The sequence below is a fragment of the Zootoca vivipara genome, chromosome 6 (assembly GCF_963506605.1).
Source record: "Zootoca vivipara chromosome 6, rZooViv1.1, whole genome shotgun sequence".
Classification (NCBI taxonomy): Eukaryota; Metazoa; Chordata; class Lepidosauria; order Squamata; family Lacertidae; genus Zootoca; species Zootoca vivipara.
The window spans coordinates 41,595,327-41,666,253 of record NC_083281.1 but is presented as its reverse complement, the minus strand read 5'-3'; the positions used below and the strand labels follow the sequence as shown (position 1 = coordinate 41,666,253).

The window sequence follows — 70,927 nt, the reverse complement described above, 5'->3', positions numbered from 1 at the left end:
AGATGTTTGTGACAGCACCCCAGCAATGCTGGGTGGGGCTGATGGAGTTGTAGTCTGAAACATCTGGAGGGCACCAGGTTGGGGAAGGTTAAACTTGAAGTCCTTGGCTGCCCTTTCCAGCTCCTCACACTGGGACTCCTTTCATCTTCCCCAGCACTTGCTCAGCTTTCCCTTTGGCCCCTGCCTGGTTTGGTGCACTGCTAAGAAAGTGGAAGACGACTCCTTTCCTCGGCAGCTTCCCCTCCTGAACTCCTAGCACCAAAAGTGCAGTTCCAGGCAGCTTTGCAGAGAGCCTGACGCTGCAGATCCTTCTTCCTTTGGCATTTACACAATTTGGGACCCTCTGAAGTTATCTGGTAATGAAAGTGAAACAGGGGAATTCCCCAAAGGGAGCCCCCATCCGGAGGCAGCCACAAAAGCTGGAACTGGGGCAGTTTTCAGTAAAACAGCTGAGCAACTGAAGGGAAAACCCGGTAAAATGAAACTGGAAACCAAGCAGAAGAGGAAGGGGGAAACCCCCTTTTCGGAAATCCAGCGATCAAGTTGCATTTCCTCTTCTGGGTTGCAAGGAATCCTCTTGCGCAGCACAGCCTCCAAGGGTAGGACCACTGTGGCCAGGCTTTGTTCATGCCAGCCAGGTCTCAATCCCATTGTCCATTTTCAGGGAAAACAGTTATGCTTACTCCATCCATGCTAGGCCTCAGCCCCGGCATTGGCAAAGGATGTTGGATCTGAGTTCTGGGCATGGCTTGGCCACCGCTGAAACAGCCTTGAAGTCTGTGATAAAGGACCCTGATATCCTAGTTTGCACATGTGTAAAGGTAAAGGTAAGGGGGTAAAGGGACCCCTGACCATTAGGTCCAGTCGTGACCGACTCTGGGGTTGCGGCGCTCATCTCGCGTTATTGGCTGAGGGAGCCGGCGTACAGCTTCCAGGTCATGTGGCCAGCATGACAAAGTCGCTTCTGGCGAACCAGAGCAGCACACGGAAACGCTGTTTACCTTCCAGCTGTAGGTATTTATCTACAGTGGTACCTCTACTTACGAATTTAATGCGTTCCGAACACACATTTGTAAGTCAAAAAAATTTGTAAGTTGAATCCCATAGGAATGCATTGGGAGAAGAAATTCGTAAGTAGAAGCAACCCTATCTAAAAATTCGTAAGTAGAAAAAATCCTATCTAAATCGCATCCAAGATGGCGGACGGAGCTCCATTCGTAAGTAGAAACATTCGTAAGTAGAGTTATTCATAAGTAGAGGTACTACTGTACTTGCATTTTTGACGTGCTTTCGAACTGCTAGGTTGGCAGGAGCTGGGACCGAGCAACGGGAGCTCACCCCGTCGCAGGGATTCGAACCGCCGACCTTCTGATCGGCAAGCCCTAGACTCTGTGGTTTAACCCACAGCGCCACCTGCGTCCTGCACATGTGTAGGAATCTTCTTTTGTGAGGGAACATTTCATTAGATCATCCTGTAACCTGCAGAATTACCTGCCACACTGACTTCCTTAGTCCGGGTATCAAACCCTAACAGTCTGAAGTGGGCAGTCCAGGGCTTTGCCACATTTGAGGATTGCGCAGTTTTCAGGTTTTGTACAAATCTGAGGGATCAAATACACACACACAAGCTCTTGACATGCCTTGACTAGCATGCTTGGAAAAGAAGTGAAAGCAATGATAAATTCTCAGCATACTCTTGTCTGATTGTGTCCCAATATACCTGGTGTAGATCTTTTTAATCTGGTTTGCTTGTGTCATTTTCTGGTTTTGTGTGATTTGGAGGGAATTGATCCACCCACCCCAAAATTGAAACAAATTGTCTGTGATGGTGGTGTGGTTTGGAGCCCAATTTCCCTCAATTTAGTGGATTATTTCCATATCCCGAAATTCACAGAGGGAAAGAATCAAGACTGTTGTTGTTTGAAGACAATGTCATCCATACCTGCTTAGAAAATCCGGGTTGGCCTCACACTGTCGTTAATCAAGCATTTTGTGCATGGACTGTTTTGAAAATTAAGTTTTTCCATGGCTGTCTCCCCTTTATTTATCAGGAATATCTCTGCCTCTAACTCCACCTCTAACCCCGTCTCCATGGAAACCACTCCTACCTGATAAACTGAGCATGTGTGATGGAACCATTGCACAGACGAAATTATGTTAATAATTTGTACTTTTCCGTTTAAAATGAGCATTTATTTACATAAATCATATACATTTTAACAAGATAACACCCCAGCGGAAGTGGCAGCGATTTACTATTTTTTGTGAATTTTTCCTAACAAAAAAGGACAAGCGCAACGATGGAAATGTGCTGTGTCCACACTACAATAAGGCAGACATGGTTGAGAAAAGCCAGTGATTAGGGGCTAGCAGAAGACAAAATGGAAGGAGTTGGAGTGAAAATGCCTGCACTGGGAAAACCAATGCAAGGGGTATGTGTTTTACAATGTGGGCTACATCCGTGGAGCAGCCACAGGGACGAAACAAGGTTGGAACAGGCCATGGTTGGGAAAAGGTTGGGAAACACTGGTTTAAACAGAAGTTGGGTGGCCACCTGTCATGCATGATCTAGTTGAGATTCCTGCATTGCAGGAGGTTGAACTAGATGACCCTTGTGGTCTCTTCCAACTCTATGATTCTATGAGTCTATGAAAGAACAGGGCCATGGTGGCAGGGGGGAGAGTGTTCAAAGGCTCACTTCAACTTGGGGATTTTACCTCCTGTCAAGCCACAGACCTTTAAGGAGAGGCCTCTTCTTTGTGTGTGTGGCTGGCTGTTCTGATCCACCCGTCTCCAGGAGAAGCTGTCCATTTCTGTCCTTGATGTTGTGAGATTCCTGTCCTGATGGGCCACACGCCTGGTGTTCTCACCTCTCGAGCTCGCTGTATAGGGGATGTGCCTTTGAGCTGAACACCACAGGGACTGGGAACGCCACGTCCATGAGCCCAGAAAGAGGCCAAAACCTCAGAGAAGGAGAATGTGCTTGGCTGAAGAGCGAGCCTCGAGTTCCTTGGAGCAGCTGCCCTGTCTCAGTTTCCCCCTCCATCCCCTGGGAGCCAAGGAGGTCCAAGGTCCTGAGTAAGAAGGCCATCTTTGCATTGCGAGCTTGGCTTTTTTTCTAGGTTTGAACCAAAGAAGCTGGCCAGGGGACAGAAGAGACTTGGATGCCAGCGGCTCAGCTGAATTCAGAGGATGATCTGTGCAGGAGCCAGTCGAAAGGGGTGGAGAGAACAGCAAGAGGCAGGTTGGTGCAAGGCAGCCTTCTCCAAGCTTGCGCCCTCCAGATGTTTTGGACTACAATGTCCATCAACCTCAGCCAAGTGCCTGATGCTCTTTGGCCCTCAGGTGTCAGGATTGGGAAAGTCCTTTCCTGTCACCTGGGATTATAAAGTGCTGTCACACGGCTAGGCAGGCCAAGATAAAGAAGATTCTGGTGGTCATATCCCTGCCCGATCACTGGGATCTTCCAGGGATCCTGTTAATCGTCCGCCTTGGCTCAGATACACAGCTTGTAACCAGAAGGAGCAGCACAGTCCATACTGGGGGCCTGATGCTGTGGAACTCCCTCCCAGCTGACATCAGACAGACCCCGTCCTGGCATTTGACAAAGTCCTTTCTATGCTGGTAGGAATTTTAAGTGAGTTGTGCTAAGTTTAAGTGAGTTGCGCTAAGTTTTTACCTATGATTTGTTTGCTTGTTCCAAAAAACATATTATCTGAATGGGGAATTATTTCAGTAATTGTTCTGCAAACCTCTTTGTGATTTATAGGGGAAAGCATTTGATAAATATTGGCAGAACCTTGTTTGTTTGTTTGTAAATATATACCACTGCATCTTAAAGATATATCACAGCAATAAGAAAACATACACCAAACTGTAACGAGTTGAAAGAAAAACAAATTAAGAACAAATATCAGCAGACCATTTGGAAGGCATTCTTAGTACCAGTAACAGCAGCAGTAATATATCAAGGTATTTGCCCATTTCTGCAGCCCACCCTTGGTGTGGCACCAAAACAAGCAAGCGAGCAACTGTCTTCCGGAAAAAGTGCCACGTTATACAGGTGCCTGCTGTGTTGTGCAAAGGATGGTCTAGTTCCCTCCGCGTGGCCCAGAATGGCATGTGTTGTGCAAGAGAGAAAGAGAGAGATGGAGAGTTGTGAATGGCCCACTATGCCCCCCCATGCACAGAAGCCACACCCCCAGCCTCTTATAACCATGGTTTCCGCAGCTAGAGCAGTTCCTGCCCGGAATATCAACAAGGCTGCTGGGTGTGTGTGTATGCGCTGGGTCTGGGGAGGAGAATATCTCCTCCGGCGGCTCATGCTGTGAGCTGCCTGCTCTTCCAATACTTCTCCACATCCTCCCTGCCCGCCCCCCCCCCCGCTGCCGCCCATTTCAGACATTTTTCTCTCTGCTGTGCTGCACAGGAAGATGTGCCCAGCCTGACAAATGAGACGACCGCTCCCCCACCCTCCCTACACACATACCCAAAGCCGGAGAATGAATACGAGGCAGGCAGGATTCCTGCAGTCAATGGGTCTGCAAACTGCCAATCACCGCTTGCGGCCAGCCAGAGACAGACACCTCATGGCAGCCTCTGGGCCTGTGTGCAGGTTGTGTGTGTGTGGTGTGTGTGTGTGTGTGTGTGGCAACTGTCATGTGTGGTGATCAGAAGGCAAAGGGGCCAGGCAGACACTGAATGTATCGCACCTAGGACCTCTTCTGTACAAAAATGGGCGCAGGAGCCAAAAACAGTCTGCTCCCATCTTCTGAGAGGCCTCCAGACAGCCCGCCCCGGCCTTGCAATGTCAATATCTGTCCCACAGGTGCATTTCGTTTCTTCAAGCTTTGTGAAATTGCCTGAATATGACTATTGTTAGGATCAGCATGCCTGCCTGGCTCTTCATTTCTGCCTTTTTTGTGAGGAGAGAGAGAGAGAGAGATGCTACTTAATTTGGAGCGTTGAAAAGAGGCGTGGAAGAAGCATCCTGGCCCATGGGGTGCCCCCTTTGCCCCACTGCACCCTGTGGCCAAACAGGCTGGGCAGGTTCCTGTTGTGCCCTGCGAGGTGTGCAGAAAAACAGCCAAGTCATTTGCTTTCATCTTCCCTTTTCATCTTGTTTCAACTATTGCCATTCGTGCCAGGTGACCCGGCTGTATTCTGCTCCCTTACTCAGGGATACATGCACATGGAAACAACAGGCCCTGCGCATACAGACAGGGTGCTGAGTCATGACGACACAACAGTTCACAGCAAGACCATGAGAGACCCCAACACCCCTGAGCCTGCTCAAGCTGCCTGCCTGCCCCAGCGCAGGTACGCTGTTAAATCAAGGTGATTGAAATTGCCAAGGGGGAATAGAAACAGCGTTTAAATCATTAATTTAAACCAAGTTTCCCTTTTTGTAATTCATACATTTCCAGACCCAGGGACCCAGGTGGCGCTGTGGTTAAACCACTGAGCCTAGGGCTTGCTGATCAGAAGGTCGGCGGTTCGAATCCCTGTGACGGGGTGAGCTCCCGTTGCTTGGTCCCAGCTCCTGCCAACCTAGCAGTTCGAAAGCACATCAAAATGCAAGTAGATAAATAGGAACCGCTATAGCGGGAAGGTAAACGGCGTTTCCATGTGCTGCTCTGGTTTGCCAGAAGCGGCTTTGTCATGCTGGCCACATGACCTGGAAGCTATACGCCGGCTCCCTCGGCCAATAATGCGAGATGAGCGTGCAACCCCAGAGTCGGTCATGACTGGACCTAATGGTCAGGGGTCCCTTTACCTTTACCTTTCCAGAAGAAGCGGACATAATAAATGGTTGATAAAACAATGAAACCTTTGTAGAGTGTGCTCTTAGATACCAGGACACATTGAGTTTTTGCAAATTTTCCATGAATCCTTTTGTGAACAAACCACCACTCTCAGAATTCTGGAAATTGTAGCTTACCCTTCAAATAGCTACCATACCCAGCACACTTAACCAACTTCAGTTCCCAGAATTCTTGGGGAAAATGTATGGTGTGTGTGCTGAGTAAGTGAAATTATACGTCACCTGAAAATAACAGCATGTTTTTCCCTTATCTGTGTCTGGCACTGTTTCTCTCCTTTTTTCTGATGTTAAATTTTAGATTGTAAGCACCTTGGGGCAGAGACCTACCAGGCCTGTTCATGTAAAGCATGATGCACACAGCTGGGGTAATACGACTACTACCTGCGAAACAGAGCCTATAATTCAGGAGCGCACTCCAGAACCATTGGTTACACAACGACAACCCGTGTGTCTTCTGCACAACAGCTTTATAGCTGCTTGGCCAGCATTTCTCAAATTAACTTGTTTCTGTTTAGTTCTGTGTACGCTTAGCAACCTCCTGCCAACCTAGCAGTTCGAAAGCATGTCAAAATGCAAGTAGATAAATAGGAACCGCTACAGCGGGAAGGTAAACGGCGTTTCCATGTGCTGCTCTGGTTTGCCCAAAGCGGCTTTGTCATGCTGGCCACATGACCTGGAAGCTATACGCCGGCTCCTTCGGCCAATAATGCGAGATGAGCGCGCAACCCCAGAGTCGGTCACGACTGGACCTAATGGTCAGGGGTCCCTTTACCTTTACCTTTACCTTACGCTTAGCAACAAGTACACCAAGCAAAATGCTTCCTTGTAGAGTGGCTGGCCACTTATGCGTTGCTTTAAAAAAAGAGGGCGAGCATCACAAAAAGAGAGACACATTTGCATAACCCACCCACCCACCCACCAGATTTGGACTGGATAGTCCAGGCATCCCCAAACTGCGGCCCTCCAGATGTTTTGGCCTACAACTCCCATGATCCCTAGCTAAGAGGACCAAGTGGTCAGGGATGATGGGAATTGTAGTCCAAAACATCTGGAGGGCAAAAGATTGGGGATGCCTGGGATAGTCCTTCAGACAGAGAATGCCTTCGCCAGGCCAATACCAGGGAGCCCAAGAATAAGTGCAGGAGACGAGATGGTTGGGTGCGAGAACAATGTGTGAGTAAGTGGGAGCATGAAGCATCTGCTTCCACGACAAGAAAAAACCACACAACCTTTGCACAGATAAAGCCGTCTGCAGGAGTATTATTCACACTGGTGGAGAGTTTTGGAACGGGTGCAGGAAACGGCTAATGTGATACAACATTTCAGGGAGTCAGGCAAAACCAGAAACTTCCTGAATCTTCCTGAACCCAAACAGAACATGAAGCCATTATTTGAAAGTTTCTATTGAACTGGAACACTAGAACAAACCCCCCCCCCCACAAACCTGTAAAGAATAAGAACTTTGAAACTGTCAGTTTGTTTATTTAAAATAAAGGTGCAGATCAAATAAACTGGTGTGATGGTATACTCACTCACCCAGGCAGAATGAATCACGGGCCGTTGTCTGAAAGGATCTTTACTCTGCCGGGGTTGGTCCTGGCATCTGTTCAACGTCCTCTTAAAGAGCTGAGAAGGAGGCAGCAGTCAAAAAGATGGCTTGTTGTGTTTTGGGTGAAATCCACTGTTATTATACTGAAGGCACTAAGAACACATTTGCTAGTCAGTGGTCTAGTTTTTTTTACTTAATGCATGCCTTTTAATGCTTATAGATTATGGCTGACACGTAGTTCTATCCAGTTACACCCATTAGGTTTCTCCACCCCATTTTGCCAAACTGCACTATGGTGTGAATCATATTTCAAGATTTCTCACATGAACCAGGACTCTGCAAATGCTCTTCCCAGCTCACCACTATCAAGCACCTTCTAAAATCTGTGAAGAGCCACCAGTTTCCTCTGGAGCTCGGAGAGGAGTGGAGCCTTTCCATCAAGGCCACCTCAGGACATTTTTGCTGCCTGAGGCAAAGGCCAAAAGGGCACCTCTCAACCGAAATACAGTAGCTAGTGTGGTGTGTTGGTTAGACTGAGGACTTGGGAGACTATGGTTCTAGTCCCCACTCAGCCATGTAAGCTCACTGGGTGACCTTCAGCCAATCACCACCTCTCAGAGTGGAAGAGCTGTGTATGCCACCTTGAGCTCCTTGGAGGAAAAGGTAGGATTTAAATGCAATAAATAATAGCAACAACAATAACAGCATCATTTTAGTTACAGGTAGGTAGCTGTGTTGGTCTGAGTCGAAGCAAAATAAAAAAATTCCTTCAGTAGCACCTTAAAGACCAACTAAGCTCATACCAAAATATAAACTTAGTTGGTCTTTAAGGTGCTACTGAAGGAATTTTTTTATTTAGCATCATTTTAAAAAACCAACAATTTTCAACAACACTACAACTATCTGTGACCTTTCACCCCAAAGGTAAAAATTGCTCTGATGACAATGGCAGTTGTATTTACAGGCTGCCAAGTTAGGTCTGATTTCCTTTGGAACAGTGTAAAAAGAGAAAGAAAACTGGTAGCTTAACTGTGCCAACTGCACATTTGTTATACCAACCTTCCTAGTGCTTCCCAGATGTTTTGGACTAAAAACTCCCATCATCCCTAGCCACTGGCTGTGCTGGCGGGGGCTGATGGGAGCTGCAGTCCAACAACATTTCAGTGGGCCACAGATTCCCCATCCCCCTTGCATCAGCCCCAGCCAGCACAGTTCTCTAGTGCAGTATCTGGGAAGCTTGGGAAACAATGTGCAAATTCAGACATCAGAAGTGCATGCAGAGTGCAACAGTGACAGCGCTGAGCGGGGTTGGCCACTGGTAGAACATTGATCCTTGCCAGATCCAAACCAGGCTCACTTACTCCAGCAAGGCAATTCCTCTGTTTGCCAAGAAAAGAAAAAGGTGTATTGAGTTTGGACTGCCAGCACTCAGGAAGTTGGAAATATTGGTAGAAGTCCATTTAAAGTGCCCGCACATCCTTACCCATGGGAGTGATGAGTAGGTTCCCCATGTCAGGAGCATCCCAGGCCCTGAGATTTCAGGGCTCAAACCTGATCCCTAGGGGCAGCAGTCCCTGGTGAAATCACTGGGGGACAGGCCCTAGTGATTCTTCCTCTGGTCTTCCTCTCACCACTGAACCTTAGAGATGGGGGTTAATTGGGAAAGGGGAGAGCAGAGAAGAGCAGCGATCCCTTCCCCCGGAAAGTCTATGCAATAATTTGCGGCTGGCTCCTGCCGTACTGAAGCTTGCAAGCTGCAGACACAGTCTTCTTAATGTTGTTAAAGGCACTCTCACCCACATTCAAAGCCTCCCCTTGCCACCTGGAGTGGGGCAGGCAAACCTGGAGCCCTGGAGGTCTGGCAACCCGAGTTTTGAGGGAACATTTCCCACAGGGGTCCCTCTGTAAGAATCGTTCCAAAAAGCCCTTCCAATACGTGGGCATCACACAGAGAGGGGTGAATGGACTTCCTGAGAAATCGCACAGCCTCTGCCTGCGACCCAAACGTTTGCTCGGAGGAAACTTCTTAAGGAGAGGCAAAGGGCAGAGTTCCCCACAGGAGCTGCCGGTGGCCATGGTGACTCTGAAAGGGATTTGCTTTGCAGAGGAAACTGAAGTATCGCTCAGATGGGGCAGGGCCCCCCCCCCCGCCATCGCACCCTGCAAGCGCCAAGACAGAGGGCCCAGCCAGGAGTCACTTTCGGTCAACTCCCAGGGTGAAGCGGGTCGTATGTGGAAAAAGGTTTTCCCAGCCAAGGAGGAAATGGAGCAGAGGATGGGAAGCACCCTTGCTTTGCGGGGTTGTGGGGTTTTCTGAGCATTCAGAAGAGAAGAAAGAGGAAATGTGAAAGGTTGACTTGATGGCTGGGATGGTGGGGGTTGGCAAGCTAATGGCTGGCATCCAAGCTTCGACAAAGGCAGCGGGAAGTCCAGCATGCTGACTGTTCCCACCCCGTCCTACCACTCAGCTCAGGGAAAGAGGCAAACGCAACCCAGGGAGCCAGCTTAGTGGTGTCAGCTGCCAGCTTCTTCAAAGGGCAGGGGAAGTCACCAGTGGGAAAACTGACGCTCTGAGTTGAGGACAGGACTTCTCAAAGGGCAGCAGCACATTCAAGATTGACAAGTTGGCTATTACGGCCTAATCCCGGGATCCCGAATGTGGCACCACAACACACTTGGTGCCCACCAAGCCTCCCTGCCCTTCCCAATCGTATAGTTTTATTTTAAATGAGAGGTTTTTTTGGGGGGAGGTAGGGGGTGCACAGTAGGGTTTGAACCTTTAAACTGTGCCTGAGAATGAACCAGGGCCATATTCTCACAGCAGGGGTTGGGCAGATGCAGCCCTCCAAATGTGGTTGGACTACAATTCTCATTCTCCTTGACCACTGGCCATGATGATGGGAGCTGGAGTCCAACAGCATTTGGAGGGCCACAGGGGTTCCCCAGCCCTGGTTTAATGGTTTAATGTAATGTACATGGAAGATTCTGTCACTGCTGCCTTTAAAGTAGACCAAGCACAGTTGACACCGGGGAGGGGGGTCTCTTAGTTCAACTCACACAGATTCTCTAGTGGGCAAACCATTATTTTCTCAGCCTCCCATCTTCAGTTGTCCCAGTAGTGGCTGATGCCCACTGGGAGTGGAAGGGAGGGAGACCAAATTCTACTTCTGCCCCCTTCCTCCTCCCTGCTGACTTCTACAAGGGCAATGCTGAGAGTGAGGAGGAGGAAGTGGACAGCCAGTGGCTCTCTGACAAGCAGGGAGGACCATGGGTCAGGGCGGGGCAGAGCATACCAAAAGTCCCAGGTTCAATCCGTGGCACAATTTCCAGTGGGGGTTGGGAATGTTCTCTGCCTGAAATCTTGGAGAGCTGCTGCCTGCCAGTGTAGTCTATACTGAGCTACATGGACCAAGGGTCTGATTCCTGTGTCCCTATGGCCACCTAGGCATCAAATATATGGACAAGGCTTTCAGGAAAGGGTTCCCAGCCAATCCAAAGACCAGGCTGATTTGGCATCCAATCAGGGGCTGAGGAATACTTGAAAGACAAGCGACAAAGAGGCAGGTTCTGCCCTTACACAATTCCATTTCAGATGGTCGAGCTCTGGGAGAACCTGGCTTGGCCTTGCCCCTGTTTTACTCCACATGGGCCCTGCCCTTTTGCCCCAAACGTGACCCATGCTGAAGGCCCCCTCTGTCTTTCTTTGCAAGCTGCCAATGAGACTGTGGGCTCCCCACCCCTCCATGATGACACCTGAGGTGAAAGGAAGCCACGGCGCCTGCCCTATAATCTCCTGAGAGAGGATCAGTGGCTCAGATTATGGTGGCTGGGAAATGGGGTTGATTGAGAAGGAGAGAAGAGAGGTGCGTTAGTCACCTTTGAGTCAACCCCACTTGGTTGGATTCCCAGGCCATGAGTCAGATTTGGCCTCCTCCGGGGTGGGGGATAAGTCTCAGGGATCACCTGCAGTTTGCCCTGCATTTCATAACGAAAGCAGAAAAGGAGAGTGAGTGTCTGGGAACCAAGGAGGAAGGAAGGGAAATGGAATCCCAGGGCAGCCTTGTGCAACATGGTGACCTCCAGGCATTCTAAACTACAACTCCCATCAGCCCTAGTCAGCCCCGTGAAAGTATGTGGAATGGCAGGGGTTGCCTCGGAACCAGATAATAATAATAATAATAATAATAATAATAATAATAATAATAATAATAATAATATATTATTTTTTATACCCCGCCACTCTGGGTGGCTTCCAACAGAAAAATAAAATAATTTATTAAACATTAAAAAGCCTCTCTAAACAGGGCTGCCTTCAGATGTCTTCTAAAAATCTGGTAGCTGTTTTACTCTTTGACATCCGATGGGGGGGGGGCATTCCACAGGGCAGGAGCCACTACTGTGAAGGCCCTCTGCCTGGTTCCCTGCAACTTGGCTTCTCGTAGTGAGGGAACCGCCAGAAGGCGCTCAGTGCTGTACCTCAGTGTCCGGGCAGAATGATGGGGGTGGAGATGCTCCTTCAGGTATACTGGACCGAGGCCATTTAGGGCTTTAAAGGTCAGCACCAACACTTTGAACTGTGCTCGGAAACGAACTGGGAGCCAATGGAGATAGATCTTTCAAGACCAGTGTTATGTGGTCTCGGCGGCCGCTCCCAGTCACCAGTCTAGCTGCCGCATTCTGGATTAGTTGTAGTTTGTGGGTCACCTTCAAAGGTAGCCCCACGTAGAGCGCATTGCAGTAGTCCAAGCGGGAGATAACCAGAGCATGCACCACTCTGGCGAGACAGTCCGCGGGCAGGTAGGGTCTCAGCCTGCGTACCAGATGGAGCTGATAGACAGCTGCCCGGGACACAGAATTGACCTGCGCCTCCATGGACAGCTGTGAGTCCAACATGATTCCCAGGCTGCGCACCTGGTGCTTCAGGGACACAGTTACCCCATTCAGGACCAGGGAGTCCTCCACACCTGCCTGCATCCTGTCCCCCACAAACAGTAGTTCTGTCATGTCAGGATTCAACCTCAATTTGTTAGCCACCATTCATCCTCCAACCGCCTCCAGGCACTCACACAGGACCTTCACCGCCTTCACTGGTTCTGATTTGAAAGAGAGGTAGAGCTGGGTATCATCCGCATACTGATGAACACCCAGCCCAAACCCCCTGATGATCTCTCCCAGTAGCCGCATGTAGATGTTAAAAAGCATGGGGGAGAGGACAGAACCCTGAGGCACCCCACAAGTGAGAGCCCAAGGATCTAAGCACTCATTCCCCCCCACCACCACTTTCTGAACACGGCCCAGGAGGAAGGAGTGGAACCACTGTATGACAGTGCCCCCAGCTCCCAACCCCTCTAGACGGTCCAGAAGGATGTTATGGTCGATGGTGTCAAAAGCCGCTGAGAGATCCAGCAGAACTAGGAAACAGCTCTCACCTTTGTCCCTGGCCCACCAGAGATCATCAACCAGTGCGACCAAGGCAGTTTCAGTCCCATGATGAGGCCTGAATCCCGACTGGAAGGGATCCAAATGGTCAGCTTCTTCCAGGCGTGCCTGGAGTTGTTGGTAAACTAGATGGTAAACTAAGTGGGTGCAGTTGCTGGAAAGACAGACTGTCCACTCAATTTGCCTTCCCCCCATCTGTTATATCACAATGGCCAACTATTGACTGCTGCCCCCCATCTCCCGCCTGTTTGTCAGTGATGGGGTTGCAGGGTCAGGGGAATGCACAATGCCGTTAACATTGCACCACTGCATTAAGTCAGCCTTTGTCAACCTGGTGCCTTCCAGGTGTACTTGCGCAAAGTGTCGCTCCGCCTGCTTTTGTCTCTGACCCTGCCCACCAGTGGCACCTGGCTCTTGGAAGGTTGCTCAGGAGGGAATGTGGCCCTTAGGCCAAAAGGAGTTCCCCACCCCTGTGGTGGAAGGCTGCTGCCTAGATTGTGGTTGGGAATGTATGGACTGGGCGGAGAAAGGCTTTGAAAGCTATTTCGTTTCTCCTGGGCTGGCTGTGTTGTGTTTTTCCCAATATTTCATGGGGGAAATCAATCTGGTTAAACTTTCCTCACCCTGCTGCCCTTCCCCTTTAGCAGGTTGGGCAATGCGAAGAAGGGAAATGAGTCAGCAGCCTGCATCCCACAGACCGAGCCGCTGCTGAGTCAGCTTGCATGCCGTCTTGGTGAAAGTTGAAGAAGAAAAGGAGAGACCTCCTGATCTGGGCGGGCAGGGTGAGAAAAAGCCAAGGTGAGCAAAACTCAGTTGCTTAAGAGCATACTTAAGAGATAGACTGCTACTGAATAGGAGGGCTCCATTTAGCAAGCATAGCTAACAGCTGTCAACACTGGCACCAACTCCAGAGAGCCCTGGGTGTGTGGGCACCCACATTTTTTGATGTGGGTGATGCTTGACCTCCGCCCCTGCTGCCCATCACTCACCTGGTCTTACCTCTGGTACTCCAGTGCTGTGGCAGCAACTGGAATGGGGCCTGTGCATCCACTGAGGGGCCTCTATTGAGGCCCATTGCAGCTGCATATGTGCTTCTGGGGTGTGTCTGTGGCCACACACAGCAGGCCTCAACAGAGGCCCCACGATGGAGGCGCAGGCCTTGGCCCAGGGCCAGGGCACGTGCAACATGATGTCACGTCACACTAATGTCATGATGGGTCATGTGCCATGGCATGCGAACGCTGGTCACCCACAGTGTGGGGCCCAAGCCTGGCTGTTGATGGACCACCACTTCTCCCATTGATCTGTTAAAGCTACCTATGGGACGCGGGTGGCGCTGTGGGTTAAACCACAGAGCCTAGGGCTTGCCAATCAGAAGGTTGGCGGTTCAAATCTCCGCAACGGGGTGAGCTCCTGTTGTTCGGTCCCAGCTCCTGCCAACCTAGAAATTTGAAAGCACATCAAAGTGCAAGTAGATAAATAGATACCGCTCCGGCGGGAAGGTAAACGACATTTCCGTGCGCTGCTCTGGTTCGCCAGAAGCGGCTTAGTCATGCTGGCCACAAGACCCGGAAGCTGTCTGCGGACAAACGCCTGCTCCCTCAGCCTATAGAGCGAGATGAGCGCCGCAACCCCAGAGTCATCCGCGACTGGACCTAATGGTCAGGGGTCCCTTTACCTTTAAGCTTTGTAGCCAGGACCACCCCATACAAGAGGGAACTCCACAGGCCAGCTAGTGCCGCTAGCTGTGATGGCCATACATGACCTCCAGTATCAGAGGAAATAGGCATCTGAATACCAGCTGCTGGGGAAGAGGAGTTTGGGAGAGAGGTGCTGCTGCACTCAGGTCCTGCTTGCAGTTTCCCAGAAGCATCTGGTTTGGCCACAGTGAAAACAGGATACCTGGCTAGATGGGCCCCCTTTGGCCTGTTCCAGCTGCCAGACTCTTCTGATGTCCTCATATTGTCCTCTGGATGTTTTGGACTACAACTCCCATCATGGGATTTGTAATCCAAAGCATCTGGAGGGCACTAGGTTGGGGAAAGTTGTCCTGAGTTAATTCCCTGTGGTGTAAGGAAGTCTTTTCCTTCTTAAACCTACTGCCCATCAAGTTCATTGGGTGACCCCAAAGCCCAGAACCGCGAGGGAAAACAAGGTCCCATTCTCCGCGCCAGTCATAATCTTTATTAATGTCCATCATGTTTCCCTTGAGTCACCTTCTCCCCTTCCATTAAAAGCCCCAGACATTTTCATTGCAGAAAGGTGCTTGGTCACTGTAATTTCATTCTAAATATTCCATTATAATTTCTCTCTCTCCCCAGCCCCATTATTTCATGCAACGCAGCCCCTAGAGAGATCGCCGCCCTGTCCCTGGCTGCACTTCTGTCTGGAGCGGATGCCGTTGGTGATATATAATATTTCCTACAGCTTTGTGTCCGAGAGCCTTGTTGAGCATCACGCCGCTAAGCCCTTTCCCTTGTTGAGTCCTGTTGCATTTAGACAAAAGAAAATTAACTGGGAGCAACAGAGACTGCTTGGATCAAGGGCTTTTCTGGGTCAGAGGACTAGAAGAGCAAAAGCAGGCAGGAGGGAAAGAAGTGTGTGTGTGTGTGTGTGTGTGTGTGTGTGTGTGTGTGTGTGTGTGTGTTTTGTCAGGCAAGCAGGGAGAAGAATGTGGAAATGTCTCCTCCAAAGGAGAGCCTAAAGGTGGGCGGATTCTCCAGTGTAAAGTGGGATGGAAACAGGGATCTGAATTAAAGGCTTAGGGCCTGTTTGTTTAACTGAGAAACACGATTTATTCACAGGGGATAATAAGCAGCACTGGGCTCAGATCACAAGTCCCCTGAGCTGGGTTCAACAACCAGAGAATGCGCACAGACCAGATGAGCCAGTCGAGGGCGTGGAGCAGGACCCAGAAGGATGCACCTGGTCTCCTCTCCAATGGAGCCTGTTTAAGGAAGGCAGACAGCACTGGGCAGCCCATCCCTACCGCTTCACAAACGCTTGAACCCGTTTTTCTAAAACGGAACTTCCACACCAAACCAAGGATCTCGCAAAGTCAGCCTTAGGCAACTTGGTGCCCTCCAGATGTTCTAGGCTGCAGCTTCCATCAGCCCCAGCCAGTGTGGTTGGTCCATAACATCTTGTAGGGTTGCCACCTGTCCTGTATAATTCAGGATTGTCTCGTACAGTATTTCAATGTAAAATGCTATGTCCTGTACTGATACAGTTCTGTCCAGGATACTGCTGGTGGTTTCACAGTTGCTGTGATTCCTGAGGTTGTTGTTTTCAACTCTCCACTTTATTCTGCAAGTTGCCTAATAAATCAAAATAATAATGATGGCAATGGCAACTGCCCTGTGTGATAAGTCGTACATGCCAGAATTCCAGTCTTTCCCACGCAGCTTTCAAAGACCCAGGAGCCAACTGCCCTCTCTCCAGCTAATCTGACTGCCCTCCTGCTCCCCATTCCGCATCCCATGATGTTCAGGAGCTTGCTCTGGCACCCTGCGCAAGCTCAAGGACACTGGCGTTCTCTGCACAGGCCTGGATGTATTATTATTCATCTTGCATGGCTCCCGCAGCCATTCCCTGGTTCAAAGGAAGCATTGAGATCTAGGGTCACACTTCTTCCCCAGTGCTGCGCATCCTCCGCCAGGCCAGGTCTCACCTGAAATCGCAAGTGTTCCAGGACCCCTTTTCCACTCCCCACCCCCTCCTCTACATGAGGGAATCTTTCTCCTCTCTATCTCAGCCTTTCTCGTTGACTCCCCCCTCCCCTATTTGCATGATGGAGGAAGAGGGGTGGGATATTGGCGCCCATGGTAGGGTGTGTGTGTCTGACGACAGTCGTTCCCATGGGGACCACGGTAACCTTTTTTCCTCCGGTTTCCATAGCAACCATTCAGGGGCTTAGAAAGCTCGGTTGTCCGCTATCCCCCTACCCTCCCTAACAAACAGGGCATCAATACGCTGATGCAGAAATGGCAGCTGCGTTTGGGAGCAGGGCCTCGCCTGGCGCGGATGTTTGGGCCTTGCAGCCAGAGTCAGATTCCGAAAGGAAATCAGAGAGGGAGACCGTCGCTGCTTAGCGGGGCAGGAAGGTTCAGGCGGCTTGGTGCATGCCAAAAAAATGAACCATGTTCAAAAACAATCCATCAGTCGATCTCTGTTCCCCCACTCATTTCAGCATTCTGGGAATTTTGCAAGCAATGCAGCGCAGATGGATGCCGTTCTTGCAGTTGCATTCTTGCAATATGGTGCTACAATAATGCTTTTGTACATGTTCACGAGCTGTGCACTATATTGAGAGTGAGCTTCTACTGATATATTATTCTATAATTTGTTAAAAGCAAGAAAGAGTGCTTGTGGCACTTGAAAGATCTGTTTAATCTTTCAGGCGCCACAACCTTTTTTTTAACATACTTACTGAAAATATTTTCAGCCTGCCCTTCATAGCAGGCAATCCCAGGGTGGGCTACAAAAGAACCCCATTAAAACAACAACACATCCATTCGCGTAATCGTGGCAAATGAGAGCAGATAAAGATGGAAGGCAGAATGGCCGTGCCAAGACAGCCTGTTGGTTTCGCTGCAACAGGGTGATGTGGCTCCACCTACAGAAATTATATGTTGCTCTTAATCTTCTTAATGAGTTAGTTGCCAGCCAGCCACACTCTCATACCCCACCCCCACTGTTTCAAGAGGGCAAATTGGGGCACCTCCACATCCCACTGACCCTGTCATTTGCCCATTCGTCTCCTCCCCCTCCTACCTTTGTTCACTGGTCTCTGCCTCCGCCTCCTTGGGAGATGCTGCGCTGGCTGGTACGCAACATGTACGCAACAACCATGGCTCGGATCTGATTAGCCCCAGAATGGAAAGTGAGAGAGGTCCCTAGTAAGGAAGATTGGCAACTTAAGATGATAGAATATGCAGAATTAGCAGGTCTAACAAGTTGAATAAGAGAACAAGAAGAACAGGTATTTAAAGAGGTATTTTTTGTCAAGTATATTGAAAATAATTGTGCAGTTAAAAACGCTGTTCCGGATAGCTCACTGCAGAGGGCATTTAATGGGCAAGGAATTATAATTTGACTAGGGTAGCAAAGAACTCTGGCAAACTCGCCCTCATTTCCAAGGATGCGTGTTCAGGATTGCACACCCCTAACCCTAATAAACACAAGCCAAGAGCCACCTGCTCTGTCACGGAAATGTCAATACAAAGCCCAAAAGCCTCTCCTTGAAACCCAAAGTGAAACTTCTGGTGTGCTTCTGTCTGCCATGCCATGCCAGGCAGGATCCACTTTCAGGCTGGTGGCTCCAGTAGCTGCAGCTGGGCTTTCTTGCTGACTGAGAGGAAAGCAACATTTAGACTGCACCTGAACTGCTTTCCCCATTGCTCCTGTGAGCTATTTTTAGCTGGCTGGCTGGCTGGCAGGAAGGTGGGAGTGGAGAGGCTAGACTGCGAGATGCCTGCGCTGTTGTGCCACTCTGTGACGCTTGGCGCAACACTGCAGTGTCGCCACCATGCCTCCGTTTCAAGAGAAGGGAAGGGCTGGGAACCCAACAATTGTACAGACGTGGCGGAAAGAGGGTTGCCAACATCTCAACCTGCTCCTGTGCTTTTATTTGCCACTCTTTCCACAAATCTTATCAAGCAGTAGAAGTTGCATGCTGTGCAAAGCTTTGGCTGTTGATTTTGACATATTGCCCACCCTCCACACCCCCAGTCTAGGGAGTTTGCAGTCTGCCCACTCACTTGTTGGCTGCTGCGTTCCTCTCCCACCCTGACTGTCTTTGCTCATTGAGAGCCTGTTTTGGCTGGCAGAATGTGAACTGGACTCGGCATGACCGGCTGTAATAGGTCAGGCTCCCCTTTGGGGGCCACACCACAAGACACACACTAGAGAATGGTGTGGGGAGGTGGCCTATCTGCCTATGATTTGCCCCCTACTAACTTAGAGGTTATCCTAATCTGCAGTGATGGCACAGGATATTCACAAATATTCTAGTCACTTTAATAAGCTGTGCAGTTCTCCAAGAGAAGAAAACAGGGGTGGGAGGGATGGAGAGTCAGGAGGGATGGGAACAGGAATGCCTGTTGGCAAGAAAGTAGGGAACTGGCAAGGAATGCTGGAAGGTCGTGACCCAGAAAGCCCAGGGAGGAGTGGAGTCAAAGGTGCTGTCCACATCAACCCTAGAACCCAAATCTCCCATCCCATGGCCTTTAAGGGGGGGGCATGGTGACTAGATGGAGAGCCCATCCCAGACGTCTGGGTATGGAGCTAGGGCTTTTGAGCTGGGATAGCTCAGTTGGTAGGACATAATCTCAGGGTTGTGGGTTTGAGCCCCAACATTGGGGGAAAGATTCCTGCATCGCAGCAGGTTGGACTAGATGACCCCTGACCCCCATGGTCTCTTCCAACTCTACAATTCTATGATTCCAGGAGTAGATTCCTTGGGAGGGCCCCTTTGACATAGGTGCTTTATGAATGGATGGACTGATCTCACACAAGCTATAGTGTAAGCCCAGAATTGTTGCAGCTCCAGAGTTTGAGCACAGGCTGCCCTCCTCAAAAGCCTACCCTTACAGCAGCCCCCACCCCACAACCTAGTACCCTCCAGATGTTTTGGACTACAACTCACATCAAGCCCTTCTGCTGCCATCAAAGCGCAAGTTGGATGAATTTGCTGCATCAGGTCAGGCAGGTGGACAGAGTCACGTAACAGATGGAGCTACATCACCCTGGTTTCAGCACCTTCGACTGGTCCAGTCAAATTTATATTGGTTCATCCTATAAAGATACGGAATGTTTTGGGTTTTTTTTTTTTTTTGGCGAGGTGTGTTGCAAAATAATTTCCAGCTCACAGTTCAATACAGTTGATATTAAACCTTCTTCCCCCAAGCAGAGACTATAAAATAACTCTCCCCTCGGGGTTTTCCCACAGCCTGTCCCTACGCTGCAAATCCAAGCATGTGGGGCCACGTTCAGGAAAAAAGAAAAAAAATCCCAGATGTGGCGAGCACGACGGAGTTGAAGAACGAGTCTGCTCACTCGGAGAGGAGACAAGGAACTTTTCTCCCCCAAAGCTTGGCCCAGCACCAGGGATCCTGATAAAAGCTTTAATTACAAATTCAGAAGCTCTCTCTCTCTCTCTCTTTCAATCTCGTCTGGGAAAAGATGCCCGCAGCAAGAGGGGAAATCCTTGGACAGAAACTGGCAGCCAGCTCCTGTGACTGCCTATGGGGTTTGCCGCCATCATGAGGCCGACATGCCAGATCAAGCACAAGGTGGGCTGACAAGTCCCTCTGGAAATGAGACGCAGCAAGCAGCCACCAAGAGAGGCTGCTTCCATCCAGACACAGGTGGCATTGCAAGTCCAGAGTGGGCAACCAGAGGGCACAGCCCTCCCAGCAGTGGGCAGTGAATTCAGCACTGAATCCACATCTTGTTACCCAGAGGCTCAGCCCCTTAGTGTTGCCAGGTGCGGAACTTCAGGAACTGGATGCAGCCCTCCAGGCTTTTCTATCTGGCCCAAACTCAATCTCTCCAGGTTGCACCCCTAACTATCCCTGCTTCACAGGCCTGGCTTGAATGTGTCCTCCAACCGCTGCATTTTACAGAGGCCTGACTCGCCTCCAGTAGAAGCCAGGCACCCAGTTCTGCTGGTCCCATGGTGTAGGACGCTCTCCCAGCAGATTCAGCAGGCAGCCTCGCTTTTGACTTCAAGGTGTTTCTCAAATTCCCTTTTATGCCAACAGGTCTATGCAGTTGCTTATTTAGCCAGTCACTTTAATAAGTATTTGCATTGCTTTTAATGACATTTTATAGAATTCTGTAGCATTGGGAGGGACCACAAGGGTCATCTAGTACAACCCTTGCAATGCAGGAATTTTTTGTCCAATGTGGGACTCGAACCCATGACCCTGATGTTAAGAGTCTCATGCTCTACCAATGACATGGCAGCATAGAAATAGTTGTATAAATACATAAAATAGCAATAGAGGTGTGTGTGTGTGTGTGTGTGTGTGTGTGTGTGTGTGTGTGTAGAAATTAGCCTGTTGTCCAGCACACTGTATATACTCATAGACACCCTCTTCCCCACATATCCATCTGCTCAGTTCTGAGCATTGAAAACAAGCTGAGCACCAGTGGAAGCCCACTGCTTCCCCTTCTCTGCTGGATTGCTTGACGATGAGGGAAAGGAAGTGAAGACACCTTTCGCCTGCCTGCCACCTGTCACTTCTAAACCCAGCCTTAGCCCTCAGCTGGTCTGGAATGATATGTTCACAAATATTTAACTGTTCTGTAGCAAACCGTCAGCAGTAGCATGTGGACATGCAGCGCAGGTTCTGTGGGCTCAATAGGGAGAAGGGAATAATGCAGGATGGATGGAACTAGGATCCCAGGAATTCCCCCTGCGTTCACTGCATTTCCCTGGGCTCTGTGTGCAGAGGGGACTTTCCTCCAGGGTCAACCAAAGTCATTTTGATGCCGGAGGCAGCAGAGCAAGTGATGCCTGCTCTCCCCCCTTCTCCTTCCCCACTGCAAAGTCAATGTGCACCGTACCAAAAGTAAGTTGTTTTGGCATTTGAGGCAGAAAAATCCACAAGCACCCCTTGCTGGCAGTAAGAAAACAACAGCAATACAATCAATAACAATCAACCAGCTGCCTAATAGCAAGAGGTGGTTGTGGCTTCTCACATGGTGAAGTATTGCCCATATCTCCTTCCTCCAACCCCACATTTTCCCACTGCCATTCTCCCTGCACTGCCCAGCTGTTCCTTCTCTGCTCTTCATTGCCTTTGGGGAACACACCCCATTTCTCTGTGCTGTTGCAGGTTTGACAGAATGATGCCACCTTCATGACTCTGTCTCCTAGCAGAGGCAGGAGCAGTGCTCTGGTGCCCACTAGTGCCTGCATCCAGGAGCAACTTCCGACTGGCAGGAATAGCTGGGCCAGTCCGGGCACCTCTGTCTGCCCATAACTCTTCCCCACCATCTGCCTGTGTGCAAGAAGGAGAACATCCCAGGGGACTGGGACCCTGAGTCAGAATTGTGGGACAACACCCCCAAGGTTCCAATGACAAAGATCCATTTTCCTTTTGTCAAGTAGGGGTATGTCATTTTTAAATGCTCATATCAAGTTTTCAAACAAACCAAGCTTCCTGAAGCTGGTGCGCCCCCCCCCCCGATATTTCACACTACAATCCCCATCAGCCACAGTTTGGGGAAGCCTGGACTAGATATTGCTGTGGTCCCACACATACACACTGCCTGGTTTTCTTCTGAAAACACATACACCCGTACAGAAGGGTAGACGGCTTTTGCCTTCATGCCCTGGCTGCCTCAAAAATAGTGCACAAAAAGAATATTGAAACAATCCTATATACAACCACATCAAAGTTGCTTTTCTTTTTCTGGCTGAGGTTTATCCATGTTCATGTGAGCAAAGGGGGAGATGCCTATGAACTGAGAGCAAGGTGAAACTCCATGTGCTACAAATCCAGAATTATTCTATGAACTCTTTTAGTTAAACCAGAACTAAAGAAGAGTGAGATGTTCAGAATAAACTTCTGGAATGATAAAAGGAACCAAACTGGGCAAGATCTGATTCACGCGTACGTGGATATTACACGAGTTCTCTACACTTTGTGTTATGCTGCGCCACACTGCACCCAACTACAAGCAAAATGACCATGATTGACATAATTATCTCTTGAGGTACTAAATCTGGAACTGACTATCCATGCGTTTGAGTCCGTGCTTGGTCAAGGGATGGACACAGGTGTGCAAATCAAGCCCACCCATGAGAAACTTAAAAAACCACCACCCTGTACACAGGCATTAGCTTTTTCTCTTGGCGAAGGATTGCTGCTAGTTCAGGAATTGGCTTTCCGTGTCAGGATCCAGTCCTCAAATGTTTTCAAGTAAGAACAGAGATGAGCATTGGTCTGGGCACATGGCATCTCAGCCATCACCAAGAAACCCAAGCATGCCTCACAATCCATCTGGATGCGGGAGAAGGGCTTCCACACACAGAGCGGGCAGTTTCTAGGTAGTAACGTTTATTTTGGCCCAGGCTGGCGAAGGGCATGAAGAACTCCAATGAAGCAGCTGAAAGTGATGAAGGGCCTCAATGTTGGATCGCAAGTGTGTCTGTCACAAGCTGTTTGTTTTAAAAGCAGAAACAGGACACTGCTAAATGTTCAGGACACTTTTGAGAAGTTACGTATCTCTTACCGCACTTTTAAACTGTCAGTCTTCCCAGCAAAGTTGTGTAGACTTTCACCTGCAAATTTTCAGTGGACCATGCTTGCCTCCATCCTCATTAATAGGTGGCGAGGTTCATTCAGCCTCAAAAACGCCGTCAGTTGCAGGCTGCAAGCTGAGCAATGAGTGTGGCAATTCAATTGCTTCTGAGCATGCATGGAGTCCGATTCCCTTGCCAAAGAGGCTAACCATTCACACCTGGGATTGGAGGAGTGTTTCCCCACAGGCTTGAGCCCAGCACCTCTTATGATAGAAGTGAACCATTTGCGATGGCAGAGCAGAGGAACTAGGCTGGCATCATTATGGAAAAACAGTGTGCCCAATGTTTGAGAGCCCCAGCCCTCTGCTTTACAGGCATTTCCTTCCTGGCCTGGCATAGCAGCAAAGCTTAAAAGCTGCAATAGGAAGCTACCAACAAGTCCATCCACCTCAGTACTGTTTACACTGACTGGCAGCTGCTCTCCAAAGAACTCCCCAAAATTAATTTTGCCTGTAGATTTATATACATTGCACCATCACCTGAGACAGCTGATGTCACGGGGAGAGTAACAAAGCCTAATCCTATGCACATTTACACAGAAGCAAGCTTCACTAGGTTCAATGGCACCTACTCCCAAGAAAGTGAATATGAGAAGCTGCCTTATACAGACTCAGACTGTTGGGTCCTTCTAGCTTGGTATTATCTACACAGAAAGGCAGCAGCTCTTGCTCCAGGATTTCAGGTAGCGAATTCCTCCCAGCTCTGGAGGTGTCGGGGACTGAACCAGCAGATGCTCTGTCACTGAGCTTTGGCTCTTTCTCCAGCCTCCTGCCTGCCCTGCTGGGGCAAGTGTGAAAGGCCAGCTCAAGGAAAGTGCTGAGGGCAGCCAGCCAGCTCCCTTCTTGGAAGGGCAGTCTTCTCTGTGGAACAAACATGTCTATTAAATATTTTAATCTCTGGGCTAAGACTTTTCTTATTTCATTTGCAATAATCTTGCTAGGGACAGATGGTGCCCTGGTGGCCTAGATAGCCAGCGGGAGTCCTCTGAGCTGCAGTGGGAAAGGGGCTTTGCAAAGCAGCAGCACCAGCAGCACCAAGTCTTCCTCCTCCTCCCATCCCTTGGGACAAGGCAGGGACTCGTGCAAGCCTGAGGTGGGGCTGAAAAGAACTCTTGTCTGGTGAGATTTTCGACGAAGCAGGAGCAGGCGACAACAGGAACGAACGGGGCAATGGCCGAGCAGCTGGATCGATACACAAAACCAGGTTGAAGATCCAGGCACAGCAAGGAAGAGGCTCCAGTTCTACTTGCACTGGCTGAAAGCATCACCCACCAACTGTTGGCCTGATGACTTTGCGCATCAACAGTGGGTAAGGGCAAGAGGGCACCAGCGAAGCAGCAGCCTCCAGGCCAAAGACAGCCGGATGGGAAGCATCAAAGGACACCAAGTGGTGGTGGTGACACAAAGAGGAAAAGGGGGGAGGGAGGGTGTTCCCTCGCCAGCTCTTCACAGCATTGGTCAGTTATCCTCAGTTCTCGGCTTAACAAGCAAGTTGTTAACCAACTATTGTCCAGTGGTGAATACCCCCCTTTTGGGGAAGGTGCTCAAAAAGGTGAAGGCAGCTCAGCTTCAGACAAACCTCGAGGGAACGGATGACTTGGAGCTATTCCAGTTTGGCTTCAAGCCTGATCATGGCATTGAAATTGCCTTGGTCACCCTAATTGATGACATTTAATTGATTTGTTGGGAGAGATGGGGAAAATGGGGGAGTGCAGCCCTGCTGGTTCTCCTTGATCTCTTGGTGGCTTTTGATACTGACCACAGTATCCTTTTGAAGCATCACCGGGAGGTGGGGGCACTGTGCTTTGGTAACTCCACTCCTACCTACAGAGCCACTTTCAGAAAGAAATTGAGGGAGGCTTCTGGGAGTTGACCTGGGGTGTCCCACAGGGTTCCTTCTTGTCCCTCATGTCCTTTGACATCTATATGAAGCCTTTGGGAGCTCTCATCAGGAGATCTGAAATACCATCAATATGCAGATGATACCCATATCTCCCTGTGTGTTCTATCTGAATCAGGAGAGGTGATTGAGGTGTTAGAACAATGCTTGGAGGTGGCGATGAGCTGGATTTGGGCTAATACAATAAAGCTGAGTCCTGGAAAGACAGAGGTGTTACGTGCCCCAAGTTCTCACGTCCAGGAGGTGGAGAGATGGCCCACTCTAGATCTACCTCTCCATTCCTGCACAATGACTAACCACAACTGCTTTCTAGTCCCTCTATTGCTCTTGAATGCTGTGCCTCAAGGATGAAGGTAATTATGTATGAAGGCCATGCAACACCCCACTCCCCTGCTTTTTAGAAAGTAAGCATCAGACAGGAGCCCCAGGGAGTGGAGGTGTAACTGCTGTTTAAAGAAGGGCTGCTTGCCACTTCAGTTGGCAAAATATGCAGCGAAAACAACAGCCCCCTTGCTTCTGGGATAGAAAATGGTGAGAGCCCTAGCAACAAGTCACCATTGCAGCAACTGCCACCTGGTGGCCATTTGCTCCTGCTGTGCAAGTCACGCTCTGTACGGAAAGCGCCAATCCAATCAGAATGGAGGGTCATGGTAGCTTGCTGCTGGTTGGCCTTGCAGGCCTTCGCTTGCACTGTGCACCTGCTGCTGGGCAGATGCAGCTTCCTCTGGAACTGCAAAAGATATGCCACCGCAAACAAAAACAATGAGAGGGAGTTTGGCCTACCCTGTGGGTAGCAGAGAAAGGCGATGGGATACGGGTGGGGGAAACAGGCTTTAGCTCTAAGGATGGAGAGGCACAGTATGCCGACTGATGGGAGCCACTTGAGCTGTCCAGCTTGTTTGTGCCCAGCAACTGTTAAGAGCAGGCTTCCCATCAGTGCTAGCCGGCCCAAAACAGCTGGAGGGTTCCAGGTTTGGGAAACTTCTATTAGTCCCTCGCAACTCTAGAGGCCATTTCCATGTGTCGCCTACACATTCAGGAACTTAGCACTGAGAATGTGCACACACCATTTTTCTCCATGCATTTGCTTTGCACTAATTGGAGGGGGTCGGACTAGATTACCCCCGGGGGTCCCTTCCAACTCTAAAATTCTATGATTCAAGTTGTAATCCTACAAACCTGCTTCAATTCTCACCGTAGTAATCTTTTATTAGCTCCACATGCCTTGCCCATTCCAATTGCTTTTTTTTCTTCCTAAAGATCATCTTAACGCCCCCCCCCGGCCCCCATAAAATCCTTAATCAGTTTAGTGGTCCTTCTCTCTAGCTCCTTGAGTTTCATTATGTTTGGGCAGGCAACTGTCATGCTTGCTAATATGACTGCACAAAGTGCCACAAATGTCCAGGGTGACAGATAAGGGAGAAAAACCCCCAAGCATCCCCAAACTTCGGCCCTCCAGAAGTTTTGGACTACAATTCCCATCTTCCCCAACCACTGGTGCTGTTAGCTAGGGATCATGGGAGTTGTAGGCCAAAACATCTGGAGGGCCGCAGTTTGGGGGTGCCTGATTAAGAGGATTTATCTCAACCATTTCAAACTGCTTCAACTTCCATTGATTCAGTAATCCTCACAACTGCCTTGCAAGGCAGGCCAGCAGGACTTCATACTGCAGCCTGGGGCCCACGGGGGGGTGGGGAGCTGAGGAAAGAAGAGTGGCCTAAGTCCACCTGCCGAGTTTGTAGCAGAGGAACAGGGGACATTTGCTTGGCTAACAGGTCAGGCTTTTCGCCACTTGTCTAACCAAGGACCTGCTGCTTTGCTCTTGCTACTGGACAAACCAGGCTGACAACAGCTGGGAGTATAAAAATAAGATATTTACCTCATCATATCAGTTATCAAAGAAAAACAAAACAAAACAAAAAGACAAAAAGCAGTGTAAAAAAACAAACATACAAAGCTCAGGGCCGGCCTGACTGCTGCACATTGCCATCCAAGCACCGCCCTCCTGCACCCTTTTGGGGGTAGCCTCCTTCTCAAGCAGGGAGGAGCAGGTGCCCAGGGCGGCAGAAGCATCTCCGGCTGCCCCCGACAAAGTGGCAGAGTTGGTTTGCCTGCTTGCGCAAGGCTTTCAGTTGAGCTTCTGATCAGTGTCTCTGGTGGCGGAGTACGAGTAAGCTTTGCCCAGCACCAGTCGGTCCCGCAGGAGCTTGAAGAAGGCATAGTAGTTGCTGAAGAGGATCAGGGCCAGCGAGATGGTCTGGTGCCACTTCTCTGACACGATCAGCGAGTAGAGCTGATAGAAGATGACGGCTCCTTCGAGGAGAATCAGGATGTTTAAGATCCGCAGGGGTTTGCTGAAAAAGAACTGGACGGCCCAGAGATGGGTGAGGCATTGGCAATTTCCTGGGGACTGCTCAGGCTGGCCTTCCCCAACCTGGTGCCCTTCCAGACTCCCAAGTTCCCATAATCCTTTTGGACTCCAAGGTCCCATAATCTTAACCACTGGCTGTGCTGACTGTGCCTGATGGGAGCTGTAGTTCAAAATATCTGGAGGCCACCAAGTTGATGAAGGCTGGCCTAGACTTTTGTCTGCAAGAGGACTGGAACCTTGCTCTTTTGTTAAAACTACTAAATCTATTTAAGTGCATTCTAAAGTAAATGCAGGTGTGCACACTGATAACTTCCATTTGAATCTGGAGACTACCTTCCAACCTTTATTGCAGTGATTCTCAAACAGTTCATCAGGGGTTCAGCAACGGCGGACAAATGTCCTTGAACTCCAGCCACTACTGATCATTCCCTGCAACCTGCAGCCATAGAAGAGTGTTGGGTGTTTTCTAGGGTGCACCCTCTATCCACAGGAGACAAATTGTGCTGGTATTAACTTTTGAAGCCCTAAAGGGGATGTGAACAGGTTGTCTTCACCTTATGAACTTGCCTGAGCATTAATACTGGCCTCAGAGGCCCTTCTCTCTCCCTTCTTTGGTTGCTGGGAAACTGGCAGGGGCTACAGACACAGCCTTCCTTGGTTGAGGTTAAGACAAACTCCCTCTATCTCCATCTTGAATTCTGCATGTTGAATTTTATGATCTTTTAATAAACAGGCATTAGTTTAATTTCAGGGCATCAGTTCTTCTATGCTAGCAGTTGCACTGCTATGATTTCACCTTGGTGTACAGTAGTAACATTTTATTCTCTTTCTTTCTCTTTCTTTCTTTCTCTTCCTTTCTCTTTCTTTCTTTCTTTCTTTCTTTCTTTCTTTCTTTCTTTCTTTCTTTCTTTCTTTCTTTCTTTCTTTCTTTCTACCTACCTACCTACCTACCTACCTACCTACCTACCTATTGACTCCTCTTCAGACATTCTTCTTTCCACGTTATGTGAGCAGGTTGGGGCAGGGGAAACAGGGGGAAATGTGCCAGTTACTCCACCACCCCAGTATCTGTGCTCTCGCCATGAGGCTGGACAGCAAACTGTACTCACGAGAGGCTTCCTGGGTATTTCAGAACTCTGGAATAACAAAAGGTTTTGAAAGCAAAGGGAGCCTCCATGTGCACTGGGGACCTGCTGATTCACAGTGGGTGGCAGGAATGGCCATGAGAGCACAGCTTAGCACCCTCATCCCTGCAGACCCCTTCACATGCTTACTTAGGCCAGAAAGAAATGCCTGAAGAGCCATGGTGGCTATGTTCTATGCTGGAGGTGGCATGACTCCGAATACCAGTTGTTGGGAATCACAGGTGAGGAAAAGTGCTGTTGTGCTCAAGTTCTGCTGGTGGGTTTCTCACAGGCACCTGGTTGGCCTTTGGTCTGATCTAGCAGCAAGGTCGTTCATATGTTCTTAAAAGCACTGATCTGGCAACCAGGCAAGTGCATGCTTTTGTGCCTGCTCCCTAAAGATCTGTAGAGTTCTGGCTGCAGAATGTGGCTCCTTTAGGTAGCCCACCAGACAGAATGCATGAGTGCCAACTTAGCATAGCGATTAGTGTGTCTATGGTAAAACTCTTTGACCCAATCACTCTCTCAGTCTCAGATTAGCCTACCTCACATAGGGGTTGTTGTGAGGATCAATGGGAAGAGGTTCTACCTTGAACCTCACACCACTGGGCTCCTTAGAAGGATCTCAGCACACTCAGTCATGCATTCATCATTCTGTACTGGAAAACAGCAAAAGCTTACATGAAACCGGAAGTGGGAGACATCTGAAGGCACAGCCACGTTGTAGTGGCCGACGGCTTTGTACACATTTTTGCTGTGTTTCACTAGCACCCCCTGGGGCCACATGCATTCCTCGGTCCACCTGAAAAATAAATTAAGAGGCACCTGAGATGGGAAAACTCCATAGACTCAGTCCTACTGTGTGTAATGGTGAATCGTCACAAGGAAGCACTCAGAGAACTGCAGAGCAAGTCACTGATGTTTTGGACTATAATTCCCACCAGTCAGTAAACAAGGGCACCAGGCTGTTCTAACCCATCTACCCAGACATGAAATTGCAGAAATTAGCTACTCCTGATAGTGCTATTTCAGGTGTGGGCATGCACGTTGTGTGTGGAGAACATCTTCCTAGGGCTGCCAGCTATTTACTTTTATGCAAAAGGTGTTGAACTCTCTTATCATCATCCTTCCTTTTAAAGCCTTTGAAGCTGGTTGAGTCCAACAAGGACTATGCCTGCCATAAAAGCTCCCCAGGCTAAGGAATGGCAGGCTTTGAGTACCAGAGCAGGGGTCAATGAACAGTGGAGATCTGCTGCCTTCATGCACTGCTGGTTGGGCTCAAAGTAATATCTGGTAGCTTGACAAAAATAGGGGAAAAGGCACCCATATGCACAGGATTTGGGCCAGATCAAATGCTGGCAACCCAATATTTTCACCCTACCTGCTTCTGCTATTGCTTCATGTGACCAGGTATGCCAGGATGAAAAGGGAAGCACTCATTTTTACTGGTGTGTGTATGTTTCTCTCTTTTGATCTGATTCGGCTTCTGATACACACCTTAAAGAAGGCATGGGTGGAAGAGCAAAGGGGCAGTTGTCCAAGGAAACCCAATGGTGTCAACCGGTGCCTTTCAAGCGGTGTTCTTTAGAAACCAATTAAGGTTCAGTGTGAGCAGGAACTTACATGAGAGGCAGCTTGCTCATCACACCCTGTGTGTCCCAGGACACCCTCTCAGTTGACTCAGACCAATGCTGAGGTTGCACATAAGCTACCTGCAGCCTGTCCCAGGATGCAGGTAGCTACCTACCAGCCCCAAACATGTTTTTAGAAAGAGTATGGGAGCCATGATCAGAGATCTGCTTACTGATGCTGTAGTACGTTGGAGCAGAGTGCTGGGTCAACCTTCTGCCAGCAGCCCAGGTGGGCTGCAGCCTTGTGGAGGAGGTCACAGTAGCGGGCAGGCAGCAAATGCTGCATGAGGATGACAGAGGTGCTTATGGAGACCAAGAGGAACAGCTCACACGACCATCGCTTGTCGTAATACTGGGTATTCTGTAGGAAAGCAAGGCGGGAGAAAGAGCATGCACAGATGTTAGACAGAGGCATGGTATCTTTAGAGCTGGCCTTTCACCTCCACAAAGTAAACCAATCCAATCTGCATCTACCAAGAGAACTGCTTTTGTAGCTGCAAGGCAATAAGATTGTGAGAATATTCTACAGCAGGGATGGCCAACTCCTGGGCCACTCTATTTCACGGGTGGTGGCAGAGGAGGCCAGAATGTACAAAATTTCAAAGAGTTGCTAGCTACTGACACCATTTGCTGCCTTTGCCTAAACAAAACACACTCATGCAAATCATCTGTGGCCCAACAGGAATGAAGACCACACATGTAGTACAAAAAACCAAAAACCGCAAATTCTGAAAAGCTGCCAAGCCTGACTACCTGCTTTAAAGAAGAGCAAGTAAATAACGGGAAATTCAAAGGCAACAATATCCACTTACGTTTCCTTCCAGGTTGCCACCCACAAAATAAATGTTTGTGTTAATTTATGTTTCAGTTTATGTGTTTGTTTCTTATATTATCTGTTTCGTCAGTACTTCACTGCGTGTAGAAATTAGCTTGCTGTACAAAGGTAAAATCTGCATTTATCACTAGCCCATTTTTGCCTCTGGCACGAAGCCTCTGAAAGGTTCCTCAGAAGGAAGTGCGGTCCCTGGGTCGAAAAAGTCCCCCCTCAATTAGATTTTGTGCTGCAGAGGCAACTCACCCATTGTTCACATACCTTCACAAACCAGACGGGCACAAAGGCCACATAGTATGCGCTGAGCATGGAGCTCACTAGCACCTCCTTCATGCGCCAGTTGAAGTCCATCTTCAAGTACTCCACCTCGTTGCGGATCAGGTCCGGGGAGAGACAGCAGGCGTGGGTGGGCATGGCTTCCATGCCATACAATTGCCGGGTGTGCTGCTTCCAGGTCTCCTTGAGAACAGATAGGTAGGCCTTGCCCCTTGAGCTGACCTCACCTGTGTCACGGGGGCCAATGTTGGCCACTTGGGAGAAGAGGCCAGTCTTGCGGAAGTCGCAGTTCAGCTGCAGGAAGGGGACATACATACCAAACCTGGGAAGGACAGAAAGAGAGGGGCTCTGAAATTTCTCACTGTTATTATTTATTTGCCCAAGGCAACCCAAGGCAACTTATGATCATTTGAGGAGGGTTTTCTGGTACTTACGGATAGCACAAGAACAAGAGGTTGAGGAGTGAGTAAGTCCTGAAGAGGTGGATTATGGATCGACACAAACTCCAACCTGCCCCAGTAAGGACAGCAAAACGAGTGATCACCAAGAAAACAGAGCGTGGAAGAGAGACTTTGCCAGTATGAGAAGCCTGGGAGGAGGAGGAGGAAGATAAGACAAGTCTGGCTTACTGGATCAAGCCAAAGGCCCATGTAGTCCAGCATTATGTTTCAACAGTGGCTAGTCAGATGCCTGTGAGAAGCCCACAAGCAGGACACAAGCTCAGCAGCACTCTCATGTTCCCCAGTTGTTGGAATTTCAAGGCATCCTACCTCCAATACTGAAGGCCATTGTCATGACTAGCAGCCACTGATAGCCTTATTCTCAATGAATTTGTCCAATTCTTTTTTAAGAAACCGCCGAGACCACATAACCGCCGAGACCACATAACACCGGTCTTGAAAGATCTACATTGGCTCCCAGTACGTTTCTGAGCACAATTCAAAGTTTTGGTGCTGACCTTTAAAGCCCTAAATGGCCTCGGTCCAGTATACCTGAAGGAGCGTCTCCACCTCCATCATTCTGCCCGGACACTGAGGTCCAGGGAGGGCCTTCTGGAGGTTCCCTCGTTGCGAGAAGCCAAGTTGCAGGGAACTAGGCAGAGGGCCTTCTCGGTGGTGGCGCCTGCCCTGTGGAACGCCCTCCCAACAGATGTCAAAAAGGAAAACAACTACCAGACTTTTAGAAGACATCTGAAGGCAGTCCTGTTCAGGGAGGCTTTTAATGTTTAATAGATTATTGTGTTTTATTTTTCTGTTGGAAGCCGCCCAGAGTGGCTGGGGAGACCCGGCCAGATGGGCGGGGTATAAATAATAAATTATTATTATTATTATTATTATTATTATTATTAAGTCTCCCAAAGTGGCAAACATCACCCCATCTTATGGGCATATATTCCCTCTCCCTTTCGGGGGAAATCAGCAATGCTTCAGAATTCCCAGTTTTAGGGTTGCAGACTCTAAGCATATTCACTAAGTCTCAATTAATTCAAAGGGACTTAGTTCTGAATAAACATGCTTGGGATTGCACTGTTATGTGCCTTAAGCCAAACATCCACTAAGGACTGCTTTACTCCATCTGTGGTCTCTCTGCACCCATTAAGACAGTCAAAGAAGGCCATGCTTTACAGACTGGGGTGAAAGGACATAATAGTGGGTCTTGTTTTTTGGAACTCCCTCCCTAAAGAAGCTCACCAGTGCTAATCACTGCTTGCTTATGGGAAGCCAGTAATAAGACATATCCACTGGAATGAATAGAGGCTGCCACAGAGCACAGCTGCTCTTTACATAATAAAGAAAAGCTGAAACAAGTACAGGTTTAAATACAGGAAGCGAGTAACCCCCCAGATAGGGTGGGGGGCTCCAGGCCTCTACCTCCTTCACCTCCTTCACGATAGCACCAATCAACCTCCTTGCCAGAACAATGGTTGTCACTGCCAGGACGTTGAAGTCGATGAGATGAAAATTCTGTAGGAAGAAGCATAAACATAAAGAGGACCTGATTGGTCCACAAGCTTATAGAAAAATGAAAATGGAGAGGCTTCCATGGGCCACTGAGAAACATATGAGAAGTTATAGCAGAAACCCCCCCAACCAAAGATTCAACTTCATGAAGACTAAGGGCAAGTTCACTCACTCCAAGATTTACTGCTTCTTTGAGCTGAATTCCACCTGTTTTCTTCTTCTTCTTAATTTTAACTCATATGGGTGAATGCTCTATGACCATAGAACGGGACAGGTTTGCCTCACAATACCCACAGCATTAGGATACTGCCTGCCACCACCCGCAGTCAAGGAACCTTTGTGGACCTGCCTAATCTGAAAGAGGTTGGGAGTGCAATCCTAGAATTCACAGAACGAACCTGACCTTCTTGGCTATTCCATGCAAAGTGTGCTCCATGATGCTTCTGGATGCTGGCTAATGCCTGATCAGATCTCTGAAGCCAGCTTTGCTACTAGTCATAAATATGAAATGAAGCAGCTGTTTTCAGTTTCTGATTATTTAATGCACATCTTTTACAGCAAAACCTGTCCTGTTATATAACATGTTCTGTCAAAAGGTGTCACTGTAGAGCCCTGTTCAAGGAAGCAGTGCAGGGTCTTCCTCTTTAAGAAAGCTTTTAGATAATAATAAAAAAGCTTCGGTGTTATTTTGTGTATATATGTCTATACTTTTCTTGACCTTATCAATGTGATTTTGTGATCTTGCAAGTGAGCAGCAAGATATCAAGATACTCACCAATGAGGTATGGGATGGAGGGTGTGATGGTGGGTACCACCACACTGTTTTGTAGATGTTGATGTAGTGGACAAAGAGGGCGATAAGGTGGCAGAAGAAGAGCTGGAGTTCAAACAAGATGCTCCTCTCAATGGGCAGCTCTGGGATCTTGCAGTGCTGAAGGGGAACCACTGTCTGGGTTGCCAGAGGAGGGCTGGAAAGGCCCGTCCCTGAGCCACTCCTACAGGGGAAGAAGGGCAGAAGGAAAAAAGACAGCTCAGAAAAACTGAATGCGAGCGTTCAGATCCATCCACCTAACAATTAGGCCTGAAATTGCTAACATGAATGTGCCACTTTTTTACCAATGTATTGCATTCTCCCAATCTCCCCTCCTCTGTGCCATAAGCAGCCCCCCACTCCATGCCCCCTACTCCACCCGTCTTGCCCTCCCTTCAGTGTCACTATAGTGTACTTTCCCAAGGCAAGAAAGGGTGATGCGCCTGCACTGCCAAGGTCTTACAGCAATAATAATAATAATGATACTATTAAGTTCTGTAAATCATTTCCAGTGCCTTTTTGAAACTCATGGCAGCTGAAGACAAAATAATTAAAAACAGAATCAGTTATGGCAGCATACAGTATCCCAGACTGGACTACTGTAATGCTTTCAAAGGGATACTTCTAAAGGGAACCTGGATTGCTTGTGGGCCTAGGTAGTGTCTGCAGTAGTTACACATTCAACACTGAATTTAGAGCACCAGTAGCCGCTAAAGACCTAAATGGTTTAGGGCAGGGATGGAGAACCTGTGATCCTCCGTAAATTGCTGGACTGTAACTACCACCATCCCTGAGCACTGGCCACACACACAGAGGTTGATAGAAGTTGGAAGTTGTTAAACATCTCAAGCACCAGAGAAAGATGCCTCAGCCCTAGTTTAGATACATAGTATTAGAAGGCTGCCCTACAGCTATATAAGCATGACAAGGCTCTTAAAAGGCACCAGCCTCCTCACTCTCTAGCCTCCCACTAAGGTCAGTCAGGCTGGTGGGTGCCATGTAGACCTCCAGTTTCATATGGCAAAAATTCTCATATTGCACAGCAAAGGGATTTAGAGTAGAGCCTGACCTAAATGGGACACAGTGAAAGTGCTCTCATTGGGAGTTGCAGTCTCTATGAAATCCCAAGCATTTGCAGTGCTTTTTCAAAGCTGACAGTGTTTCATATTTGAAAAACCCTAACAGTCCTGCAAGTTAGGTCAGTATTGCTATCATCATACCGCAGGTGGAGGCAGTGGTTGATGGATACAGCTAGTGTGTTTGTGGCTGGGGTGAGATTTGAATCAGCATTTCCCTTGTAGAGAAAGGGTCATAGCTCAGCGCTAGAGCATCTGCTTTGTTGTACAGAAGGTCCTAGGGTTTGATCCCTGGCATCTCCAGGCAGCGCTAGGAGAGACCTGTCTGAAATTCTGGAGAGCTGCTGCCAGTCAGTGCAGACAGCACTGAGCTGGTTGGACCAATGCACTTACTTGGTGTATAGCAGTTTCCTATCAACTTTTCTAAGCCATTGTATACAGGAGAAAAGAAGTAGCTAAGCTTGACTGGGTCAACTTTGAGTGCTGGAGAAGCAAGAGAGAATTCAGATAGGACAGACAGTTCTGTATCAGACAGAATGATCCAACAGTCTCTGGGGGTTCATGCCCACCTGGTACGGGAGCGCACGCTGGTGACTGAAGAACTGGTGGAATGGCCAGCGCCCCCAGTGGCTCCAGTTTCACAGAGAGGATTGCGGCAGTAGGACGTCCGGTTAGGGCCCCTTCTTCCCCCTGCCATAACCACTGATAGTCAAAGAGGGTTGAGCTCTCTCATCAAACGATTACTTTGGTTTGAAGAACTGGAAATGCTAGGTCTGGGTAGTCATAGCAATTCTTTAGGTATCTGCAAAACATCACAGTTCTAAAATTTCCAGAGGAATTTGGTACACACACTGACACCAACCCTTAGTGTGTGAACCCTTAGGCTTCACAAAGATTCTCTTAGTAATCATTACAACAGCCCTGAAAGGTGGATCAGTAACATTACTCATATATTGCGGATTCAGGGCTGAGAGTGGCACACCCAAAACTGCTTAGTGTCTTCATAATAGAGGAAAGACTGGAACGAGGAGCTTGAGCTTTATGTTACACCAACACTCTTCACATATAATCATTTCAATAGCTAGTTCTAGTATAACTAAACCCTTTAGAAGTAAAATAAAAAAATTCCTTCAGTAGCACCTTAAAGACCAGACATCCCCAAACTTCGCCCCTCCAGATGTTTTGGACTACAATTCCCATCATCCCTGACCACTGGTCCTGTTAGCTAGGGATCATGGGAGTTGTAGGCCAAAACATCTGGAGGGCCGCAGTTTGGGGATGCCTGTTAAAGACCAACTAAGTTTTTATTTTGGTATGAGCTTTCGTGTGCATGCACACTTCGTCAGATACCCTTTAGAAGTATTAGGATGTCTTCACGTAAAAGAGTGCATGCCATGGGGATCCACAGCGGCAAAACAGGTGCTCCCCATCTCACAGGCATGTCTGCCTGCCTGTCTATTAGAACACAAATATTTTTAGTGTGCACAATGCACTCCCTAGGAATGAGAAACTGGTGTCTAGACATCAGAGCTGTGTCTAGAAATTCAATGTTGGCTCCTAAGAATATCACTTTCTTTTCCTAGCCCTAGTTATTAAGGAAGGGAAGGTTGAGCCAAAGCGGCAGTGGTGTAACGGAGGACTTTTCTTGATCCTGGGCTCAAATCCTCACTCAGCCATGAAACAAACAGTGATCTTGAACCAGACCCTATTGAGTAACCTATTTCACATAATGGTTGTGAGAATACAATGGGAGAAAGGGTGGTGATGGTGGAGGAGGAAAAAGATGTATGCATGCTGCCTTCAGCTCCTTGGATGGGGGAATGAGATATAAAAGTGGCAATAAATATGATCCATTTCCAAGCACCTTCCCATTTCCCATTTGTAAGAAAAATCACCAAAGCAGCTTAGAATTTTAAAATAATTAGTGCAGTACAATAAATGTCCATGGCAATAAACATTTACAACCATTACAGTAAAGTAAAATTTTAATGCTCAGCAGTGATACAATGAAACAAAACATCCATGAAAAAAGCTTTCTAAACGCACAATGAGATGAAACATATTTTTGCTACTTGCCAAAGGTAGGCACAGATGGAGCCAACCAAACCTCCTTTAAGAGAGCATTTGATACTCTTGTGTCATCGATCCACTTGCCATACACTTAGTGACAGAAAGAGACCTCAGCAAAATACTCACCATTGTTTTCCAAGGGCACTCTACAAGCCCTCCTCCCCAGATCCACTTGGCATCTGGGCAGATTTTGCCCCTACTACAAGCTAGCACCCAATGTTGTCATTCCATTCTTTGGGAGAAAGTTACAGAAGAGCACCCAGGGACACACTGGGAGAGGGGCTCACTCTACTTTCTAGTAACCCCTAGCCATTAAGAACCAAGCCCTCTCCTACCTATGTAGCCCCACCCTGAACTCCACTCTTCGGTGACATCAAGAGTATGGAAATGCAGTGGGCACTCGATTCTATTTATGGAAGGAATAAAAGGACGAGGGTCACCAAAGTATTTGGTGGAAATGTGCTTTGCATGCAGAAGTCCCAGTTTCAACCTCTGGCATCTCCAGAGAGGGCTGGAAACGGCCCCTGCCTGAAATCCTAGAGAGCCTCTGCCTGTCAGTGTACACCAGTGTTTCCCAACCGGGGGCCATAGAGTCCCCTGGGGGCCCCCAGGATTGGCCAATCACATGCGGGTAAGAGGCCGGGCTGAGAGCTCCTTTTTGCCATACGTATGTGCTTTCTTGGAGCAGTTCTGGTTTGTTTCCAGTGGAAGAGGGCGATTGCTGAGGCTCCTGTTTTGACCAGTAGAGCAATCCAAAGTCCCCAGGTCAGGTAAGTGCGATGGTGGGGTAGCAATGGGTAGGGCTGGGAGAGCTGGAGCTGCTTGTTGCTGCCGTCAGTGCTGTGCCCAGTGGCAGCCTGAGCCTGACTCTGCAAGGTGTAAGCCACCCCAGCGCCTAGCTGAGCGGGGTCGTCTGCTGTAAATAACTAAGTGTCTACTGACTTCAGTTGGCCTTACTCCCAGGTAAGGGTGTGGGGGGCTATAGTGTTTTATCTAGGCAGCCAGCTCTCCTTCAGATGATAAGATACTTTTGCACCAGGTCAGTGAGGACTTTTTAAAATTCTCCCATATATACAGAACTCCCTGTACACCTTTCCTACACTGCAGGGGGTTGCACTAGAAAGATGATCCTTGGGGTCCCTTCCAGATCCATGATTCTATGTTTTTCTGCTTCAACAACATTTCATTATGTTCCTATCATTTTATGTAATTGTATTTTGTATAAATTATAAAAAATATAAACAAATCATGTTCTATTATTAAACAAAACAGTTAAATAGCTACCTTTCTACCAGTAGGACAGGAGGTGAAAAGGATAGCCAGGATTTTTGTTAGGGCGCAGGCTTTTGTTGGGGTGGGGGCAGAACTTCAGATTTGCATTGATTTTTACTTATGGGGGGGCAACTGCCCCCTGCCCCCTCTTGGCTATGCCCATGAGGGGCCATAGGAAGGAAACAAGGTCAGAATGGGGTCATGGTTGGAAAAAGGTTGGGAAACACTGGTGTACACCATTGGGCTTCAACAGGTGCATAAGGACCCACTGGTGGGTTATGGCCTGGCCTAAGGCATACGGTACTTATTCTATTTATGGATGTAATTATATCCTATCTTTTATATGCTGAAATATCAGGGTGGAGTACAGCAATAAGACTTCATTAGAGCTGTGCAAAACAATCATTAAAATGACTAGCGAGTTAAAAAAAAATTCCAATACCCTGTTTCTCCGAAAATAAGACGTAGCCATAAAATAAGTCATAGCAGGATTTTATAGCATTCAAGGAATATAAGCCATACCCCAAAAATAAGACATAGTAATAGGCGCAGCAGCAATGCCAGCTGCGGCAAGAGGAGGAGAAGAAAAAAAGACATCCCCTGAAAATAAGCCAGTGTGTTTTTTTGAGGAAAAATAAATATAAGACAGTGTCTTATTTTCGGAGAAACATGGTAACTGCATAAAGAGACACATAAAAATCAAAAGGAAGGATGCTTGCTGAATTTCTGCTGGAAGAGTGTTCTGCAGCATGGGATCAGCAATGCAAAATGCCTGACTTCTAATGGAGGCCAATTGGGCCTCTGTAACATGGTGAATGGCAGCAGCAGCAATAATATTCCTGTACAAATTGGTAGCATAAAATGAAAATGTGGGTTCTCAAACACAGGGACTGAAGAGGTTGAGAGCTATTGGTGTCAATATAACAATATAACAGAGCTGGGTGGACCAACAGAATCAAAGACGTAGAATTGGATGGTACCCCAAAGGTCATCTAGCCCCCTGCAATGCAGAGATCACAATGAAAGAATCCCTGACAGATGGCCATCTAACCTGGAGAGTCCAGCATCTTCTGAAGTTGCCCATTTAACAGTAGTTTGAGACTCAGAACTATGTAGCTCCAGTGTGTTCCTAACATTATACATCAGGTCTGTGCAACCAGCGATTCTCCAAGCCAAGCGGCCCACAAGCCATGTATTATTGCCTGCCAGGAGATCACAGTCACCAGGAGTCCCCACATGCACCCCAGACAGGCATCAAACCCTCAAGGTTTTATCACAGCCCACATTTGACACAGCTAAGGAGCTGGGTTTGGCTTGATGGGCCAAAGCTTATGTGCAGGCCTGCTGGTTAGTGCAGACAACACTAAGTTAGGTGGATCAGCTTCTGGCTCTGCCTAAGCCCTAAGGCATCTTCGTGTGACAATAAAATAAACTAACAGCTGCTGCTGACAAGCAGGGATAGTTTGGCAATTACCCTGAACAGCACCTGCCTTGTGCTGGCAACACGGGACAAAATGGCAAAGAGCAGCAGGTCCAAAATGAGAAAGAATCAGAGGAGTGTACAAAGAAAAAGTAAAATGTTGGAGAGGTGGGGGCGGGGAGCAATGGGAGCTCCAGCAATAAAGGGACAGACTTCCTGGTCCCTGTAAATATGCAAGACCAAAACCTCGAGTAACCACTGTAAAGGAGAGAGAAAGCAGGGGAAATGCTTGAGTGTGTCTTTTCCCTTCTCCCTCCTTCTCCCCTTTCCCTTTTGTGCCAGGCCATTTAATTCTTAAAAGACCGAGGACACTTGTAAGCCACAAGTGGGAACCGCCCCCGTCTCCCCAACAAGCTAAAGAGCGAGCGTAAAAAACTAAGAAACACAGATTCTGGGGGTGGGGCGGGGAAGTTCAGGCCATGTGGGGAGTCGGCACCCAGGGGGCGCGGATGGGCCGGGCGTCAAGAGGGCGCGAGGGAGCCGTGCGCGGCGGGAGGGGCCAGCGACGGCGGAGAGAAGCCTGCGGACATCCCCTCCTTCTCCCCGTCGCCTTACCCATCTCCCGCAGGCGTACCTCGGTCGGAACCGGGTGGTGGCGGCGGCAGCGGCGGCACCACAAGCAGCGAGGAAGAAGATGGCGGGCGGAGTCTCGCGTTCTCTACTAAGGAAGACGACGGCATCCGACGAAGGACAAAAGGGGCGGTGGGGGGAAAGCATTGGCGGAGGGGGCGGAGTCAGTCACGTGGCTCGTTGGGCGGGAAGAGCGGCGGGGTCTCAGGTCGTGTCTTCCTTGGGCGGCGGGTAGCGCGCGGGTTGATGAATGGAGGCGGCCCTTCAAGCGCGCGAAGAGCCGCTGTCAGTTCAGGGGATAGTTAAATGTCTGTCTCTACCGTAGGAGCCTGGCGCCAGCCACGTGGAGCCTTCAGGCAGTTACTGGACTACAACTCCCATCATGCCTCATCGCTGGCCGCTGGTGAACCACTTCTGATGAAGGCCGGAGACCTCTTCGCCCCTGCGGGGATCCTAACGGGCGACTGCTGGAAGCCCTCAAGTACCAGCTACACGCATGCGCGCACCCCGCTTTCCCCTGCGGCTTTTGTGTACTCGCCACATGCTACGTGAGAGACAAGGATGTGCATGTGGACCGCTAGCTGCCACCAACATGGACAAAAGCCACTTATGATGGCAGTTGAAGCCCAGTATCGAGAGCCACCGCTCCTGGCTTACTGCCACCGACTGCGGGATCTCCTCAGCCGAACCTACGTGCCAGAGCTATTGTGGGGCTTAACTGTGAAGAGGGAGAATAACGGACACCACCTTGATCTCCTTTGTGGAATACTGATGCAACAGTCAGTCAACCTGGTCCCTACTGCCCACTAGTGGGCGTTTCAGGATTCCAGGTGGGCGGCAGGGGGTTGCAGCACTGGTGGGCGGTAAGGAAATTTTGCCATCAAGATGCATTAGTGGGTGGTAGGTATAAAAAATTGACTACCCCGATCTAAAGAGTACTTCACACTTGTATTTTTCTAAGGTCTTTTAAAAAACCCACCCTAGCGCTGACAATTAGGATTGTGCACTCCACTGATTCAACACCCCTCTCATGTCATATAAGCACATAGTGGGGGGAAGGGAGTACAAAATAATGCCCCCCTTTGCTGCCAGATTACGACATTGCAATACAGTGCTGATGCACTATTTATGGAGGGGGCTTTGCTTGCTTACCACTACCACCAACTGCAGCATGACGGTCAGCTAGAGAGAAGGCAGTCATTTGATAAAGCATGCCTAAGAAGCAGGCTTCTTTTGGCTGAGGGCCATTCTAGTAGACTTCATAGGCTCCACCACTCCAGAACTCCTAATGAGCTATGTACTTCTAAAATGAGAGAACAGCCTGCAAGGCAAATAACACACCCACCACTGAGCTCTTACACCTTTTTGTAGATGTGGGTGGCACTATGGTCTGACTAAACCAGTGCTTTTCAACCTTTTTTGGGCAAAGGCACACTTGTTTCATGAAAAAAATCACGAGGCACACCACCATTAGAAAAGGTTAAAAAAATTAACTCTGTGCCTATATTGACTATATATAAATCAAATTTTTCAATTTTCCCCACGGCACACCAGGCAACATCTCGCGGCACACTAGTGTGCCGCGGAACAGTGGTTGAAAAACACTGCTCTAAACCACCAAGCCTCTTAGGCTTGTTGATCGGAAGGCCACCAGTTTGAATCCCCGCGACAATGTGAGCTCCCGTTGCTCTGTCCCAGCTCCTGCCAACCTAGCAGTTTGAAAGCATGCCAATGCAAGTAAATAAATAGGTACTGCTGCAGTGGGCAGGTAAACGGTGTTTCCGTGCGCTCTTCCATCATGGTGTTCCGTTGCACCAGAAGCAGTTTATTCATGCTGGCCACATGACCTGTAAAGCTGCCTGTGGACAAATGCCAGCTCCCTTAGTCAAAAGTGAGATGAGTGCCGCACCCCCCCCCCCCGTCGCCTTTGATTAGATTTAACTATCCAGCCGTCCTTCACTTTTCTAATACCTTTAAGAGCTGTCAGTGCTGTCAACAGGTTGGTCTGAGGGCCTTTTGTATTCACCTCAAATTTTACCACTTGCATAATCTGTTACCTTACTTTGCACCCTTCCAATATTTTACTTAACACATCTGATGAAGTAGGCGTCTCTGGATAGGTCACATTGCAGCAACAGACACAAAATGGTACCAAAGCAGTGTTTTGACCCGCAACACATATAATTTGTGTACAATGTCCACTAAAGGGCATAGACTCTTCAATTTCTAAACTGAGATGCTGAAGCTGTAGATCCCGTCACCATGCCTTCCACACCAAAGCACACTCCCAGTTTAGATATATACATCAGGCAATGCATTCTCCGTGTAGTCAGCACTGTATTCCATGCTGCAGAGCTGAGCACTCCTATACCTTATGGTTGCTGACTGGAACAAAATAAATCCTGCTTTGGCTTCTCTTGTTACCCTTCACCTTCCAAATGTTTTGTACCGTAACACCAATAACCCTCGACTACTGGTAATGCTGGCTGAAACTAATTATAGAGTTGTAGTCCAGTAAATAAATAAGTAAATAAAAAATCAATCGATCGATCTGGAGGGCTCTAGGCTGGAGAAGGCTGCTGTATGTTAACCCTCTCTTTGGAAGACTGCTCCCTTGACAGATTGTTTTGGTAAATAATTTCAAGGTAAGGTTAAATCAAAGTTTAGATTAATCTAGGGTTTAGGTTGTAAATCAGTTATGATGTGACTGCTGTTTTCCCAAAAATACGCGTGCCGCCTTTTGTATTTTTAAAGAAGCTCATTATTTTTTAAAGAGTAGATTTGTCCCTAGGGTGTAAACTTCACTTTCAAGATTAAGACAGGGATTTTTAAATTATCCAGTTTTTTTTAAAAAGCATACTTAAAAAGAGTAATAGAATCAAGAATACACTTACAGTAGAACCAGATGTTTAGTCTGGCAACTACTGTAATTCCCAATTGTGGTAGTGTGGGGAAGAAAAACAGGAGAAAATATGAAGCTCATTTCTAGCCCTTAAGGTTGCAAAGAAAAGCAGGGATTTCTCCAGCGAATCAGTGCCAGAAGGCTTCCATAAAAAATTAAATTAATTTCAGACAAGAAAATTAAAGACCACACATTTCTGTAACACACCATATATACAGTCATTTTCCCAAATCCCAAATCTTCAGTGTTTGAGCATATTAAAAACTTCAACTGTAAAATTACAATTACAAAAACTGTACAACCTGTACAATTACAATTCAACCTTGGTATGGATCAAAAGAGGCAGGAAACCATTCTAGTGTTGGGAGATTAAGAAATAATACAAATTTACTAAAATGATTTAACATGAAATCGCTTTTTTTTAAAAAAATGGAGCAGCTTTATTAAAATGTACTCAATACCACAGCACACTCAAATAATGTATCTGGGGCTCATCTACTTCATGGTCCAGCAATGAACAGATGTATACTACCATGTTTGCCTGCAATGAATGTAGCGAACTTGTGCCAGCACAAAATGTAACTGAACCAACTGAAAACAGGTCTTTGAAGCCCCAGTACACATATAGTTTACAGAGATTAGAAATTCTCCAAAGAGCACTTCTTGGTAAAAATATGCCTCATGTTGCCTCCTCTTCTTGTATTTGATGATTCCATCTATTGGAGAAAAATAGGAGAGAATTACTGAAACTCAGGATGTAACCAGTAAATTATGCTGCAAAAGTTATGCCAATGGTTCTCATATTGTAGTCCCTTTAGGTCAGGGTTTCCAGGGCCCCTAAATTCACAGCAAATATGGAGGGCAGTGCTAAAGACCTATAGGTTTGTACATGCTGAAGACCTATAGGCTTGTACATGCTGAAGAGACAACTCTTCTAGTACATATTCTTCCCATGCACACATATAGTCTTGCTGGGTTGCGACCTCAAGAGAAGAACTGCAACAGAGTTAATTTGGAAATCTTTCAAGAATCATGTTGTGTCTCAAAAAAGTACCCAATGTGATGTAATCGTTACAGCTTCCAACTGCGGAGACTCAGCTTCAAATCTATGCTCAGTAATGGGTGATTTTGGGTCACACACTATCCCACATTGCAGTCTTCCCAAACCTGGGGCCTTGGACTACATCTCTGAAGCCATGCTGGCTTCGGATGATGAGAGTTGTGATCCAAAACATGAGAGGCACGAGGTTGGAGAAGGCAGATTCAAGCATTCTGTTTGCCCAGTTTATTGTAATGGAAAAGTTAGGGTTTTTGGCACATACCGGTAATTCCCCCCCTTCCCATGATAAACCCAAGCCTGATTTGGGGCCAGCATTCTAGGTTTGGGGAGCTCGTCTTTTGGGCACGTTGCTCAGAAAGGTCCAGAATCGACTCACTGTGGTCCTGCCTGTTAAACAGTTTCACTCAGTAGTTTTATCAATAGTTTCTTCCCAGCTTGCAGTGTTGTTTTCTTTGGATCTGAGCGGGAACAAACAAGCTAGATAGTTAAGTGATCATTCTGAAGCCACTAGAGGGAGCTCTTCCATTAGTCAATGGTTCACACCCTAACATACGAAACTACAACTCTATGAAAACTCTATGAAAACAGTAATTTATATAATTTTTGTTGCATGTAAAATGCTTTACTAGCTTAAGTTCTCTGCTAGGTCATTATTGGTCAGTGAGGGGCCACTGTGGTTGAATGACTTATTCATAAGATCATCTAGCTTAGCTGGGAAGTGTGGGCTCTCTGCCAAGTTCAAGATGCTAATTAATCAGCTGAGAAGATGCAGAGGTTCAGCAGTAGGTAATTGGTGACCAGCACAGGCTTAATTTCCTAACTGCCACAAATTTTTCAGACAAGGGAGACCCACTGGTGCCCCCCCCCAAACACTGTGGGATTACAAACATCACCCTTGATTCTAGTTACAGGTAGGTAGCCGTGTTGGTCTGAGTCGAAGCAAAATAAAAAAATTCCTTCAGTAGCACCTTAAAGACCAACTAAGTTTTTATTTTGGCATGAGCTTTTGTGTGCATGCACACTTCTTCAGATACACTGGGGGGGGGGGGGAAATCACCCTTGATTGTTAGGCATGGAAGCTGGGACCACAATGAGTCCAGCAGCACCTGGCGACTCAACAAATTCCCCACACCTGTCTTAGGAGAACCTGCCAATTGCTTTAAAGGCAAAGGGAGAAGGAATCAAGTGTCAACTGGGGTTGGCAATATTCACATGAACAAACAGCTCTAAAGTAGTTCCTGAATGGCAGGTTGCATTCGTGTTCTGTGTGGCGTAATCCCACAGGCACTTAGAAACAAGCAGAAGGTGCAAATAATTTAGCTTCCCGAAGATTTCAAAGTATGCTTGAAGTGCCTGCTACAGTTTCAGAAGCCAGAGAGGTGAATAAGATGTCCGATATTTGGGGCTGGGGCTTCAGTGACTGACCCTCCTCAGACTAGAATGCACTATGCAAAATATGCAATGTTGGGGCATTTTGACATGTCCCATAGTGTCAAAACTGAGTATTTGTTTTTAAACCATTGCATACATAGCCTTGCCCATCCTTCTGCCTTGATTTTTGGCCTGTTTTGACTAAATGACAAGTTAAGTGTCAGCACAGCCTTATTGAACGGAAGTCACTGGTCATGCAAATGTAGCTTATATGAGATACAAGAGTTCTTTGTTCCAAAACCCGACAAGTAGAAACAGCCGAATAGCATACCCAACTTGTCCTCAGCAAAAGTCATTTTCACCCCAACAGCAGAGCACCTCCTGCAAACAGAGAAGAGTAGTAAGCATCTTCATAACGATTCAAAATAAAAACAAATGTTGATACACTCTTGGCATGCAATTTAAAAACTCTAGGGCAGTGGTTCCCAATTAGCTAAGTACCGCGGATCCCCCGTTTTTCAAAAGCTAAGCCATGGATCCCTTACTTTTGAATTTTTTGTTATCTCCAGGGTAGCTTTGTTATGTGAATGGTGCAACAGACCCCCCTGGGTTGGTTATGCAGACCACCAATTAGGAACCACTGCTCTAGGGGGGGAAAACCAACACATGCAACTTAATACCTAAGTACTAAATGTTTTAATATAGTGAACAGCAATACTGGGTCAATAAGGGCCAGAGTTTTACTTGAATAACGGAGTAGATTTTGTTGGTAAACATAGAGGACTAGCTACATCCATTTTTGATATTTAAGGTTCGGTTCTTTTTGCTTTTTTTTTTTTTGCCCAAGGTTACGGTCCATTGCAAATGACAAAGGGCACAAGTATTAAAACATTATTGCTAATTTATGCATAAGCAAGTGGATGTATTTTAAGTATCTATTTTTAAACCATCTTTTTTAAACAAGATTTTACATTTAAAATTAACATTTGAAGAACTTCTTCAGTAATAAAAGTTTATGCAAGTTGCCGTCACATTTTATGTAAAAGAAATGTGCCATTAAAATCAGACATTTAGGTTACCTTTTGAGTTTTTCGGTGCATGTTAGCTTTAAGACATCCTGAATTCTCCTGCGATAATTTTCCTTTAAAAGGGGGGTTTTGGGCGTTCTTTTCATCAAGCAAGACATTAAGCCCTGAAAGCTGACTCCAAACCATTGTGGAAAATTCAGTTATTTACATTTTTTTAAAATAACAATCTACAAATACAACTCTTTTTGGCTTTTATAAGTAGCTTCCCTCAATCATGCACTGCTATGAGCAATTTGACAGCAACAGTGGACTTTTTTCACCCCCAAGCAGTTCTTTCCCAGTGAATACTCGATTTTAAATTTTGCCAAGGAGGGAGAGTAAGTACAAGCCACCAGCTCTTCACAGCAGTCAGTTCTGCTATCATGCCAGGCTTGTCAACAGCTGTTCAACCTGGTCATCTGCAGTGAGTGAGACTTTCCTCCAGACAACCAGGCAGGGAAGCTGATTTTCTTTGAAGGCAGCAAATCACTAATGTGGGGATGTGTGGACAAGTGGGCAGTTAGCAAAGCTGCATTATGTGCCTTTCCTAACGGGATATTGAGAACAATCTGCCTGCTCCCTACATAAGCCACTACTTTGTAATTGCTTTGGAACCCAAGGAATGCTGCCCTGAAAAGCAGGCAGTCTGAAGAGAGGGGAATCTGTGGATTCAGCAAAAGGAAGAAGTCTCCTTTTCTATCTGTGAAAAAGGCTTTTTGGAGTCACACTGCTTTGATGAGCCAGCTACTTTTGGATCAACAATTTCCGCCTCTCTGCAGAGGGCACAATCCCCTGGGGACATTCCTTGTGCAAGTGTCACCAGAATGAATGGGGCTTGTGCAAGAAGGCCACTCTGCCCTTTTGAAATCAATAGCAGCTACAAAGGGGCTGGTGCAGAAGCAGCTGTCCGCAGACCAAAGATAAAAAGCCAGCAGATGTCTCAACCCTTCAGTGAAACTGAACACTGATGCTGCCACTTGAAGCCCCGTTTCTGGCACAACTGCTCAACTTCCAGGGGGTGAAAAACAATTTTGTTTTAAAATTAAGCTTACTCAGCTTGGTAAAGTTTTAAAACTTTCAGAACATACCATTTTAAAAACGTCTTCGGATTTTAAGAGAACTTCTTTTTAAGAAACAGACCAAGTACTTTAGCATTAATTTAAATTAATTGAAAGAGGACAATCTATTTTACTGCTTGACCAAAATTAAAAAAATGACAATTCATCACATTTACTTTGATTAAAAAAGGACTAAACTTTATTGACAAACTGCTGCAGACATCTTGACAAATTTTAGCTACCTATTTAGGCAGGCTTACACAAGTAGTAGCATTTAATCTTCCAAGAACAAAATGGGAGAACAGTGTACAAATCTATGTACAAAATGAAGCTCCTTGCTTTTTTCAGCTGCAATGTCCCTTTTTAACATAAAGCTAGTGTTGAGACGCACTTGAACATGTCATTGGAATGGCTAAAAGCTTTACAGTTTTGCCAATTTTAAGCCTGAGCTGTATTATGTACTGCAAACACTCAAGTGTTCAGCTTTTCCTTTAAGAAAAAAGAAAAGAAAAAAAGAGAGACACACAATGCACAGCTATTCATTTAATACTTCCTAATATCAAAACACTGGGCAGTTAGAGCAATATAAAAATTACAGAGCAGCTAGATGTCCACTTCTCTTAAAAATTCTTCATGCAGAATTAAGCCAAGAACACCTTTTGCTGGAGAACGTCCGTCACTAGCATCTCAACACTGGGGCTAGATTTCAAAACCCACATGGTCAATGTTACAAACCTAATTTTTTTTTAAGTTAAACTGAGAAAAAAAATTACTGTTTTATCTGTTAAGGAGAATTCTTTCTATTAACATTTAAACTTAAGATTAATCAAGCAATCTGCTTTTAAGGGCAAAGTGTTGACATTTGAGCTTACTTTTTAAACTGCGGCAGTTGCTACCATTACATTATGATTTTAAGTCATTAAAAGCCAACCCTGAATTTTGAAATGTAGCCTACTTTTGGGATTCTGCAACTACAACTTTTATGGGTTGCCTAAAAAACAAAAATACTTAAAGATTAACAAACTTTAATTTCATAACTGTTAAGCAAGCATGTCACTTTGGAAATTAACATTTTTTACCTCAACTTTTTCTTTTTAAAGGTACAGTTGTGTTTATATATCTAAACAGAGAAAGAAAAGCCATCTACACACTTAAAAATTGAATTCAGTCTTCTAAATCTAAATTATTTTAAAATACTACATACAGAAGCCAGAATGCAAGGTCAGTGGTGGGGGAGGATGGAGGTCAGAGAAAAAGGGAGCCAGAGAAAAATCAGGGAGACAATTACTTGTCTGTTGTGGGTAAAGCAACAGGAATCCTGGGAGATACAAGAATCAGAAACAACTGTTTGCTCAAAAGTGATATTTCCCCCTCATGTATGCTTTAATAGCGTCCGTATGGGTGCTCTCTGTACGCTCCCTTCACTGGCCTAGTCGGAGGGGCCTTGAGCGAGGGCCTTGTTCCATTCCAATCATCTTGACCTGCAGGAAAGAAAATAGCGCATGTAGGCAGCAAAGAAAGGACAGCTGTTTTGCTTTTCATGAATCATGGTGTTAGCAAATAACCCTAAAAAGAGACCTAGGCAGAGATTTCAGTGTGCTACCAAATGGTGCTTTGGAAGGAACTGAAGTGTATGTGAAGTGCTATCCAGAGCTGGCAAGATACAGAAGTCTTGCACAAATCATCAAGAGTCCAAATGGCTCATTGCAGGTGATCTACCGGTAATCAAAACAAAGAATTGGCCAAAGTTTTGCTGCAAACAACTCCACTCCTAGTAGTTTATTAACGGAACATATCTTTTTAAAGGACACATGCTTCTCTACAAGTGGACAGCTTCAACTGAGGGGTTTAGTTGTCTGCTCTCATGTGTTATCACCATAGCCTTTGTTGCCCTGAGAAAGTACTTTTAAAATTTAGTACGAGTTCCATCTCGCCTCTGTTCCATCACAGAGCTCAAGGTGGCATCAGGGGTTTCCAAGATGTCTTCCCATCCAAGGACTGACCAGACAAGAGCTGCATCATGTGCCATCAGAACATATCCTCCTTGCACATGCCCAACCAGAAGACAATACAGTCCTCAGGTGCAGTAGGAAACTATTATTTTCACCAAACATAGAAGGCATAATAAGGAGGAATACAGTGGAACCTCGGTTTGCGAACACAATTGGTTCCAGAAGTCTGTTCATAAACCGAAGTGTTCGTAAACCGAAGTGAACTTTCCCATTGAAAGTAATGGGAAGTTGATTAATCCGTTCTAGACGAGGAAAAACACCCCCTAGAACGGATTAACCGCTTTGCTCCGATGCCTTCGCGGAGGCCGGGGAGCGTTTCCGCGACTGGGCTGCAGCCGCGAAAGCGGTCCCCGGCCTCCGCAAAGATATCGGAGCAAAGCCCCAGCCTCCGGAAGGCATCGGAGCTGGGACTTCGCTCCGATGCCTTTGCGGAGGCCGGGGACCGCTTTCGCGGCTGCAGCCCAGTCGCGGAAACGCTCCCCGGCCTCCGCGAAGGCATCGGAGCGAAGTCCCGGCTCCGATGCCTTCCGGAGACTGGGGCTTTGCTCTGATGCCTTTGCGGAGGCCGGGGACCGCTTTCGCGGCTGCAGCCCAGTCGCGGAAACGCTCCCAGGCCTCCGCAAAGGCATCGGAGCAAAGCCCAGCCTCCCCGAAGGTATCCGACGCTCCGATGCCTTTGGGGATGTTTGGCCTTCGCTCCGATGCCTTCGGGGAGGCCGGGCCTTCGCTGCGGGCCTCCAGGAGGCATCGGAGTGAAGGCCTGGCCTCCCCGAAGGCATCGGACACTCAGTAGACCTCCGGCACCTCGGTTTACTAACTTCCGGGTTAGGATAGTTCGTAAACCGAAAGTTCGTAAACCGAGGTGTTCGTAAACCGAGGTACCACTGTATTAATAGTTTTGGGGAAACGAAACATCAGAAAAACACCAAGTTCCTTTCAAAAACAAGACGAAATTAGTTTTGTTGAAATCCACCCTCTTCTGACTAGCTAAAACAGGGGTCAGCAACCTTTTTCAGCCCACCACATGGTCTGAGAGATGGTGAACCAGACAATATTTTTTTTGGGGGGGGGGAAATAAATGAATTCCTATGCCCCACAACTAACCCAGAGATGGATTTTAAATGAAAGCACACATTCTGCTCATGTAAAAACACCAGGCAGGCCCCACAAATAACCCAGAGATGCATTTTAAATAAAAGGACACATTCTACTCATGTAAAAACATGCTGGTTCCCGGACAGTCCGTGGGCCAGATTGAGAAGGCGATTGGGCTGCATCCAGCCCATGGGCCTTAGGTTGCCTACCCCTGAGCTAAAACTTCACACTTCTAATTCAACATGGTTGGCTCACACAAATTATTTTTCACATTTTGTCCACAGGAAAGCAGGCACACAGACTAAAATTAGTTATAACTGAACTAATTAAGAGAAGAATTGTTGTGCCTAGTGGCCCTCAGTCAGGAAAATCAGAGGATGCAACAGTAATAGTAAAGAGACAGAGAAGTAATGCTTAGTCACCCAAAGGAAGAGGACAAATAAATGGAGACACTGACAATCTTTCACAAAGATTGTCATGACCAGAAAGCTGTTTTCATAGTTGCCAATATCTCAGTGTAGAGGGGGACACACCTTCTTAGAGTTGCAAGGGGCTCTCAGTTTTATCTTCCTCATACTCATCTGAGAATTCTTTGGTAGCTAAATACTTATTGTCTCATACTAGCAATATTTAAAGCTTCATGGATTTCATTACTGTACTGTGCCAATGTGAAATAGAATTATTGGCAAATAATTCCACATCCTGAGAAATCCAACCTTTCCTTTACAAAGATACACACATACAGTCCTTAGCTTTAAGCCTTTAAAAATGGTCTAGGATGTGTTGCAAAATGTCAGCTGAAATCTTGCAAGTTAAATATGAGAGAGAAGAGAATACCACAGGGCTTTATTATTCCCTGCTGAGTGACTTGCACTTTCTAGTGGTTAACAGAACAGTAACAGCTCTGCATTCAATTTCCTGTATCTTTCACTATCTTCATCACATTTTGCTTGCCTTCTCTCTCCTGCTATTTGTAAGGCCTCGTTGAACAGCCATTGAGAGGAAAACTACAGAATGGGAAAAACCAGAGATCTGTTCAAGAAAATTGGAGATATGAAAGGAACATTTTGTACAAAGATTACCACAATAAAGCACAAAAGTGGAAATAAAGGAAAAGAGTGGAAAGGACCTAACAGAAGCAGAAGACATCAAGAAGAGGTGACAAGAATACACAGAGGAATTATACCAGAAAGATATGGATGTCTCGTACACCCCAGGTAGTGTGGTTGCTGACCTTGAGCCAGACATACTGGAGAGTGAAGTCAAATGGGCCTTAGAAAGCACTGCTAATAACAAGGCCAGTGGAAGTGATGATATTCCAGCTGAACTATTTAAAATGTTAAAAGATGGTGCTGTTAAGGTGCTACACCTACGCCAGCAAGTTTGGAAAACTCAGCAGTGGCCAGAGGATTGGAGATCAGTCTACATCCCAATCCCAAAGAAGGGCAGTGCCAAAGAATGCTCCAACTGCCGCATAATTGCGCTCATTTCACACGCTAGCAAGGTTATGCTTAAAATTCTACAAGGCAGGCTCAAGCAGTATGTGGACCGAGAACTCCCAGAAGTGCAAGCTAGATTTTGAAGGGGCAGAGGAACCAGAGACCAAATTGCAAACGTGCTGGATTATGGAGAAAGCTAGAGAGTTCCAGAAAAACATCTACTTCTGCTTCATTGACTACACAAAAGCATTTGACTGTGTCGACCACAGCAAACTATGGCAAGTTCTTAAAGAAATGGGAGTGCCTGATCACCTCATCTGTCTCCTGAGAAAACTCTATGTGGGACAAGAAGCTACAGTTAGAACTGGATATGGAATAACTGATTGGTTCAAAATTGGGAAAGGAGTACGACAAGGCTGTATATTGTCTCCCTGCTTATTTAACTTATATGCAGAATTCATCATGCGAAAGGCTGGACTGGATGAATCCCAAGCTGGAATTAAGATTGCCGGAAGAAATATCAACAACCTCAGATATGCTGATGACACAACCTTGATGGCAGAATGTGAGGAGGAATTAAAGAACCTTTTAATGAGGGTGAAAGAGGAGAGCGCAAAATACGGTCTGAAGCTCAACATCAAAAAAACTAAGATCATGGCCACCTTCTATTTGCCAGGAGGTGATCATGGTCCCATCACCTCCTGGCAAATAGAAGGAGAAGAAATGGAGGCAGTGAGAGATTTTACTTTCTTGGGTTCCATGATCACTGCAGATGGTGACAGCAGTCACGAAATGAAAAGACGCCTGCTTCTTGGGAGAAAAGCAATGACAAACCTAGACAGCATCTTAAAAAGCAACAAGGTCCGTATAGTTAAAGCTATGGTTTTCGCAGTGGTGATGTATGGAAGTGAGAGCTGGACCATAAAGAAGGCTGATCGCCGAAGAATTGATGCTTTTGAATTATGGTGCTGGAGGAGACTCTTGAGAGTCCCATGGACTGCAAGAAGATCAAACCTATCCATTCTTAAGGAAATCAGCCCTGAGTGCTCACTGGAAGGACAGATCCTGAAGCTAAGGATCCAATATTTTGGCCACCTCATGAGAAGAGAAGACTCCCTGGAAAAGACCCTGGTGTTGGGAAAGATTGAGGGCACTAGGAGAAGGGGAAGACAGAGGACGAGATGGTTGGACAGTGTTCTCGAAGCTACGAACATGAGTTTGACCAAACTGCGGGAGGCAGTGGAAAGCAGAAGTGCCTGGCATGCTCTGGTCCATGGGGTCACGAAGAGTCCAACAAACAGCTCTGCTTTTTTTTTGGTGCAGAATGAAAACTTGGGATAAAACTCACTGGTAATTAGACTTTCTAGTAAACCTTTTCATTGCACTAATATAGCCAGTATATTCTTAAGATTATTGGACATTTCAGAGTAACATGTTAAAGGCGAGATCTCCAGATTTGTTCTCAGCTGAAAATATTGGTTATATCCTACATACTGCCTCTCAAAAAACTTAATCATGATAATCTTTTTTATCTTTTGCATTCAAGGCAAAAAATAACTGACTGAAATTCATCGAACACAGAGTTCTGCTTCTGCTATGGCAACAGAGCATGCAGACGTACCATACGCTTCATAAGATTCCTGTGCTTCACCATGTCCATAGTCATAATATTCTGTTTCCCTGCAATAACAAGAGTATTATTATTATTATTATTATTATTATTATTATTATTATTATTATTATCATCCCTTGAAGTGGTGTATCTTTCTAATCTTCATTCTGTTATTATTTAGGATGGTCCAAATGACCATCTATCTCACAGAGAGGGTAATGTGGACGTGCTTCTTGCAACTGTTAGGACCAGATACTATGCTTCCTTGCAATACTGTCCATTAGCTAAAGTTGTAAGGGAAGAAGGAGCCCAGGCCCAGCTATCTTCACAAACAGTAAAGGAAAAGTTCATGCCAATGAGGACAAGGCTCAGTGGATGCGATGGGGCCCTTTACCTGACTTTTGGGGAACACAGTGCTTTGCTGAGGCTGTAGTTACCCAATCACTCAAGGCCCAGGGAATGCTGGACAGTGCTGATCCTTGTAACACAGATTCTCATTGTATAGATGCAGAAGTGCACACAAGCACAATATGCTTGTGTTCTGCTGAAGATACAGGGCAATTAAGAACTACCGTAATGTGGCACAGTAAGTTAGAACGTGGTGCTAAAAATGCCAAGGTTGTGGATTGGATCCCTGTATGAGCCAACTGCATATTTCTGCATTGTAGGGGGTTGGACAACATTACCCAAAAGTCCTCTTCCAACTTGATTCTAAGTAATCAAACGAAGCACTTACTGTTGACCCTGGCTGTAGTAGCCTTCATATCCTTCATAACTTTGCTCAGCATAAGCATCGTCATAGCCCTGGAATGGACAAAAAGGCAAGGGTAGAGTCAGCTGTTGTAAAAAAACAAAAAACAAAAAACCAAGCAAAGTACCATCTATAAAAGTCCAAATCACAAAAGTGATACACAGGTACCACCTTCAAACACACATTACTTTATCTTGCAGTTATCCAAACAATGTCCTTAGAAATATTTCACACACTAAAAAATACAATTGCCCAGTGTAGATATAACAATCTTGGTCTAATAAATGGAATAGACCAGACTTCCCCAACCTGTTGTCTTCCAGATTTACAATTTACATCACCCCAGTCAGCATGGAAAAACCTGGTTTGCTACTACAAAGTTTGTGAAATTTCTTTAAGAACTGGTACAATCACCCTCCCTCCATACTTCTGAGCAACCAAGGTCACCTAGACTTATGCAAGCAGTCCTTTGCCAAGCAGTTCTTCACTGGGATCTGGGATCAAGTCTTATTTCTGTGCATCAGAAAGCATTAAAGATGCAGTGTAAGGAGGATGAGGCTAGCAGGGAGGAAGACCTCAAGAAAACAACTGCTAAGCAAACACAATCTCTGTCTCTGCTTGTGTGCTATTTTCTCCATTGAAGACAAGGCTTATTCATTCTTAAGGGCCATTACTTTTTAAAGTAGCCAGGTCCAGAGGCTGGCCAATCTGTGCTATTATCAAACTCTGCTGTACAGTGCCAAGCAAGCATGCGTTTCCCCTGAACTTATCAAATGACAACTGTTATATTCTTTCAAAGTCGTGTGTGTGCACAAGAGAGGAAGACCCCACCATATACAGTGGTACCTCAGGTTAAGAACTTAATTCGTTCTGGAGATCCATTCTTAACCTGAAACTGTTCTTAACCTGAGGTACCACTTTAGATAATGGGGCCTCCCGCTGTCACCGCCGCACGATTTCTGTTCTCATCCTGAAGCAAAGTTCTTAACCCAAGGTACTATTTCTGGGTTAGCGGAGTCTGTAACCTGAAACGTCTGTAACACGAGGTACCACTTATTTAAAACAGTATGATTTCACTTCAAACAGTCATAGCTTTTCTCAGGCTTCTGGGAGATGTAGTCTGTTAAGAGTGCTGAGAACTGTTAGGAGACCCATATTCAGGAAGCTACAATTCTCAGAATTCTCTTGGAAGAGGGACTGACTGTTAAACCACTCTGAGGATTGCAGCTCTGTGAGGCGAATGGCTGGGGGCTCTTAACACCTCTCAGCTCCCTTAACAAACAATAGCTCCCATAATTCTTTGGGAGAAGGCATGATTGTTTAAAGTGATGTCATAGTACTTTAAATGTATGGTGTTAACGTGGTCAGAAAGAGAGGAAGGGTCTAACTCTGTGGGAGGAACAGGCTATTTGATTGCATGTCCCAGGTTCAATCCCCAGCATCTTTAGGCAGTGCTGGGAAATACCCTGGTTTGAAATCCCATAGTGAATTGCAGTCAATCACTGCTGACAATACTGTGCTAGACAGACCAGACATCTGACTCTGACAAAGGCTGCTCTCTATGTTCTTACATATGTATAATCTTGGTGCTGTGGATAAACCAAAGTTTTTAGGCACAAGTCATCTGTTATCAGACTCTCTTCCTCCTCTCAGAAGGTTAAAAATTGCTTACATAATCTTCATAGGTCTCTGGTGCAGGAGGGGGAGGAAGAGGTATTCTTTGAATGCCGGCTGCCCGAGCTCTTGGTGCAGGGGAACCTCTCACTGCTGGAAGAGGGGGAACACCCCGGGCCACAGCTGCTCCTCTTGCAATGGCACCTCTTACTGGGGCCCCCCGCACAAGAGCTCCACGTGGAGGTGGTGGCGGAGGTCCCACGCCACGTCCCCTATAAAGAGGGGACAGAAGAGTTAGCAGACACACACAATCTGCACACAACCATGCTCTGGACACCCACTAAATCTAATCTGCTGTCTATACAGAAGCTAAATACAGAAGCAGAGGTCTAGCAGCAGAGGTGAATGACAAAATTAAATCTAGTAAAATTTGCTGTGTGATGTACTGAGACACAGCTAGAAATGCCCAAATATGAAACTTGGATTGAGCAAGTAGCAAAGATTTAAGTACCTACCAGAATCACTTCAAAGATAAGCCAAACCAGCAGCATCAGCTGTCAATGCAAAAGGCCCAAGACATCTCAAAACAGAAATGGGCCTTTAGCACAAAGTTGTTTTGGGAAGGGAAGGAGAGAGGGAGCATTATCACTTGATGTTCATACAGCCCAGTGTGTGTGTGTGTGTATTATATATATATATATATATATATAGAGAGAGAGAGAGAGAGAGAGAGAGTGTGTGTGTGTGTGTGTGTACTGAAAAACCTTCACAACTGAGGCCGCTTCTGATATTTGGATTTTTGAATAATTTGGGGTTTTTTTAAGGTTAAGGACAGGAGTTGCCAACAGGAAACATAATAAAGGAAAGACATGAAGTAAGGGGCAGATGCACAGATGTAGGTAAGCAGATTAGCAATTTTATGGAGCAGTGATGTCTAGGTCAAGAAGGGTTAAGATAAAGAAGCAAAGAGCAGAGCAAAGACAGCTGTAAAGGGCACTTAAAGCTATATCCACCTGGCCTGAGAGACTTAGAAAACATTCAACTGTCTCTCTGAAACAAGGGCTGGAAACTTTCTTAAATGAAAACCAAAGTTTCAAAAGTCTCACGTTATCCTTGCTTAGTGCAGAAACCATTGGCAGGACCATGGAGTTTAGGAATAATTAAAGGTCTACAATTAATGGGCCACTACCCTATTGTACAATTCATGAACCCCCTCAAAGATCTGGCATTGTCAACATGCTGAACAGAGAGTAAACTAAGACTCAAAACCCACCACCTATGGGAAATATGACTGAGTGCCTTTTCTATTGCCTCTCACCTGTTCAGCAAGGCTGCCCCACTCCACACACTATAAAAAAAAATTGAAACAGCCATTAAGCCCATATCGCTTCCCCACCTCCCCAAACCATCAGCAGCACAATCTTACTGCTTAAAGATGCAACTACAACCAGCAAGAGCTCATCTCCAGCAACATTTCCATTTGTTACCTAGGAACAGGTGGAGGTGGGGGGACAGCTCCCCTTCCTCGTACAGGAATCCCTCGACCTCGTGTTGGCTCTGGCACACCATTGAGATAAGACAGCTCCAGAAACTGCTCCTGGCAGATGTCATCCATCATATCCTAAGCAAAAAAGAGGTAAATAATTTCTAGGCCATGCAAAAATAAAAAATCTCACTCATTTTATTTGAAATGGGTTTTTGTGCTGCTAACAGCAGCTGTTTGGAAAGGCATAGGTGAGTACTATGGGCAGGAGCTGCCTAAGTCACAACAGCTGCCACAAAACATCCTCTGCACCCTTGTAGAACAGCTGGCCTTCCTGCCTGTCAAATGCTCTGAGAAGTGGGGTCCCTTAGCAACCTACATTTCTTGTTTTCCTTCAGAGGCAGGAGGAAATGGTTTCAGTCCAAAGAGCAAATGCTCACCAGTAACTCTAAGCTGCCTCTTTCCACTTCTGTCTCTGCTCTGTGCATCCTGCACTCTCCAGGGAGTACAATTTCAGGCAATCTGTGGAAGGATTAGCAGCAGAGTGAAAGCATTTCACTCCCTAAATCCAGTAGGGAATCCAGTCACTTATGCCAATCTGTTGGAGGGGTGCAACAGTAACACAGTAAAGTGTTAAAAGATAGGAGGTGGTTTTGGCAGACCAAAAGGAACAGATGGCTTCAAAGAAGAGCGACCACTTTTGTTTCCTTTTGGATATGTGGAGGCCTTCAAAGCTTCCCAAACCTTACATGTAGTGTCCATGGAGCTCTACCCCCCCCCTTGTGCACCATATTCAAAACTGAGGCAGTCACTGTCATTTTGTGTTGTGTGCATTACAACAAAAACAAATATATCAGAAGTCCATTGTTATCCATTGTTGAAAAAATCTCTAAGATTATTTTAAAATGTCAACCCAACACTTTTTTCAAAATAGGACACGGTCTTTCATATCTATGGCTGCTTGGGAGTCATTTTTGCAGAAAGATATCCAACTGCACAGGTGGGTTGGCTGCAATTAAATTTTGGAATGAAGCATTTGTTCAGCTCCGGTGATTGAATTGTCAATACTTAGTACTGCCTTATTCAAAACATTATCTCCTATTTCTCTCTAGCTGAGCTTATTCTATGGAATATGCTTTGCCACAATCTGTTCTAATTGAACCCCCCTTGCTAAGACCAACCATGTCATTATGCAGGACATTTTTAAAAAAGAAGGTGGTATATACCGGAACAAGGAACTTTTTGACTTCTTCCATGGCATGGGCCATAAGAGCATAAGCCTCACAGGGTGGCCCAAAAACTTCAATGAAGACATGCAGGTCCATATTTAAATGAGCATACTTTGGGTCACCCCCCTTGCGCAGTTCTTCCTCCTGAAAAACAAACAATTGTTACAGTAGATGGCTAGAGGTTTTAAAAGAGAACACAAGCCTTCCGGTTGCTCACATAAAGAGACAAGTGTTGCTTTGCCACATCTGCAAATAGATGCCACCAACCTCTCAGAATTTTTACCCAGGAAGCAAAGACAAATTCTATGATGCTTAAAGGAATGAAGTGTTGGGATTGCGTCTCACATCTTTCCCTAGTTCTCAAAGAAAATTTTGATCATCCTTACTTATTCGCTGTAAGGTAATTTTACTGTTGCTTCCAAGTTCGCATGTGTGAAACTGGATTCAACACCTTATTGAAGGGCTCCCTATGTTCATGGCAGAACTAACTACGAAGGCTTAGGAGGCAGTTGCTGCAGCTCTGGACCCTTCAACCCATGAGTATTTTACTGGACTAGTAATGACTTTCACTACTGTTTGACCTAGGGGAATTTTACTGCCATTTGGAGAGGCCCATGTAATTGTGGTGCTCATCTTTTGGTGCACAATTAACTGCCCACCCATACTTTTAATCTGGAAACTTTTTTTTAAAGCTGAGACTGCACTGTGCTTGGACATCATAACACAAGTGGATTCCTCACACCAAATGACTGCAACGGCAACTGCTCACCTATTTGCAAATAAAGGTGACAGGATAAAACACAAGTTCAGGACTAGACATTTTGGTAGAAATCTCAGACCCCGACAACAGTCTTCCATTTATGCCTCCCAATACATAAATACAGGAATCAAAACAAAGTCTAACATTAGTTTTACTTAAAGATTATCTACCTGTGCCAGCCTCAAACTAGCTATCCCCAGATGTTCCTGGCCCTAAACTTTTGCTTGCTTATATTGGCTCAAAGTGTTTTGCCAACTGATATTCCAAAGAAATATGAAAAATGGGCTTCCAGTAAGATTCATTTTATTTCTTTTCTCACTTACTTGGCAATGAAAAATCCTGACTAGCATAAACTCAAGATTTACTTACTTGGATTTAAACAATCCAGAGGCTTAACAGTAGCCTTCACAAGTACAATTTTAAAAAGTTTAATAAAACCAAGATTTCAGTTAGATGCCCTCTTCAAAGTCACATGGAAATGTGAAAAGAGCTCAACTTTGATGTGATGCTCTATGAATCTCTTTACATAGCCTAGATACAACAAACATTTGACATTGGTTGTATTAGAAAAGACTATCAAATTCTGTTAATCAGCTGCCTGCTCATTCTGTGATTAATGGCAAAGCAACAAGTACTCACTCTTGGGGATTTTGCAGTTCCAAGTCATCAATGCATTTTAAAAGGTACGTAACACACACACTTTTACTTAAAGGCAGTGTCAACAATTGGGGAGAGGATACAACGGCCAACCCAACCATCTATGAAAAAAATCCAGAGTTCTGAAACATACAAAAGTACTTGTAATTTGAGCCCAGTGCCCCTACCTTTGCCTTGTCTCTCATTGACCCCTTCCCCAGTACAGATATCTTTGCTCCAGTTTCTTCCTGCAGTCGCTTGATGGTGTTGCCTTGGGGTCCCAGGATCTTCCCAACAAAGTTAAACTATAAGGAGAGAAACATTTATTTTCTTAGTTTCAAAAACTGAATTAAGCTACTTTAAAATTTATACTGCAATGACTAGGATCAGCAGTTATAAGTTTCCCTAAATTTTAGACTGTACTCATTTTGGCCTTCTAGAAAAAAGGGTGAATGATCCAAATTCTGGTATGTTAGCAATCAAGCATATCAAAGTGTGCATAGTGAAAGTGTTTGCATTTTAAAAGGACACACTGGAGGGAAAGGTGGCTTGGAAGCAAAAGACTTTTGGTATCAAGATTCACATCAGGGGGCCTGTAGGAATGCTTGGTAAACTTACATGTATAAGATATGTTGTTTAAAAAGATGGACTAATTAGGGAGCATTAGGGACCCCCCTCAAAAAAATCCTTTTGACATCACAATGGGGAACCTAAAGAAACTGCTAGTAAAAAAAAATCTTGAAATTGTTATTTTTAAAAAGTTGGTAACTCCAACAAAAGCATTTTGACATCACAGCAGGATCAGTGAAGAATTGATGGTTTATATGTCTATTTTTAAAGAAAATGACAGACTTTATGGGGGCACAAAAAGTCCTGACCTATGCAATGCCATGTCTGTGGTGCAACTCTAGTTCTCAAATCTTACTACCTAACTGTAACTGAAATATGGCCCCTTTCCCCCATGTATATCACTGTCTCCCCTCCTCTCTTGCTTCTTGCTATGGCAAATTTAGATTGTAACGTCCTCAGGGCAGGGACCTGTCCTCTTATATTTTGTGACGTGCCACATGCACAAAGAATGAAATCCCCCCCCCAATAATAAAAACTTTCAAGTACAAGAAATATCCTTCATAAGCCTATGCTCTGGTCTGCTACAAACACACAAAGGAAATACAGCAGAAATGCTTTGGAAATATTTAACAGCAGCAATAAATGCATTGGCATAAATCAGGACAGCTCAAAGCATACAGATGCTGTGAGTGGAACTTGTCAAGCATCCCTTTACAGGACATTAATGAGGATTTGCTGGTCTTCACCTTAGGGTATTGCTTGACTGGGATGAGAACTCGTTCTTTCAGCTTCATGTTCTTATGAGAAAACAAGTCCAGATAGGTCTCGTCCTCATCTTTCTTTGATTCACCTTTCTGAATTTTGTCGATTTCTAAACAAGACAAAGCATACAATTGAGACAGCACTTCAAACTTTTTTTTAAAAAAAAAGAAAAACCCAACAGTAAAAAGCAGGTACAAGAGGCAGCTTGTCTAGAATCACACACACCCATTCAAGGTACATGACTGTGCAAGCAAGCCCCAAACTCAGTTTTTCGCAACCTAGCCAATAGGTCCACCAAATAAATAAACATCATTGTCTTATATCCACTTATGTTAGCTAATTGTTTCTAAACCAAAGTGAAAGGTGGAGCTGCTTCTGTAAAGTTTTGCTACTTTGTAGCTTTTCTCATTTGCTCCCAGCAACCTCTTACCCATTGCATTTTATTAAGGCAGTAGCCATGTGGGAGCCAGTTATTGCCCAGTTCTCCCCCAAACATTTCTAAGAAAACTCTACAGACCCATGCCACATCAGAACGCCCCCAATTCTGAGCCCAAACACGTCTGCTGTAATGGATACTGGAAAACATTCTGGTGCAAGACCCTCAAGAAACTGCTCTTTCTTGCCTGTCTTTACCAGGTAATTTTGTAACAGGACAATCCCTTTCCGCTCTGGTTGTGACATCAAATATTTGAAGATGTGTGCGTTTGCACTAAAAGGAAGCCCAAGAATGTAACTGACAAGCTCTCAATTTGCAAGTGACACCACTGGGCTGCTTGCCAAGTTCCAAGGCCTTCCCTACGACAGGCTGAAGGAAATATAGGAATAGCAAGAAGATACTACTTTTTGGGTTGGCCTTTCCCAAATAAAGCCCAAGGTTTTCCAAGGATGCAAGAAGGAAAACACCAAAGTCACAGAAACTCTAAGAGTTTACTCAGCAACCAAGGAACAAAGGTCAGTCCAACAGTAAAAATACTAGGACCAATAGATATCTTCAGGTTGAATGCAAGGTGCCCACCCAAAGTAAAAAAAACAGACAGAAATTGATCTGTAGGTTTTACTTTTTTCCCTTGCATTTAAATGACCTTGAAGAGCCCTTCTAACGGATATTTCAGGCTCTTTGAATATTAAATTGATTTTCATAGAAGTCACCGAAGCATGCTAAAATTTCTTGACTTTTTTACATGAAGAATAAAGGTTTTAAACCACAAGCTGTTCAACATTGCTAAGAGAATTACTCAAGCACAGAAACCAATTTATTCTGTTAAGAACTACATTTTAGAAAAAGATTGCCTTCACCAGGAGAAACAGAGTTTTATGCATCAATGTGCACGAACAATATAAATTCTATTTTAAGGAATAACTAGCCTTGCTGTAACATTTTGACCTCAAACTCCATAATGAACTACAGGTGAGTTAGGTAGTTAGGTTATTTACCAAAAGGCTGATCATTGATTTGCCAAAAGCCTCCAGACCTGGTTGGGGGCTACAGAAGACTGCAACCACCATCCTACTCCCCCCCCCCCACAGACATGCATGTGCAGACGTGGACAAGTCTCTCACCAACAGAAACAAGTTCCTTTTGTTTCTCAACAAACTTGATTGGAAATAACCTGTTCTGGAGTAACTCAAATATAAGCTTCCAGAAAGGTATAGATGGGCATTCTCTGTTGCAATTACTTTTCTAAGCCAAAAAGCAACACTTTTAGATTTCTGGCTGCTGCTGCTGCTGCAAAAGCTATCCATGCTGAAGCTGCCCTAAGATGGCACTGCTGACCCTGCCAGGAAACCACCCAGAACTTATCAGGGGTTCACAAGCCCATGAAACCAGGGTAACTAGCTCTACATGCTCAAAATATTATACTGGTACCTGAAATTGCAGTTTGCAGCCACTCCAACACTCCAACATTTCTTATGTTAACAATGCTTTTGTATATGAAAATGTTTACATACTCTTAGGATCCTCATACACTCCTACTCTTCTGCATTTAACAGGAGTGAGAAACTTTTTGCCCTTCATATGTTGCTGAACTACAACTACCGTCAGCCTTAGCAAGCACAGCAAACAGTCAGGGATGGTGGGAGTTGTAGTTTAGCAACATCTGGAAGGCAAAAGGTTCCCAAACCTGGCATAAATGTTCATCAGTGCTGAAGGCTGTGGCCAACTGCAGTGCAGCAAGCAGTATGTGAGCACCTACCTTTTAGGCAAAGTCCAAATGCTGAGGAAAATATAGCACCTCCATTTGTTTCATGTAACTAAATACAAGGCCTAGTCTAGTCTTTAATGCACAAAACAATCAACACATTGCAGATACTTTGCCACCTGGACAAATGGATTTTTACTTCTACCTTAAAAAAGGAGGCTATTTGGCAAATGTAATAATATTTTATTTCAACTCCCACTCATATACCCAGCACTCTGCTAAACATGGTCAGAACACCATTCTCTGTGCATGAATTAGCAAGGTTATACTTCACTCATATGGCTCCATCAAGAGGATTCTAAAAAGGCCTGGAATAAGGGACTGCCAGAGGGCAGTGCTGATGAAAGAATTAAAAGCTATATGCTAGACTGGACAAATTCTAAGAACTAGTCTTGCATAGTTTCAAGGAAACATAATGGGTTTAGGTAAATGAAGGTCAGTGGTTCAAATCCCCACGACAGGGTGAGCTCCCGTTGCTCGGTTCCAGCTCCTGCCCACCAAGCAGTTCAAAAGCACGTCAAAGTGCAAGTGGATAAAGAAGTACCGCTCCGGCAGGAAGGTAAACAGCATTTCCATGCACTGCTCCGGTTTCGCCAGAAGCGGCTTAGTCATGCTGGCCACCTGACGTGGAAGGTGTACGCCGGCTCCCTCGGCCAGTAAAGCGAGATGAGCGCCGCAACCCCAGAGTAGTCCGCGACTGGACCTAACGGTCTGGGGTCCCTTTACGTTTACTGTAGAACTATTGATATATGGCCTTGTTTATTGTTTTATAAAATATTATAAATTTATATTGTCCAGTCTCTCAATGAACTTAAAATAACGGAAATATAACTTTTACACAGAAAGTAAAAGTTGTAAACTTGGCTAGAATCAGAACTTCATTTAGGGAGAATAAGAACTAAGAGAGAAGGAAATCAGAAGCAAGTTGCTGATAGAAGAGAGAGCAATGAATTGAGAAAGAATCCAATAGAAAAACAGGTGAAAGACAAGACATGAGAGGGCTCCAAAAAAACTTCACATTGTATACAGAAGGGGTTGTACCGGTATATTATTGGGAAAGGGAAAGAAGAGGAGTTTGGCTAAAAGTAGGACAGAGCAGGTGGTAGGGGTGGAATTTTTTACTGCTTTATTTTCCCCCCAGCAGAAAATGGTTTGCTTTGTAAGTTCATTAGTAAGAGTGAATGGAAGCCAACTGCAAATACAATATTATTAGGCAACCTTGGCTGTTTTAAAGTTTTTAACTTTGTTTACTAAATACAAGTAAACTAAACATGGTTAATTAGATCACTTTTAGGGCAATAAATCTTTTTCTGATGCGAATTACTCACCACATAGAGACAGCAGGGACTGTACACTACTAACAGGAAGAAAGCATGTTGGTAAAAAGAGGAGGCTAGGAAGTACAAGTCTAAAGCAAGGCTTCCCAACTTCTCTGACCCCTGATCTTTTCAACTCCATTGACACACTGGGAACTTTAAAAGTGTGTGGTGGGGACCACCACAAAATGGCTGCCATGGAGGGGTGTCATCAAATCATAAAATGGCTGCCACAAAGGCATAGAGTCAGATCTAGTAAATGAAAAAATGAATACTGAAGCTACATGTTTCTTACATGGGAACTGGCCCACTCAACCACAATCAAATAAAATTTTACATAGGTGTTGTTACTGAGCAGTTCTATCAAAACCAGTCTGGTGTTTTCCAGTATTACCATGGCACAAGAAAACTTATGCAAGTCTTGGGTCCTTATGGAATTACAATGGATGCGAACAATGCATCAATTTATTTAAGCTAGGCTAGCTTTGTCCTACTCACTGTGCTATTGGAAGAGCATTTTAAGACACCCCCCTTGTCACTCTGCTCTCTTCCCTGTCTCCCATCCCAGGTCCCTGGGAATACGGTAATCTGTTGGCTGGGTCATTGTGTTTCTTGTGCCTGGGAGCCTGGATCCAATCTCAGCCTTAAAAAGTACATACAGCCAAAAGATGAAGTGGGCAGAGCTTTGCTCCATCATTACCTCAGGCTGAGATTGGTATAAGAGGAGGAAGGAACTGCAGTGATTTCATAGGTTCTCTGGAGGTCCCTCCATTGGTATTGCACCTGTGGCTGCCATATACATAGAGACTTATGGTCTAAAGCAGGAGTGGGCAACTTTTTTTCTGTTGAGAGTTGCATTCTCCTAAGGGTTTGGGACCACATGCTGGTTGGCAGTGGATGGAGCTAAAGCCAATGATGGGCAGAAGGAAATAAATAAGTACCCTGGTTTAAGTAAATCTGGAATAAAAAGCACCTTGCATAAACTTTCACCATGTTCCCCTCAGTTTACAAGTTCCAATCTTATAAGATCTATTCATAAGGAAGCCATAATAGGTGTGATAGGACTATTCTCTAGTACAGATGATTTTTATTTTACTAATTTCTTCAGTGTGTTATGGCTACACACATATAAGTCAACCAATCTGTTCTCAAATAGCTGAGGAAAATAACTTTTTCTCCCGTCAGACAACCAGTAAAAAGGAAAAAACCCAATTAATTTTAACCAAGTAATATAATAACAATAATAATAATATATAATAATAATATATTATTATAATAATATAATATATAATTATTATTATTATTATTATTATTTGTACCACGCCCATCCGGCTGGGTTTCCCCAGCCACTCTGGGCGGCTTCCAACAAAGATTAAAATACATTAAAATGTCACACATTAAAAACTTCCCTAAACAGGGCTGCCTTCAAATGTTATCTAAATGTCAGGAAGCTGTTTATCTCTTTGACATCTGATGGGAGGGCATTCCACAGGGCGGGCGCCACTACCCTTTCCAGGTTCCCCCCCCACTACTGCCCTTTCCAGTTTTTTTTTTAAACTACATAGGGGGGGCACTTTTTTAAAAAACTAACAGGAAGGAACTAAGAGGTGGAAGAATGAGGTAGCAAAAAATGAGGCTGAGGTGTCTCACACAACTCTTGGATTGCAGGTTGCCCACCTATGGTCTAAATTTGAGACCCTGGCAGCACTTTCTGCCATAATTGGACATTGTGGCCAGGTGACCCAAGGGGACAGCAAGGGCCAAGAAACAGGAGGTGGTTGCAAAGCAACTTTCACATATTGATTTGAATTCTCCAACTTTGAGGCTTGTGCTTGCTCACATATAATTTGTCTTGGATTTTCAAAAATGTTTGGAACATTAAAATATAGGACAACTAGAACAATGACTCTTGCAATTAGTAAATTAGTTATGTACCTAGAAATTTGTGGAATAAAGGAAGAGTCTAGAAGGCTCTTCTGCCTATGATTACTGTATAAATGTTTTTGCAACAGTAGAATTTATTGTTTGGGGTGTTTGACTTCATTCTCAAATTAAAATTCTTTACTGATACAATTTCTTTACTTTTAATGTTCTTGCCAGTGCTTTAAAAAGAAAAAAGAAAAAATATGTCAGTACTGTACAGTACTCACCATAAAGTTGTTACAGTAAGTGCAACACTTTTAACATTTAGGGGGGGGGCAGTACTGCCTACCCTTGAGTACCCCCAGGGAAAAAAGTATTGGTTCTTGCCTAGCAATACAGCATGAAGCTTCTCATTTGCAGAGAAATAAAGCAATGAAGTAGGCCTGTCATCCAGCAAGATTAAATCAGAACACCTCTGAACTGTTTCAAAAAGCAAAGAAATCTGCCTTAATCACATAAACTCTGCTTTAAAAAGTTAATTAGTTCTTATATCAAGAACATTCCTCACTTTACTCACAAAAATCTAGCATTTCCCTTTGTTCTAAATTCTGACTGGTTATTTCCAAGCAGTTGTTGTTCTCTGAAAGCCTGGAAGCACAGCAGCTGCACTGTGGTGATACGGCTACAGCAGGCTATTAGACACTGTCAAGATGGGGAAGGAGGCAAGACAAAGACTGCCATTTCTACTCTATTTAATAGTTTCACTGGAAACAAGGACAAATACAGATATGCATAGCAATGAGATTACAAAGCCCTCTGTCTCCACAAGAGGGGAAGGGGAGAGATACACAGAATGCTCTGCTTGAAATCTCCTGGAATAAAAAAAGAAAAATCCCAATACTTTGGTGGAAATTCTATGGTCCAATTCTCTAAGTACACCTCTGACCACCAACTTAGATGGCATTTCTGTACCCACTATCACCTTATAAAGGCTAATAGTGCCACTAGTACCGATCTTCATAACAGATACACTACCACTACAGACTTCACTGAGCAGAAAACCACTGAAAATCATCCAGCTTGACCAGGTAAGAGGTGACCAACACTACATGCAAATTAACTGGGTTTTTTAAACCATTACCACCTGACTAGTAAGACATAGACACTAAGCAGAAATGCTGGAGCTCAGTGATAGAGCACATACTCAGACTGGATGCCCACCATTTCCAGGTAGGGCAGGGAAAGTTTCATCTGAAACCCTGGAGAGCTGCTGACAGTCAGTGTAGGCAATACTGAACGAGAGGGGCCAAAGTTCTGACATGTGAGGCAGCTTCTCAGGTTCCCCTTCCTCATTCACAACTTCCAGATCCAAGAGAGGATGGCAGAGAATTGACATCTAAACGAGCCTTTACATCTGTTGGGAAAGTGGTGACCCGTAGGATACTTTCAGCAGGTACAGCTTGAGCTTGTTGTGTCATCAAGAAAGGCTGCACCTCTGCATCACTATTAGAAGAACAGGAGCCCTGAACTCTACTTCTACCTTGGCGATCACTCTTATAGTCCTCATCCCCATTTCTGTCATTCCTACCGGTAAGTACTTTCACACATCCATTTGAAAACATCTGTCTTCCCTTTCTCAGAACCACTCATATGGATAAACAAGATTCTGGAGGTAAGGCCCACCTTTCCATCACTACATAAAAGATTACATGCCTCAGACTCCATGTTAAGAAACTTCCAATGTCCTGCTTTACTACGTACACACTCTGCCATGCATAGGCATGCTCTCCAAGGCAGTGTTAGAAACTGGAATAGAAAAGCTAGGAGTCAAATGGCTCCTAGAGCCTGGGTTGTGGGCACCAAAACAGAATGTCTAGTCACAATATGGGGAGGTTGGCAACACTTTTTGTTATTTTGATATCACATTTTTAACTTGAATTGTTAATACATGTTTAATTTGATGTTTACAACAAAAATATTGGTACCATACTTCAATTTTCAAAACAGTCTACTCTTTATTGTTAAACTCCTTATACGGTACTTCGAGGCTTCAAAGCACATACATTTCAGTAACCCTTGAGCATCAGCCAGGTGCAAAAAAATGACACCCAGACTTTTTGAGGTGCTTGCAAATGGAGAATCTTTATGAGCGAAATGTGCCTGGCGCCCTGCTAATTTCGAACCCTGCTCCAAGGGTATAACAGTCACTTGCCTATGGAAAATAGGAATTACCACCATAAACCAGGCAAAATGGATTCTCTAAACTAGAAAAGCAGCTTCTGTTCAGTATTCCTTTATTAAAATCATCAACATGCCACACCTACCATATGCAAATATATGTAAGCAGATGGGTTACATGGGGGTGGGAGTTTATTTAAAATCGCAAAGGAGCTCAGTTTTACCACCTTGACAAGAATAATACAGGATTGGAGTTTGGGGGTGGGAAAAAGGAAGACAACAAATTTGCTCAACTAACTGGGGTATAAACTGTGAGTTCTGGCCTTCTTCATACACCTTTATACTTCATTACATTTTTAAGTATATGCCTGGAAAAGTAAAACAATGATTGACTGGGGGGCTTACTAATTTGTACTACAGTGTTCCAGTGGATGGATTCAGGCACTCCACCTTTTCTATTCCCATTATTATTATTCTATAGGAGACTGGGACTCATCTCCCCACCCCACCCACCTCCAAAATCAGCCGAGTAGCCGCCACAGTCCCGGCGGCCCCTCTCCCCTCCCCTCCCCCGCGGCAGGGGCGTTTACCGGCTTGCAGCAGCTGCATGGCGTGGGTGAAGGAAGGGTCCAGGCTGTCCTTCTCGGCCATGAGCTCGGGCAGGTACTTGTTCTCGGGCTCGGCCTTGGCCGCGGACCCGGCGCCGGGTATCAGCGGGGTAGGGACGACGCTGGGGGCCGGCGGAGCCGAGCCGGTGGCCGAGGGCGGCAGCAGGGGCGGAGGCTGGGGCCCACGCACCCCGCCACCTCCGCCCCGTGGAGGCCTCCTCGGGGAGGCGGCAGCCTGAGGCGACTGGAGGCGGCCCGGGGGAGCCGCCGGGCCCGGGGCCCTGCCCAGGCGGCCGGGGGCGGCGAGGTCCTCGCGGCGCTGCATCCGCGGCCGAAGGAGCGGCAAAGGCGCGCGAGGGAACAGGGTTGCCACGCCGACTGAGCGCCGGGGCCGCCGAGACAGGAAGCGGAGGGAGGGCCGGAGCGGAAACGCCTCGTGCGCGCGGGAACTGCTTCTGCTTCTTCGCCTCTTTCTTTCTTCCTCTGCCTCGCGCCCAAAGTACGGCCGCCTCCAACCGTTCTTCTCGACTTAAGCCAGGAATGCGCGTGCGCAGACCTCGCGAGGTTGCCTATTGCGCATGCGCCAACCTAAGGCCGCTTCGCCACGAACAAAAAAATTGAAGCGCTGGGATGAGCGGCGCAGGCGCCGCATTCCATTGAAAAGACGGCCCTCTTTCCTATCAGCTCGCCGTGCGCACACACCCTGCGCATGCGTCTTAGATGTAATTCAGGGCTCATGCGTGGTTCGTAGACTATATATAGAGAGAAAATATACTGGAAGTAAAGCTTCTCTGTACAAATTCCCTCCTACTTCGCGCTCTCCTTTTTTTTTTCATAAGA

At 46.1% G+C, this 70,927-nt stretch overlaps 2 protein-coding genes across 7 annotated transcripts; both read right to left on the bottom strand.

The window, feature by feature from the left end:
* Nucleotides 1-26,879: 26,879 nt before the first annotated feature.
* On the bottom strand, nt 26,880-40,636 carry TMEM39B (transmembrane protein 39B). 4 transcript variants are annotated; one of them, XM_035117604.2, is made up of 9 exons: nt 40,486-40,636; nt 35,678-35,910; nt 33,997-34,216; nt 33,132-33,224; nt 31,695-31,849; nt 31,246-31,582; nt 30,326-30,513; nt 29,203-29,323; nt 26,880-27,391 (listed from the first exon to the last, which is right to left on the bottom strand). In XM_035117604.2, the coding sequence occupies exons 2-9, from the start codon at nt 35,803-35,805 to the stop codon at nt 27,155-27,157; spliced, it is 1,479 nt and encodes a 492-aa protein (XP_034973495.1). In that variant the 5' UTR covers nt 35,806-35,910; nt 40,486-40,636; the 3' UTR covers nt 26,880-27,154. The 4 variants fall into 4 exon arrangements, with proteins under 4 accessions (XP_034973495.1, XP_034973498.1, XP_034973496.1 ...); XM_035117607.2 differs by having other exon boundaries at nt 33,141-33,224; XM_035117605.2 differs by having other exon boundaries at nt 40,505-40,624.
* A 275-nt stretch (nt 40,637-40,911) lies between these two features.
* KHDRBS1 (KH RNA binding domain containing, signal transduction associated 1) lies at nt 40,912-70,647 on the bottom strand. 3 transcript variants are annotated; one of them, XR_009557752.1, is made up of 11 exons: nt 70,070-70,646; nt 61,906-62,030; nt 60,778-60,894; nt 59,191-59,337; nt 57,969-58,102; nt 57,800-57,829; nt 56,540-56,753; nt 54,853-54,920; nt 54,126-54,184; nt 49,247-49,439; nt 40,912-46,214 (listed from the first exon to the last, which is right to left on the bottom strand). XR_009557752.1 is itself a non-coding variant. In XM_035117603.2 (10 exons), the coding sequence occupies exons 1-10, from the start codon at nt 70,410-70,412 to the stop codon at nt 49,342-49,344; spliced, it is 1,335 nt and encodes a 444-aa protein (XP_034973494.2). In that variant the 5' UTR covers nt 70,413-70,646; the 3' UTR covers nt 46,618-49,341. The 3 variants fall into 3 exon arrangements, 2 of the variants coding, with proteins under 2 accessions (XP_034973494.2, XP_034973493.1); XM_035117603.2 differs by lacking the exon at nt 40,912-46,214 and having other exon boundaries at nt 46,618-49,439; XM_035117602.2 differs by lacking the exons at nt 40,912-46,214; nt 57,800-57,829 and having other exon boundaries at nt 46,618-49,439; nt 70,070-70,647.
* Nucleotides 70,648-70,927: the final 280 nt, after the last annotated feature.

Coding starts and splice junctions, on each gene's coding strand:
- KHDRBS1 (XM_035117603.2), bottom strand. CDS start 70,412: ATGCAGCGCCGCGAGGACCTCGCCGCCCCCGGCCGCCTGGGCAGGGCC. Junction 57,830..57,968: donor CCACCTCCACCTGTTCCTAG/GTAACAAATGGA, acceptor TTTTTTTTATAG/TGTGTGGAGTGGGGCAGCCT. Junction 54,921..56,539: donor CAGAGACCTATGAAGATTAT/GTAAGCAATTTT, acceptor TGTCCATTCCAG/GGCTATGACGATGCTTATGC.
- TMEM39B (XM_035117604.2), bottom strand. CDS start 35,805: ATGGCAGGGGGAAGAAGGGGCCCTAACCGGACGTCCTACTGCCGCAAT. Junction 33,225..33,996: donor CTCCATCCCATACCTCATTG/GTGAGTATCTTG, acceptor TTCTTCCTACAG/AATTTTCATCTCATCGACTT. Junction 29,324..30,325: donor TCCAACGTACTACAGCATCA/GTAAGCAGATCT, acceptor TTTATTTTTCAG/GTGGACCGAGGAATGCATGT.